The sequence below is a fragment of the Elephas maximus genome, chromosome 2 (assembly GCF_024166365.1).
Source record: "Elephas maximus indicus isolate mEleMax1 chromosome 2, mEleMax1 primary haplotype, whole genome shotgun sequence".
Taxonomy (NCBI): Eukaryota; Metazoa; Chordata; class Mammalia; order Proboscidea; family Elephantidae; genus Elephas; species Elephas maximus.
In genome coordinates this window covers 205,958,383-206,030,471 of record NC_064820.1, presented here as the reverse complement: position 1 = coordinate 206,030,471, position 72,089 = coordinate 205,958,383, and the positions used below count along the sequence as shown (strand labels likewise).

The window sequence follows — 72,089 nt, the reverse complement described above, 5'->3', positions numbered from 1 at the left end:
GGAAGGAGAGATAGCTAGGATGCTCTACAGTTACCTTAAAGGTTATTGTGAAAATCTTAAATGTTAGACAAGTTGTTTAAACTCTCCAAGCCTAACGTTCCTCATTCAAAAATGTTAATGGGTGATAAAAACATTACAATTTCATGTAAGGGTAAGACAAAATTGACATTTGAATAAAAATTATAAAATTAATAATTTATCTTTTTAATTTTCTATTTTCAGGTTAATTCCAATTATTTAACTGAATTGTACTATTTACAGGTCTCTTCAATAACTTTCCTGATAAAATGTCAGATTGACAACGGATGCTGAAAATAGTATGGCAAATCTCTCCACCTTGGTAATTGAGCTCATACTTTTTTTTTTTCGTTGTGTTTGATAAAGTTTGGAAACCCTGGTGGCATAGTGGTTAAGTGCTATGGCTGCTAACCAAAGGGTCAGTAGTTTGAATCTGCTAAGCGCTCCTTGGAAACTCTATGGGGCAGTAGTACTCTGTCCTATAGGGTCACTATGAGTCAGAATCTACTGGATGGCACTGGGTTTTTTTTTGTTTGTTTGTTTGATAAAGTTTACACAGCAAGTTAGGATTCTGTTTGACAATTTCCACAAAAAGTGATCAATGACATTAATTACATTTGTTACATTATGTCAATATTCTCATTAATTGTGTTCTTGTTACATTTCCAGTATGCTAGTTTCCCTGTCCCCTTATCTTCTCATCTTTGCTTTGGATTAAATGTTGACCTTTTTGACTCCTACAGATTTTTTTTTTTTAGTAGAGCATTGATCTAACAGGTAATTGCCTTTATTTTGAATGCCAATCTGCTTTTCTAATAGGGTTTTGAAGGGGCCCAGATCTATAAGAGAATCTTTTTATGGTCTTTCTAATTTTGTACACTATGAGGTTGACAGGGAACCTTGGCATACTCCAGTGTATATTCTCATAAATTGCTTGCTCTGATGTTTGTCCTCTTCTGAAAGTTTATTCTTATTTATTGCCCCCTGTGTGCTGAAGAACTTCCCATTGGGGGTCAAATGGTTTCGTTCATTAGCTGTGCCTCTCAGCTCTTCTTCCTCTCTCTCTCTTTGAAACTGTGGAACCTTTCATCTGCTTTGACTACTATGGCATATGATCATTTATGAACTTTTTATCTACTTAGATATCATTTCTGACCATGTTTATGGTTCTTTACACCTGATGAGGCATCACTATAATCCAAACTTCCATGACATTCACCTTGTTCTTTTTATGGTATAAATTGAATCCATGGCTTCCTTTGTGATATTCTTCCTCTGTTATCCTTTTCCTTCTCAAATGGAGCACTCAATCCACTGATGTTTTCAGGTACATGTGGCTTCATTGCTGTAGTCATATTTGTCATCATTTTTGTCTCCTATATCATTGTAATCATTATGGAAATTAGTTACACACAGAGATGGCAAAAAACCTTCTCCACCTGTGCATCCCAACTCCTTGTGGTGAATTTACTATTTGGAACTATGTTCTTTATGTATTCACATTTTAGGTGCCCTCTCCTCAACAGAACAGAACACTATAGTATCTGTTTTGTATACCCTGGGTTATTCTCATATTTAATCCCTTGGTTTATAGTCTGAGGATCAGAGAAGTTAAAGATGCTCTGAGTTAAAGAATTTAGAAGTACAGGTGATTTTCTACCTCTGTACTTAGACCACAGTATCACTACATACAAACAAATTCTGTAGAATATGGAAAAGTGTGAGTCTCCAGGTAAGGATTCCAGTGGAATATGTAAGAGCATCATTCAGTATAATGGTGATAACTGTTGCCATTGAGTCAAGTCCAACTTGTGACGACCCCATCCATTCATTACAGAACATAAATTCTCCGTAAAGTTTTCTTGACTTTAAGGTTTATAAAAGCAAGTCACCAGGCCTTTCATCTGAAGCATTGTGGGTGAGTTCAAATAGCCAACCAACCTTCAGGTTAGTAGCAGAGTACAAACTGCTAACGCCACCCAGGATCCTTATAAAACGGTAAAAATCAGCATGTAAAATGAAAAAAACAAAAACAAACAAACAAAAAAAAAACCAGCTTAATCAATATGAGAGGCATTAACTCTTGAGTTCTTTGCCTTTGAAAAGTGTTATATGCAGTTGGGTGTACCTTAGTAAACAACTGCTCACATTTTTACTATGGCTGACTAATGAGATATTCTCAGTTTATGATCAGGAAATGCTCAATGTTCTAATATACATGTCTGTACTTGGAATCAAGTATGTTGTTGTTGTTGTTCTTAGGTGCTGTCGAGTCAGTTCCGACTCATAGCAACCCTTTGCACAACAGAACAAAACACTGCCTGGTCCTGCGCCATCCTTAAGATCATTGTTATGCTTGAGCTAGTTGTTGCAGCCACTGTGTCAATCCACCTCGTTGAAGGTCTTCCTCTTTTCCGCCTACCCTGTACTCTGCCAAGCATGATGTCCTTCTCCAGGGACTCATCCCTCCTGACAACATGTCCAAAGAATGTAAGATGCAGTTTCGCCATCCTTGCCCCTAAGGAGCATTCTGGCTGCACTTCTTCCAAGACAGATTTGTTCGTTCTTTTTGCAGTCCATGGTATATTCAACTTTCTTCACCAACACCACAATTCCAAGCGTCAACTCTTCTTCGGTCTTCCTTTTCCGTTATCCAGCTTTCACATGCATATGATGTGATTGAAAATACCATGGCTTGGGTCAGGCACACCTTAGTCTTCAGGGTGACATCTTTGCTCTTCAACACTTTGAAGAGGTCCTTTGTGGCAGATTTACCCAATGCAATGCACCTTTTGACTTCTTGACTGCTGCTTCCATGGCTGTTGACTGTGGATCCAAGCACGATAAAATCCTTGACAACTTCAATCTTTTCTCTGTTTATCATGATGTTGCTCATTGGTCCAGTTGTGAGGATTTTTGTTTTCTTTGTGTTGAGGTGTAATCCATACTGAAGGCTATGGTCTTTGATCTTCATTAGTAAGTCCTTCAAGTACTCTTCATTTTCAGCAAGCAAGGTAGTGTCATCTGCATAACGCGAGTTGTTAATGAGTCTTCCTCCAATCCTGATGCCCCGTTCTTCTTCATATAGTCCAGCTTCTCGTATTATTTGCTCAGCATACAGATTAAATAGGTATGGGGAAAGAATACAACCCTGACACACACCTTTCCTGACTTTAAGCCAATCAGTATCCCCTTGTTCTGTCTGAACAACTGCCTCTTGATCTATGCAAAGGTTCCTCATGAGCACAATTAAGTGTTCTGGCATTCCCATTCTTCACAGTGTTATCCACAGTTTGTTATGATCCACACAGTCAAATGCCTTTGCATAGTCAATAAAACACAGGTAAACATCCTTCTGGTATTCTTTCCTTTCAGCCAGGATCCATCTGACATCAGCAATGATACCCTGGTTCCACGTCCTCTTCTGAAACAGGCCTGAATTTCTGGCAGCTTCCTGTCGATATACTGCTGTAGCCGTTTTGAATGATCTTCAGCAAAATTTTGCTTGCATGTGATATTAATGATACTGTTCTATAATTTCTGTATTCGGTTGGATCACCTTGGGAATATGCGTAAATATGGGTCTCTTCCAGTCAGTTGGCCAGGAAGCTGTCTTCCATATTTCTTGGCATAGACGAGTGAGCACCTCCAGCGCTGCATCTGTTTGTTGAAACATCTCAATTGATATTCCATCAGTTCCTGGAGCCTTGTTTGTTGCCAGTGCCTCTAGAACAGCTTGGACTTCCTTCAGTACCGTCGGTTCCCGATCATATGCCACCTCTTGATATGGTTGAATATCAATTAATATTTTTTGGTATAATGACTGTGTGTATTCTTTCCATCTTCTTTTGATGCTTCCTGTGTCGTTTAATATTTTTCCCGTGGAATCCTTCACTATTGCAACTTGAGGCTTGAATTTTTTCTTCCATTCTTTCAGCTTGAGAAACACCGAGCATGTTCTTCCCTTTTGGTTTTCCATCTCCAGCTCTTTGCACATGTCATTATAATCCTTTACTTTGTCTTCTCGAGAGGTCCTTTGAAATCTGTTCAGTTCTTTTACTTCATCAATTCTTCCTTTTGCTTTAGCTGCTCAAAGCTCAAGAGCAAGTTTCAGAGTCTCCTCTGACATCCATCTTGGTCTTTTCTTTCTTTCCTGTCTTTTCAGTGGCCTCTTGCTTTCTTCATGGATGATGTCCTTCCACAACTGTTCTGGTCTTCGGTCACTAGTGTTCAGTGCGTCAAATCTGTTCTTCAGATGGTCTCTAAATTCAGGTGGGATATAATCAAGGTCATATTTGGCTCTCGTGGACTTGCTCAGATTTTCTTCAGTTTCAGCTTGAACTTCCATATGAGCAACTGATGGTCTGTTCCACAGTCAGCTGTTCTGACTGATGATATTGAGCTTTCCATCGTCTCTTTCCACAGATGTAGTCAAGTGGGTTTCTGTGTGTTCCATCTGGTGAGGTCCATGGGTATAGTTGCCATTTATGTTGCTGAAAGAAGGTATTTGCAATGAAGAAGTCATTGGTCTTGCAAAATTCTATCATTCGATCTCCGGCATTGTTTCTATCACCAAGGCCATAGTTTCCAACTACTGATCTTTCTTCTTTGTTTCCAACTTTCGCATTCCAATCGCCAGCAATTATCAATGCATCTTGATCGCATGTTCTATCAATTTCAGACTATAGCAGCTGATAAAAATCTTCTATTTCTTCATCTTTGGCCCTAGTGGTTGGTGCGTAAATTTGAATAGTAGTCATATTAGCTGGTCTTCCTTGTAGACGTATGGATATTATCCTATCACTGACAGTGTTGTACTTCAGGGTAGATTTAGAAACCTTCTTTCTGACAATGAGTGCAACACCATTCCTCTTCAAGTTGTTATTCCCAGCATAGTAGGCTATATGATTGTCTGATTCAAAATGGCCAATACCAGTCCATTTCAGCTCACTAATGCCTAGGATATCGATGTTTATGTGTTCCATTTCATTTTTGATGATTTTCAATGTTCCTAGATTCATACTTCTTACATTCCAGGTTCTGATTGTTAATGGATGTTTGCAGCTGTTTCTTTTCATTTTGAGTCATGCCACTTCACCAATGAATGTCCTAAAAGCTTTACTCCATTCACATCACTAAGGTCGACCATACTTTGAGGAGGCAGCTCTTCCCCAGTCATCTTCTGAGTGCCTTCCAGCCTGGGGGGCTCATCTTCCAGCACTATATCAGACAATGTTCTGCTTCTATTCAAAAGGTTTTCACTGGCTAATGGTTTTCAGAATTAGACTGCCGGGTCCTTCTTCCTAGTCTGTCTTAGTCTGGAAGCTCAAGTATAAGGAGAGTATATTTATCTACATGGTATTTATCTGCTATGTCAGTTAATTGTGACAAATGTAAGGAAACCCCTATATCAAGCTAGCATCTGAAAGTTGATAATTTCATATTTACGAGAAGTTAGTCCATTCTCCTTCTCTTTGTAGCTAAGCAAAGTTCACTTGCTGTAACATCATATTCCATTCCTACCTGCTTCTTAGTAGCATGGTTATTACATCCCTTCAGATTTTGAGAAAATATAAAGAAAACTTTTGCTTATTCATTTTTTCCTTAAATGGTCTCTCTATTTCCATGACTGAAGGATTAATTTGTTTTAGAGTTTTTGCTAAGGAAAGAAAGAAAAAGTATGGGAGTTGCATCTATTTTATGAGTATTGCAAAGAACATTCTTGTCCTTAGAGGAGAAACCTCCATCATTTCATGATCACCATCTCTATTTGTTGCCTTCACATCCCATTTTACATAATATCTTTTCAAATTCTCAGCTGTTCAATGGTCCATCTCTTTACCCTCCACTTTTTAAAACCCTACTATGTAGTTAGGACACAGATTTAGATAAATTATTTCCTCAAGGTGCTAGAATATAGTAAATCATTTTTAGAAATATAGCATTTTTTTAGTAAATACTATCAATACATATGCACATATGCATAGGCAACTTGAATTCAAGTAAGACCAAGTATTGAGTCTATATCTGAGGTCAATGTGAGCTTCACAGAGTGGGATAGCATCTCTATCATATTCAGCATCTGTATTTATCATTTTAAGTCTGAGAAGTCTAGCAGCTCTCATTGTTCGTGCAGCATTTTAATGACTAGAAAATCCCACCTATCTGGAATATAAACATATATGTTTCTGCCATCTCAGACACATTCAAGAATATCTGTGCTTCTGAAATTTATTCAAAGAGAGAGAGGGAATGAATTTCCAGCTTCCTTTAATTAAGAGATATTCTGAAGAGACAGAACCCAAAGAAAGTCTCTAACCAAATGACTAAGTATCCTCAAACATAATTGGATAATAGGCACATTATACATTGGATAATATATAATACCTTTATACTGATTTTCCTTGAAGGAATAATTAAGTAATAAGATGAGGAGGGTACTACTCTTAACTCTTTGGACTTATTTGATTAGACCAATATCAAGATGGGAGTGTAACTGTCCCTTACAGAGTTTTAATTAACATTTCCTTGCTGACATTATTCAGTTTTCATATTATCTCTGGCCATTTGGGTATTTTCTTTTATCAAGTGACTATTAATTCATTTGCATATTTTAATTAGTTAGTTTTCTCCTTATTTTTTTAGAAACACTTTTCATAATTTTGGTGAAAATTCAATTGTTAGATGTATATATGGCAAATATCTTTTATCACTTTTTTGGTATGCTTCTCAAGACTCTTTCAAAGAACTTTGCATGAATTTCATGATGAATTTAATAAATTTCCACTTCTAGATCAGTTCATTTTGTCTATTTGACTATGACTGTACATATGAGTTACTATCATAATGTAGATAACTATGTTGTTGTTAGGTGCCATCGAGTCGATTCTGACTCACAGCAACCATATCTACAACAGAAAGAAACATTTCCTGGTCCTGTGCCATCCTCATGATTGTTGTTATCCTTGAACCCATTGTTGCCGCCCCTATGTCAGTCCATCTCATTGAGGCTGTTCCTCTCCTTGGCTGACCCTCCATTTTCCCATGCATGATGTCCTTCTCCATGGCCTGGTCCCTCCTGAAAATATGCCCAAAGTATGTGATATGTAGTCTCACCATTCTTGCTTCTAAGGCAGATTCCTTTGTTCTTTTGGCAGTCCATGGTATATTCAACATTCTTCGCCAAGACCATAACTCAAAGGCATCAATTCTTCTTAGGTCTCCCTTATCCATTGCCCAGCTTTTGCATGCATATAAGGTAACTGAAATACCATGGCTTGGGTCAGGCACACCTTACTCCTTAAAGCGATATCTTGGTTCTTAAGACTTTAAAGAGGTCTTTTGCCATTGTATTCGGTTGAGCTTGAATAAAATAATTGGGATGTAGATAATATTATTTTCTCTAAGAAGGAGGAATGTAGCAGCCAAGGCATAAATGTCCTTGTGAATAAATGAGCCAATAAGTGTTTTTGTCTCACCAAAGGCCATCTTCTCCAGGAAGAGTTAGTGCCAGAGAATCTCATGGGAGTAAAGAATACTCGCCCCCCCCAAAAAAAATGCACACACAGAATAAAATTATGAATGCCATATTTTTGTCATTTATTGATAACACATAAATTACATATTACTGAACTTCACAGTCTATCTAAGGGTTTGGGTGCTTTTTGAGATGCAGTATTTATGGTTGCACGTTACAGTAACAGATTGATACATAAAAGATCACAGACCCAATTCCAAAAATAATAGCTACCATTTATGGAACAATGATTGTAAGTTACACAGTCAACAACAACAAAAAAAACTCTAATTGGCTTTATTTTATTTAACACTCACAAAAGCCCCACATGCTAATATTGGAAAGTTTTATAGAGGGGCATTAAGAACTGCACCAAGGTCTCCCGCCAGAAAGGGACCAGCTTTTCTACTGACTGCAGGGTCTGTTCTGTTGAACCCCACATTGACAGTTGGTATGCCATGTGGTGTTTCATCCTATCTATTATTACCTTTCAGTCCAAAACGTTCTCTTTAATCACTGGAATTTCTCTTTAATCATCTTGAGAGATAGCATGGTGTAGCGAAAAATTGTGAGTGATGGGGCCTGGAGTTTATTTCTGACTAGGTAGATAATGAGTAAATGGGGGAAATGGTTGCAGAAATTTCTCTCACTTCTATTTTCTAATATGTAAGACAAAGTCCTTAAAATAGACAATTGCTAAAGTGCATTCACTGCTAATAGCTAATATTATCTATTTTTCCCCTTAACTATACAATTGTATCTTATATTAATTCTTTGTATCTGTAAAATAATGCAGAAAAAATAATAAAAGATCACTTTTACACATCACAATACTTACAGTTCTTCTTTGGATAAATGTTGTCATAAAATGCCAACTCTTCAGTTAAAGAATAGTTGAAAAACTGAGGCTGTGAAAACTCAGTGTGATATTATAGAGTGCACATTGGACTTTAAATCAAGAAATACATATCTAAGTCCTATTCTGCCAATAGCCCAATAAGAAAAGTTGAGCAGTGTATTCTGAAATGTTCCAAAATAAAATAGATTGAGTAGACTTCCTATGCCAGTCATGGTCCAATCACTTTGCACGTATTTCCTCATTTAATACTACTAAAAAGCATATGTGGTAAGTTCTATAATCACTGAAAGTATAATAACTGGATTAGACAACTGACCCAAGTTCACACTATTATTGAATAACCTGTTGCCATCGAGTTGATTTTCACTCTTAGAGGCCCTTTAGGACAGAGTAGGACTGCCCCATAGGGTTTCCAAGGAGCACCTGGTGGATCCGAACTGCTGACCCTTTCATTAGCAGGCAAGATCTTAACTACTGTACCACTAAAAAAAAAAAAAAAAAGGGCTCCATTAATAAATATGAGAGCCACAATTCCAATCCAGAAAAACTTGGCTCCAGAGCCCATGCCAGAATGTCATTAAAGGACATTTAAGAGTCAAGTTGAAGCATTTTGAATTTCTATTTTTATAGAGATACTCTCATTTAAAATTTGCATCAGTCATCCACAATTTAAAAGGTCTAAACATTGGTCTATGCATTATTAAATGGCCATTTAATGGATCTCTACTTGTTGGAGGAATTGGTTTTAGACTTGTATGTCAAAGGAACATAGCACTATGGGTGACATACCACACAGTAACAATGTAAAATATTAGTTAAAACCAGGGTTTCTGTTGCCAGAGCCCTTGGTGAAACACTTACTAGCTAAATTTCATTTGACAAGTGTCTTATTCTTTATGAAATTTAGTAGCCCTACCTGTCAGATATTATGCTAAGAATGCGTGTTTCATTCTTAGGACTAAAAGTGTTTCATACGTAAGGGCACTTTGATGAGTCCCTGGCATATAATAAGTATCATATGAGTATTCTCTTTATTAGTAGAAGTAGTTTAATTATTACCAATACTATTTTAATCGAGGTCTGCTATTTTCAGAGATCATTTGGAGCTCATCAGTAAACTGCTTTAGCTTTCCCACTGAATTTTACTAGATTTTAAAAGAACTGAATTGATCACAGAGACTTTTTGAAAACACTACATTTTTTCAATAAAATAAACCTCACCTAAATGTCCTGTGCCTTCTGTTCCTGGATGGCTCATAGGTGGTGCCTCATTAACTCTGTAATTAGGAATGTCCAAGTGAAACTTCCATAGCACAAATTTGCTAAAGACAGGAGTGGGAATTATAGCACTGCTTCCTTAGAGCTGGTCATCTGAGATTTATTCTCTAAGGTTTTGTTTTAACAAGAGTGTTTTGATTCATTCAAGAGTTATAACTCGACAAAGAAATAGAAAGAAGTCTCAGAGTAAAGATAATACATTTATATATATATATGTAAAATTAAATGAAAGATACATATTTTATATATATGGCAAACAAATTGTGCAGATATGTAGAATCTCAGAAGCAACGTCTTGTTGAACACATTTAAATGTGTTTAAGAATTTAAAAACTGAATTTTTTTATGTAAAATATAATATGATGACTATCCATAAAACAATAAGTACATCATACTTATGTTTTGAGGCTGCAAGTTTTAATAGAAAGAGATTCACCTCATATTTTATCTGCTTTTTCTCCAGGTTCAAGGTCATTTCTCCAGATCATGAATGCATGAAATCAAGAGTGACAGATGCTGGCTGGATTTCTAGCCTTCTGGTGTCCTAATCAAAGTCGAAGATACAAACACATTCTTTAGATATATTCTGTAATATCTTTCAGATTACATTTTTATTCAAATGAATTTTCATAGTAAAATGTAGTAGAAAAGGAAAGCTTTTTGCATCATATCTTTCTGAAAATAAGGACAACTAGTATATAAACCATTTATCATAATTTGTCAAAATATGCCATATATTAAATTTATATTATGTGCAAAAATATTTACCTGCTTAGTCTTTGAAATATTCCTACAAAACATATTATTTCCCAATTAATATATAAGGAAGTTATGAAATTTATATATTTAAAAAAATCATTAAAACATTTAAAGAGTAATTAGAGAAATTAGGATTTTAATAAAATGTCAACTAATTCCATGGACTTTTCCGTTTGCCCTAATACTCCCTGAAGTCCAACTGAAATAGTCTGAGGTCCACACAGGAACATAACATGGATTTAATTCTATCATGCAATTTGGGAGAGCTGACATAACTGAGTTACCTTTCTTGCCTAGAATGTGAGTACTATGATTCTAAACGTATAATTGACACAAAAATAGCATCCACGACAACTTGAATGAATAAAAACCCTACTTGTGAGTGTTTTCTAATTAATAATAAAATGAACACAAGGATTCACATAAACACAGCAAAAGATGGGATACGATAGGAATGAAGAGATAAGTCAAAAGGGTTGTTAACGGAGGAGAGATCACATAGTTTTGGAACTCTGACTTCAGAAGATTGATCTGTGATGAGAAGAAATATACGCTTACCTAACTACCAGGCATTCTCTTTAGAAAGGAAAATAAGCAAGCTGAGTTTCATTGCACTTAAAAAGTTTCTTTTTCTTAACCAGGTATAAGAAGTCTTAAAAGTATCTCTAAGACTCATGTGTAAATGTCTGGAGTAACATGATGTAAAACCAGCATTTGATATAAGCTGCCATAACTCAAAATATACTCTTGGAAAATAAAGCCTACTATTTCTATTTTTTAAGAGAATTTTATTTTATTGTTGTTGTTGAGAATATACACGGCAAAACATACATCACTTCAACAGTTTCTACATGTACCATTTAGTGACATTGATTAAATTCTTCCAGTTGCATAACCACTCTCACCCCCATTTTCTGAAATTTTCCTTCCCCATTAACTTCAATTCACTGCTCTCTATGGTTCCTATCTAATCTTTTGGGTTGCTGTTTTCAGTTTGATCCCGTATAGGTAAGTCTTAAAAGAGCATAATGCTCAAGGCAGACATGTTTTACTAGCTAAGCTAAGCTAAGCTATTGTTTGATTTTAAGAAGAGTGAGGGGATATTTTTTGGTTTAAGGTTTAAAGATTATCTCACAACAATAGTTTCAGGTGTTCATTTAACCTTCATGGCTCCAGAAAGTCTAGAGTCCATAAGCACTTGAAATTTTGTTCTGCACTTTCCCCCTTTTGATTAGGATTCTTCTCTGGAATCTTTGATCAGAATTTTCCATAATGTTAGCCAGGTACCAGCCAGTTCTGTTCTCATGGAAAAGGAGGCAATTGTTCATGAAGGCAACTATCCACATATTCCATATTTTTCCCCTATTTCCGATTCTCATTCTTCCTCTGTTGTTCCAGGCAAATGGCCACTTGCAAGACATCAAACACTACACATCAAACTGGGAGGTACAACAGAGATACTAAACATGGTATTAGGGCAATTAACTGGAATGTCACATGAAACCATGACCCTAAACCCCCAAACTTCCAATTTTCCCAGATCATATTTTGTACATTCCACTTTCTAATTATTCATGGATATTTGCAGCTGTTTCTTCTCATTTTGAGTCATGCCACATCAGCAAATGAAGGCCCTGAAAGCTTTACTCCATCCACATAATTAAGGTTGACTCTACTTTGAGGAGATAACTTTTCCCGTCATGTTTTGAGTGTCTTCCAACCTGAGGGGCTCATCTCCCTGCACTATATCAAACAATGTTCTTTCTGTTGCTATTCATAAGGTTTTCATTGGCTAATTTTTTAAGAAGTAGACCACCAGGCCCTTCTTCCTAGTCTGCCTTGGTCTGGAAGCTCAGCTGACACCCGTCCACCGTGGGTGACCCCAGTGGTATTTGAATACTGGTAGCATAGCTTCCAGCATCACAGCAATATGGAGACCACCACAGTTCCAACAAACTGACAGACATGTGGCAGGGGGGATAAATATATTTCAACAAATATGGTAAGATTTATTTTAAGAAGGAAAATGAATGGTGGACAAGCTTTGGGTGTGCCAGGAGCCAAGCTAGGAAAAAGAGCTTTGGGCTCCTGAAGAAGTGGCAACCTACACACTCCAGAGGCATATCTAAGGTACGGCAGGTATGGCACTTGGCTGTGTGCCACTTAAGCGGGGGAGCATCACCAAGCAGTTTCCATTCACCATCTCAGTTTCCATCACCAGCTGTGAGAGATCATCATTCAGCAAGTTAAAACTAATACATTTGTATCTGAGAGACTCCGTGTGTCAAGGCAGGCTGTGTGATCTTGCTCAGCTGAGTGTAGAAAGAGAAGAAACTGAAAAACATGACTTTGAGCACATCACACACCAATTTTCATTGGTGAAAACAAGGAAGTTGCAGTGATAATTTTCAAGTAGTGCCATAATTTGTTAAAAAAGATTAAGTCTGGGGCTCGATTTGTATTTTTGATCTGATATCATAGTTATTTTCAAGGTGGATGTCAGATATTCAGACAGGAGCACAATTTCATGGCTTGCCATAGGCGATATTGTCCATAAATATGCCTCAGAGATCTGCCCTTCCCACAGGGCCACCTACCATAACTGGTGGTGGCTGCAGGAGAGGAAAAGTGACAGGGGTTTCAGAGGGCTCTTCTTGGATTTACATACTCAAATTCCCCTGGGGTGACAGGTGTGCTCCTGGATGATGCTGGGTTTAGGTCCTCTCCATAGGCTGCTCCAGTATCCTGAGTCCTCCAGGAGGATACTTGCTGGAGCCAAAGGCTCTTGTCTATTTTCTCAGTGGCTTGCAGAGTTCCAGAAAGCTGCTGCAGAGGCCCACCTCTGGCCCAAGAAAGCATTTTAGCCTAAGGACAGTTGGCCCAGGAACTCTCAGGATGGTGCCTTTGAGGTAAGGAAAGACTTAGTGCTCATTCCTCAACGCCCATTCGCTCTAATAAATCTCAAGACCATGTACTCAGAACTGGCTGGCCCGGGACTAACTCACCCAGTGACGGCAAGGGAAAAGAGGCAGCAGCGGGGAACTGCAAGTAGTCCAGGCACCCAGAAACTTCAGTTCTTTTTGGATAGGCCAAAGGCCAATGTGCTGGGTTCAAGCAACTGGTGGGTTTTAGGGCTACACTCAGACCCCTCCAACACGTGTGGTACTGCCACTGTAAAGGAATTGTCTTTATGAGCAGAAACTATCAGCCTCACCAGGATTGTTTTTCCTCAGAAAATTGCAAGAAAAGAAGCTTAAAAGTACAAGACCCAATACTCCCTGGCAGTTCAAAAATAAGAGCAGCCCCTGGAGACCAGATGGCTGGCATTTAAGCCCCGTCTGACATATGGAGACTGTAGTTCTTTAGAGCCCAGCTCTGGGCTTCTACTCAGAGGCCCGTTTGAATAAGATACTCCTGAGGCCCTGCATGAACTACTTGACTAGTCCATGAGTTCTTGTGGATTCTATATCACCAAAAGCAATCCCATTACCAGCTGGAATATACCCACACTTTGCACATCTTGGCCCAGAGACTTCCAAACACTATTCAGACAACAGCAGCAGCACGCAACTTCAGAGATCAGAGAAGCCCCAGAGTAGACTCAGCCACAAACCCCACCAGCCATTCTGCAATAAGGTTCATGAGCTTCATTTCCACGCTAACCTCCAACAGTTCGTTTGGCTTTAGCACTGCCCCACCTATCCCGCCCCCAGTGGAAGCCTGCCTTATATTTAGAGCCCCAGATAGGCAACAACAGGGTATTACCCAACCAACCATGGTCCAAGTTTTAACAGCTCTTTGCCTTTGGAAACTCAACAGGCATGGCCACAACCCAAACGCCTATGCCAACTCTGTTCCTGACAAAATTCCCAAGCAGTATTCAGTGAGATCTTGGTGGTTTGGAAATCACATCACCCTCCTTTGTAGCCCCTATCAGTGCCCAGTCCAGCCGTCCTTTACATCAGTGTCTGGACCACCTCTGGATTTGGAGAAACCTTGAACATAGGAACATTTAAAACCCCTGGTCATGGGGTTTAGAGGTCCAGTGATTGCATCCTGCTCTGATGGACGAAGGTCTTTCACAATGTCCTTTCATTTTCCATTGGGTTGAGAGTCATACCAGGGACTCAGGTCCAAAGATAGCAACCATGGAAAAACTAGTCTGAGTTTACCATGCTCCCCACCACAACCTGGGCCTGAAATCTGCTGGGAAATGCCATTTCCTCGTATTTGTTGAGAAAACCCACACGTTTTCTGGTTTTAGCCACTAAGGAGGTGGTTGTATTTCTGTGTTCTTTCTTCTCATTCTTAGGAATCTGTACCTCCTAGTGAGGGAAACATGATGAACCTGTTAAAACCATTTTTATACGGAACAAGGATAAAATAGTTTTTTTTCAGGGATAGAAATTTTTTTAGAAAATTATGCGGAAAAAACTTAAAAATATAATTTTCCCAAAACGCCAAGAGCCAAACCATTGATGTTGAGTTGATTCCAACCCACAGCGACCTGATAGGACAGAGTAGAACTGCCCCACAGGATATGCAAGGAGCAGCTTATGGATTCAAACTGCCGACCTTTTGGTTAGCAGCTTAGCTCTTAACCATTCCACAACCAGGGCTCCAAAATAAAGGATGTCTAATTAAGCCACCGAATAATTACCTGGATAATAAAGAACGTTTCTATCTTTGTCAAAAATCAATTGACTCAACATTTGAAAAGTTGTCAATTCTTTTATCAGCTTTAATTGAACCTTGAGATATAAGTGACCATGTCCAATTCACACTGTGGATAAACTTTTCTTAAAGGATTCCCAAATGTATGAAGAAAGGTTAATTCTGTCATAGAGAAAATGTCTGACACTGTTTTGGAGTACAGAGAGGTTTATTAAGGGTTTAAAGAACAACTCAAATAGGGAACTACGAGTCCCACCAAAGTGAAACCATGGAGTCCTAGGCACAATAATTACACAAACATTTCATAGGGTTCAGACAAAGAACAGGGTTTAGAATATATTGATTGGGTTTCAGGCAATTAGGGAAGTCAGAGGCTCTGTGATTGGATTAAAGGATATACATGCGGACAGTTGGGTCAGCAGACCAATGACAAGATAATGTCAGGACAGGAATTGTTCCCATAATTAGACAGCAAACAGGTTTGCTAGGTATCGATAATCTTAAGACATAGCTTTCCTGAGATTGTATAGTGTAAGCATCACACAAAAGAGAGGGTTAAATGAAGTGTGGAATTTGCTAAAGTTGGATGCATGCATATGGGGGGATCCAGGGGTTAGTTACAAGAGTTAATTATAGGAGTTTGCACAGGCACAAAGATTTACAATCATAGTTACAAGATGCTTACAATACACATTTTACAGAATAGGTTGTTAAAACGCCATGTTTGATGTAAAATATTTCTTAGCAAGCCCTGATGTTGCCAAGGACCTTTCCTTAATACATTGTTGCTACAGCGTTATTATGAAAGAAATAATTCTTAAGGCCCTTTTGCACAGACAGATTTGTCAAGACTCTTTCCTTAGGGTGCATTCATTTCACCTTTCATCTTGACTCCAGAGAAAACCTCCCCATTAGTAACCAACACTTGTTAGGCAGGTAAGATTCCTGGAAGTTAGCCTTTTCTAACTTCAGCTTTTGATATTGCTTATTGTAGCTGAAATATGGATTTTTACTTTATACATTTTAATCTGGTCAAAAAGGCTTACTGGAAAATTTCTCTTTTACAATTCACAGACTAAAAATCAAACTCATGATGTAGATAATTTTTAATCTTTTAAGTCTGTCAAAGAGTAATCTCAAAGAAAACATGGAAAAGTAGATTTTATTATGATTGACAGGTTTTCAGCTATGTTAGATTAAAAATCCAGGTCCGTCATAATTTAAAAACAAGAAACTGGTGTTTCTCTTTTTTCTTCATTCCCCTGTATGATAATATGTTGCTGTCTAGTCGATTCGGACTCATAGTGACCATTTAGGATAGAGTAGAACTGGCCAGTATGGCTTCCAAGGAACAGCTGGTGGATTCAAACTGGTGACCTTTTGGTTAGCAGCTGTAGCTCTTAACCATTGTGCCACCAGGGCTCCCACTGTATGAAAAGTATGAGACGTACTAAAAATATTTGTGCTTAGGTTTTTTTTTTTTTTTTGAAGCCAACTCTATGAAAGTTGGAAAGTTGTCATGGATACTCTTGCTATGAATCATCACCAGTTTATAAAAAAAAAAAAAAAATTTTTTTTTATAGCCCCACCCAAAATGAAAGAAAAAAAAAACCCAGACCCATTGCCTTCTAGTTGATTCTGGCTCATAGCGACCATAAAGGACAGAGTACAACTGCCTCATAGGGTTTGCAAGGAGTGCCTGGTGGATTTGAACTGCCAACCTTTTGGTTAGCAACCAAACTCTTACTCACTGTGCCACCAGGGCTCCTTTGGCTATAAAATCTAGAAACAATTTTTTAAAGAATGCTTAGCTGATATTAATAAACTTAGAGATGATTTCCAATTCATACAATACCCCTTTGGTTTTGATATTAATATACTGAGTGACAGAAAGTTAGTGAATTTGTTTAATATGGACTGACGTAGTTTTGAAGCATATGCCTTTTTTCACAATGAAATCTCATTAATAATTTCATATTAATTGCATGATGAAATAGTGATGGTTTTGGTATACTAAGTAATATAATGTATTATTAAAATTAATGTCATCAACAGATGAATGGTTAAAAAAATGTAGTACATGCATACAATGGCATACCACACAGTGATAAAGAATGATGAGCTCACAAAACATCTTGCAATACAGATGAATCTGGAAGACATTACGCTGAGTGAAATAAGTAATCATGAAAGAAAAAATATTGTTTGATCTTGCTTTTATAAAAAGAGAAGAATAGGCATATATACAGAGACAAATGTTCATTGGTGGCTTCCAGAGGTAGGGAGGGGAAAGAGGAATCATTATTTAAACGGTACACTTTTTATTTTTACTGTTGGGGAAGGTAACATCGAAAGTAGGTGAAGCATGCACAGTTTGACCAAAGTAAATGATGCCACTAAGTTGTACACCCCCCAAAAAAAGGATGTTTTGGTAAATGCTATGGCATGTATAATCTTGAAACAACAGCAACTACCAAAAATTAAATCTGTGTATGTGTATATGTGCGTGTATGTGTATATTACGTATATTAGTGTATATATACATACAGTAGCTAAAGCAAACTGAGGAAATGATGAAGTAAAACAGCTGAATAGAAAATTTCAAGGGGTGGCTGTAGAAGCCAAAATAAAGCATTATAATTAAATGTGTTAAGACCTGGAGTTAGAAAACCAAAAGGGAAGAACACACTCTGTGTATCTCAAGAACTGAAGAAAAAATTCAAGCCAAGAGTTGCAATATTGAAGGTTTCTACATAATTTGGATATATTATCAGGAAGGACCAGTCCCTGGAGAAGGACATCATGCTTGGTAAAGTAGAGGGTCAGTGAAAAAGAGGAAAACCTTCAACAAGATTGACACAGTGGCTGCAACAATGGACTCAAACATTGCAAAGATTATGAGGATGGTACAGGACTGGGCAGTGTTTTGGTTTGTTGTACATGGGGTTGTTATGGTTCGGAAGTGACTCAGTGGCATCTAACAGCAACAACAACACAGAGTCACTCTAAAAAATAAAATACCTAGGAATAAACCTAACCATAGGTGTAAAGAACCTACAAAATAAAAACTATAAAACACTGCTGCAAGAGACGAAATCAGAACTAAATAAATAGACATTCCATACTCACTGACTGGAAGACTTAATACTGTAAAAATGTCAATAAGACCCAAAATAATATATAGATTCAATGCAATTCCTATAAAAATGTAAACAGAATTTTTTTACAAAAATGGAAAAAATAATCCTGAACTTTTTATGGAAAGGCAAGCGGCCAAAGTAGCTAATACAATTTTGAAGAAGAACAAAGTAAGGGGGCTTGGGCAGACATGGTTCTAACAGCACGCTGTCCATTTTCCCACTTTTGTGTGTTCTGTAATGTTCCTTGGACTCTGACAGACATGGCTCTAGCATCATGTTTGTCCATTTCCCACTTTGGCCTCTTTGAACGTATGCCGAACAAAACCTTTCTTTTTTGCTTTTCTAAACTGTGTGATGTTTTAACCCTAGAACAGATAATGGTGTAGTCATTGCAGGAAGTTCTGAAGCTATGAATTCAGTTGAAATGGAGGAGATCTGAACTGTGGAGCAGAAGCTGGCAAAGAAAGGTCTATCTTCTGGACTCACATGCTCTCACTCCACATTCCTTTGACATCGACAAGTTTAAGTGTTCTTGGAAAATGAGTCTTTGTTTACTCTTTTTGTCCTCTTTCTCATATTTTCTCAAGTTTTGTTCAGCATATTTGTTTGGAAAACTGGTTGATTGATCAAGGAAAATTGTTCTTAGATTATTGCTTGATCTTTTGGTTAGTAACTCTCTTGGTGAACTGCAGTTTCGTGTCCAGATTCAGGCGTTTGGAACATTAAAGATGTAATTCTATTTTCAAAGAGCTCTGGGTCACTATAAGCTGCAAAATTCGAGCACAGGTTACCAGTAAAAGCCATTAGGGTGGTCCCCTGCACTCATTACAAACACTAAAGACTATCATGACAGGATAAGATTGTCGTGAGACAGGTTGCCTGCCACCTGCAAGCAAACTCTTGTGCTACAAAGGTACACTTTGGTCCAAGCAAAACACTGTCCAATCCCTGCAGCATTCCTCATTAGGGTTCTTTTTTTGACTTGAAGAAAATCTGGAAAATAGTACTCTGTTTTGCCAAATTTGCAGAAGTAAGTGGCAGCTTCTGACGTATTTTATGAAATTTTCAGGGGGTGGTGGTAGCTCTGTACCTGTTTTAAGATAGTTTCTCAATAAGAATCATGATGTTAAAATTAAAACCAACAGCTATTTTAAAATACTTTCAAATTGGAGGAACTAGTTCTGTTGTACACAGGGTTGCTATGAGTTGAAATTGACTCAAGGGCACCTAACAACAACAGCAACAAGTACATTTAAGGTCTAAAATAAAAGACCAGGTCCAAAATGAATTAAGTTTGAAAAGGAGGGAAACTAAAAACTTGAATGAAGTTCATAAAGAATTAATTAAGTTCAAAATGAAAGGGAAAAAAACTTGGTCTTAATGAGTCTGAATTTCCCCCTTGCTACTGAGACTCATATTAAAAAACACTATAACTCATTGGCTTATATTAAAAAACAGTATAAACTGGATATACTAGAAGTAATTTCAAATCTCAATGACCACTTTGAGAAAATGAGCTTTCATTTGTGTTGTCTTTCTCTCTTTGGGGAACTTTTGCTTGATGTTCAGGTATTATCAAAAGGTCTAGCACTAATCCACCTGAGACTCTGGCAAGTTAATAAGTTTTATCTAGAACCTGTTTTTTTCTGTTGAATTGAGTGGATCTTATCAAAAAATTGCTAAATTCACTTTAAGAAACTAGTATCCCCATATCCATTTTTTGTGAGGTATTGTTTGGTGACTTTATGTGGTCTCAGTCTCATTTTGTCCTGGGAGCTTGTTTCCGGTCTAGAGCATAGTGTTTGAGTTTCTGTCTTGTATCAGATTGGAGGCTATGGCTGACAGCTTCTGGTATTGCAAGGCTGTCTTAGAACCTCAGTTCTTTCCCCATCCAAGAAAAACTGTGTCAGGAGGCAGGGCCAAAATGGCGGACTAGTCAGACACTTCTTGCGGTCCCTCTTACAAAAAAGACACACACACACAAAAGTGAATTGATTATATATGATAATCTAGGAGCCCTGAGCATGAAAAGCAAAGTTGAGGAATCAGACTGAGCACCAGGGGGAAGGAAGGAAGAGATGGTTTAGAGGCAGCAAGAAGTTGCCAGACCTGACCCAGCAGAAACCAGCATCCTGTAGGCTGTGATTGGCTGGCACCAGCAGTGAGGCAAGCAGTGTCACTTGGGCTGTGTTTTTCAAATTAGGAGAGACAGAGCAGCAGAGAGTCTACTCAACCTTCCAGAATCATTGAAAAATGGTGCGTTATCTATGGGGCAGTTCTACTCCCTCCTATAGGGTTGCTATGAGTCAGAATCAACTCGAGGGCACTGGGTTGGTTTTGGGATCAGCAACAGATAAGTACATGCAGCTAACCTACCACACAGATCAAAAAAAACACCCTTTGGGTAAAACATCTCTCACTTATCTGCCCCCTTCCTGCTCTGCACTGGGTCTGAGCTGCCTTCATAGATTGCCACATCCCCTGGGCTGAACATAGGATCCATCACATTCATTGAGCTGTTCTCCTGGCCTTGCAGAGGGAACAAATTAACCACGAGGGAAAAAATAATCTGTTAGCTCCCCTAAGCTGGGAACTTGGAGCAGAAACATCTCCTTTGCCTAAGCACAGGTATAAGGGGCCCACAGACTTTGAATACCTTTCACCCCTACATAGACCTGTGTGGGCCCATTTCAATAACATAGGCCCTCATTAGCACAGTATAACAGGGTATATACCTGAAGTCTAACTTCCATTGTTTCAGCTACATGGTGGAGAGGTAGGTTCATGACATTTGATGGCACTCAGCCTATTAAGCAGGGTCCTCACATACCCACATTTTTTTTTTTTTGAGGACTGATGCCTCCACACATGCCACCTTCAGACCCACAACAGTAGTCCAAAGATAAGTGGTGCATGCCAGTCCTTACAGTCAACAACATTGGGTGCCCACAATCAGGCTACAAAATCCACCCCCCTAGGCTTTCTGGGAAAGAAGGACATGCTTTCATTACAGACACTCAGAGGTGATTGTCAGCCCCCTGCCTTGCTGAGCATGTGACCCCCTACTATAGCAAGATATCTGTGCTTACACTAACCACCTCTGCCCATCCAGGACTGCAGGTGAAAGCCTGCACCACTCACATGGTGACAAACTATCTGGACACCTGAGCTGAATCAATACAAGAAAATGACGGGACTCCTGGGCTTACATGCCTAGTAAAAGTTCTAACCACCTGGTGACAGGATGCTAGAATTTCAAAGGTACCAATGATCAAACTAGCCCACACAAATAGCAAATAACAAAACAAGAAGCTGGGATACAGTAAGCAAACCTAAAATAAATAAATAAATTATGGATGGCTCAGATAAAACAGTCAATATCAAATCACATAAAGAGGAAGACCACAATGGCTTCAGCAAGCTACCAAAACAAAGAATCAAGAAATCTTGTGGATGAAGATAACTTCTTGGAACTATCAGAGGTAGAATACAAAAGATTAGTACAGAGAACTCTTCAAAGTTCAGAAAGGAGATCAGGCAAAAAGCAGAGCATGCCAAGGAGCACACAGGCAAACAACAGAGGAACTTAAGAAGATTAAAGAAGAGCATAATGACAAATTTAAAGGCTGCAAGAATCCAGGGAGAAAAAACAAACAGAAATCCAGAAGATTAACAATAAATTTCAGAATTTGACAACTCAGTAGAAAGTTATAGGAGCAGAATTGAGACAATGGAAGTCAGAATTAGTGGGTCTGAAGATAAAGCACTTGACACCAATATATTTGAGGAAAACTGAGATAAAAGAATTTTAAAAATGAAGAAACCATAAGAGTTATGTGGGACTCTATCAAGAGGAATACCAAAACAATGGAGGATAACAGAAAATACAGAGAGAATTGTTGAAGATTTGTTGGCAGAAAACTTCCCTGGTATTGTGAAAGATGCTCATCAAATCCCACACAGGGTAGATCTCGAAAGAAAGTCACCAAGATATGTTATAATCGTACTTGCCAAAACCAAATATAAAGAGAGAATTTTAAGAGGGGCTGGGTATAAACAAAAAGACACCTACAAAGAAAGGTCAATAAGACTAAGTTCGGACTACTCAGCAGAAACTATACAGGCAAGAAGGCAATGGGATGACATATATAAAGCCTTGAAGGAAAAAAAAAAATATATTAGCCTGTCTCTCAAAGATGATGGTGAAGTTGGGACATTTCCAGATAAACAGAAGTTTAGGGAATTTGCAAAAACCAAACCAAAACTACTAGAAATACTGAAGGAAGTTCCCTGGCTAGAAAATCAATAGCATCAGATATCAACTTAATACTAGAACATAGGACAGTGTGACCAGATATCAACCTAGATAGGGGAATCACAAAAATAAATCAAGATAAAATCATGCTCAAAACACAGAAACACTGATGTCATTATGTAAAAGATGACAAAATTAAATCAATAAAGAAGGACTAAAAAATGTAGATCCTTCACATGGAGAGAAAGTCAAGATAATATAAAGAATTAAAAGTTTGATTTAAAGTTAGAAAAAATAGGGGTAAATATTAAGGTAACCACAAAGGGGACTAACAATCCTACACATCAAAATAAAATACAAGAAAAACATCAAGACTCAGCTAGAACAAAATCAACAACAATGAATAAGAGGAAGAGACAATATATAAAGAAAAACCACTCAACAGAAAAAAATTAAGTGGAACAAAGAAACTGTCAACAACACACACACAAAAATATCAAAATGATAGCACTAAACACATAACTATCCCTAATTATGATGAATGTAAATGGACTAAATATGCCAATAAAGAGATAGAAAGTGGCAGAATGGATAAAAAAACACAATCCATCCGTATGTCGCCTATAAGAGACACAACTTAGAATCAAAAACACAAACAAACTACAACTCAAAGGATGGAAAAAAAAAATCAAGCAAACAACATTCAAAAAGGGCAGGAGTGGCAATATTAATTTCTGACAAAATAGACTTTAAAGTTAAATCCACTGCAAAGGATGAGGAAGGGCACTATATAATAAAAAAAAAGAGACAATATGCCAGGAGTATATAGCCATATTACATATCTACACACCCAACGACAGCGCTTCAAGACACATAAAACAAACTCTAACAGCATTGAAAAGAGAGATAGACAGCTCCAAGATAACAGTAGGAGACTTCAACACACCGTTTTCAGTGAAGGACAGAACATCTGGAAAGAAGCTCAGTAAAGACAGAGAAGAGCTAAATGCCACGATCAACCAATTTGACCTCATAGACATATAGAGAACACTCTGCCCAACAGCAGCCAAGCATACTTTCTTTTCCAACACGTGTGGAATATTCTCTAGAATAGACCACATATTAGGTCATAAAGCAAGCATTAACAGAATCCAAAACATCAAAATATTACAAAGCTTCTTCTCTGACCATAAAACCCCAAAAGTAGAAAGCAGTAACAGAAGAAGCAGGGAAAAGAAATCACACACTTGGAAACTGAACAACACCCTGCTCAAAAATGACTGGGATGACTGGGTTATAGAATAAATGAAGGATGGAATAAAGAAATTCATAGAATCAAATGAGAATGAAAACACTACCAGAACTTTTGGGACGTAGCTAAAACAGCCCTCGAAGGTAAATTTATAGCAATCAATGCACACATCCAAAAAGAAGAAATGGTCAAAATCCAAGAATTAGCCCTACAATTTGAACAAATAGAGAGCAACAAAAGAAACCCTCAGGCACCAGAAGAAAGCAAATAATAAAAATTAGAGCAGAATTAAATGAAATAGAGAAAAGAAAAACAATTGAGAGAGTTAACAAGACCAAATGCTGGGGGAGGTGGAGCCAATATGGCAGAGTAGCCTGACATTTCTGATGATTCCTCTTACAAAAAAGACATGAAAAAACAAGTGAAACTATTATGTATATGACAAGCTAGGAGACTTGGACATCAAAGGCAAAGTTAGGAAATCAGACTGAGCAGCAAAAGGAAGGAGAGACAGTTCAGAAGTGGTAGGCCTGACTTGGTGAGAACACTCAGGCATGATACCCTGGAGTGACTGCAGTGGGGCTGGAGGTAGTGTTCGGGACACGGTTTCCTCAGGGAGAGACAGTAAGTCACACAGTCTACTCACACCTCTGGAACCAGAGAAGAACAGGATTCTCAGCAAAAGCTAAGTACTTGTGTTTATTTTACCATGTCCCCAGCCCCCAAGCTGGCTTCAGTGGTCTTTGATTTCCCAGGGCCTGAGATAGGTCATGCTGCATGCCCTAAGCCATTCTCCTGGCCTTGGAGAAGGAACAACTTAACAATTAGGGGAAAAGATAATCTGCCAGCTCCACCAAGCTGTGGAGCTCAGGACAGAAGTGGCTCCTGTCCAGGCACAAACAGTTGGAGAACTTTGAATACCTTCCACCCCTGCATGAACCAGTGTTGACTTATTTCAGGAGAATAGGCCCATCTTGGCAGACTGCAATGATGTACATGCTTGAGATCTGAATGCTACTGTTTCAGCTGTGCGGTGGAGAGGTGGGTTTTTTATGGTTGAAGCTGCTTTGCCTATTAAACAGGGCCCTCACTTGCCCACATCAGGGGCCTCAAGACTGGTGGCTCCACCCGCATTACCTAACCACCTGTGATGGGGTCCAAGGATACTTTGTGCCTCCCAGTCCTTACAACCAAAAACATTGGGTGTCTGTGGTCCAGCTGCAGTACACATCCACCTGTGTGCTCTAGGGAACAGGGAAGTGCTTTCCTCATAGACACTCAGTGGATGGTTGTCAACTCCCTGTCTTGTTCAGAGTGTGACCCCTTGCTGCAACAAGACACCTGTGCCTACCCCAATCACCCCTGCCCCTCTAAGACTGTAGGACAAGCCTGTACCACACACTCGATGACCGACTACCTGGACACCTGAGCTGAATCCGTACAAAAAAAAGCTAATGGGCTCCTAGGCTCATATACCTGGTAATAGCTCTGGCCATCTGGTGACAGGATGTTACAGCTTCAAAAGCACAAATAATCAAGCTAGCTCACTCAAGCAGCCTATTTGGGCATATCAAAACAAAATAAAGCAAGCAGCTGAATACAGTAAGCAAATATAAAATAAATTAATACAATAACACAGATGGCTCAGAGACAACAGTCAATATCAAATTACATGAAGGTGCAGACCATGATTGCTTCAAAAAGTTCTCAGAATGAAGAATCAAGGGATCTTTCGGATGAAGGCGTCTTCCTGGAATTACCAGATGCAGAATACAAAAGATTAAGACACAGGAACTCTTCAAGAGATCAGGAAGAAGATCAGGCAAAATGCAGAACAAGCCAAGGAACACACATATAAAGCAGTTGAAGAAATTAAAGAGGTTATTCAAGAACATAATGAGAAAATTAATAGACTGCAAGAATCCAGAGAGAGAGAGCAATCACAAATTCAGAAGATTAACAACAAAATTACAGAATCAGTCAGCTCAATAGAAAGTCAGAGAAGAATTGAGGAAATGGAAGGCAGAATTAGTGAGATTGAAGATAAAACTATTGGCACCAATTCACGCTCCCTGGACCTTCTGTTAGCCCAAGACTGGAGCCATTCCCAAAGCCAACTCTTCAGACAGGGATTGCATTGGACTATAAGACAGAAAATGATACTGGTGAGGAGTGAGCTTGTTGGCTCAAGTAGGCACACGAGACTGTGAGCAACTCCTGTCTGGAGGTAAGATGAGAATGCAGCGGGGGACAGGAACTGGTTGATTGGACACAGGGAATACAGGGTGGAGAGTAGGAGTGTGCTGTTTTGTTACATGGAGAGCAGCTAGGAGTACATAGCAAGGTGTATATAAATTTTTGTATGAGAGAATGACTTGATTTGTAAACTTTGACTTAAAAAAACTTTCACTTAACGCACAATAAAAAAAACGAATGAACAAAAAAACTGAAAAAATTCCAGGTATTGTTCGTTGTTAGGAGGATGCATTAAAAAAATAAAATAAAATAAACAGTGGTATATCCATATCCATAGGCAGTAATACAGTTCAACTATAAAAAGGAAGAGCTCCCTTATTAGCAATTTTCTAATAACTTAATTGAGAACACTTCTTACACAGGCTTAATTATTTTAGGAAGGCACCAAACATCACCTTGCTGGGGTTCTGCATCATGAAGTTGGCTCATCAAAGGCTAAATTAACCATGTAAGCGATTCGTGTTTAGTTGCAATGTTTACAAACAAGGTAAAAATCCAATACTTGTTAGCAAATCAGTTTCATTAATGAAGAAGAAGAAAAAAAACACCTTGGGGAGGACCCTTGGGATGTTCCAAGGTCACCTCAAAAAGTGGGGAGCAAAATGTTGTCTTCCCATGAAATGACCCTGAGATCCATTCACAATATAAATCTCTGATTGTGAATAGGTAAAGGAATAGTTCCTGCTTCCCTTCCAGTAGGTAGAGATGAATGACATGTGCATTTACTAAAATTATCAGGAGCATCTTCACATCTTTTCTATTGGACTTCATCTCTAAAAATGTTGCATCATTTATTTTATCAAATCAAGACTTAACGTAACTTCTGAAATCTTTAGTTTCAAAAAGACATCCAAAGTGAGAGGTAGGAATAATCATCATTCATATGGAGTAACATCTAGATCAGAAAATGTCCTATGGAACTGATCATTTGTCTGCAATTCTGAGGCTTGATCATGTCCTCACAAGGCAACGTCACACTCTGGATTACTGAGTCATCAGAGTTTAACATTTCCTTTCCTTTGTGGTCTGACCACCTGTAAGATTCTATGGTCCTTTGAGGCCTTTCCAAAATGCCTCAATTAAAGCAATAGGGGCCTGAGTATCCTTTTCTAAAAGTCCAATATAAAACACTACTTTAATAAATTTCCATTTGCTCTACTCTATGCAATTTATTTTCTTATCATGTTTTTCTTAGCAGACAGGGTTGTTAACTAATTGTCACAAGGTCCATGGTTCCCCATGGGAAATAACTCAGTCTTGATAAGAGCAATTGGTCTTCCCAGGAAAATTGGAAGATTGGTCTTATCATAAAACTTGAAATAGGCCGAAATGAAATGGAATGCATAAACATAGATATCCTAGGCATTAGTGAGCTGAAATGGACTGTTACTGGCCATTTTGAATCAGACAATCATATGGTGTGCTGTGCTGGAAATGAAAACTTGAAGAGGAATGGTGTTGCATTCATCATCAAAAAGAACATTTCAAAATCTTTCCTGAAGTACTATGCTGTCAGCAACAGGATAAGATCCATAGGCCTACAAGGAAGGCCAGTTAATACAAATATTATTCAGATTTATGCACCAGCCACTAAGGCCAAAGATGAAGAAATTGAAGATTCTTTTTCACCAACTTCTGCAGTCTGAAACTGATCAAACGTGCAATCAGGATACATTGAGAATCACTGGTGATTGGAATGGAGAAGTTGGAAGCAAAGCAGAAGGATTCGTAGTTGGAATATATGGTGTTGGTGATAGAAATGATGCCCGAGATTGCATGATAGGATTTTGCAAGACCAATGACTTTTTCTTCACAAACACCTTTATTCCACAACATAAACAGCGACTATACACATGGACCTTGCTGAATAGAATACACATGGACCTTGCTGAATAGAACACACAGGAATAAAATCAACTACATCTGTGGAAAAAGTCAATGGAAAAGCTCAATATCACCAGTCAGAATAAGGCCAGGATCCAACTGTGAAAAAGATTATCAATTGCTCAGATACAAGTTCATATTGAAGCTGAAGAAAGTTAAAGTAAGTCCACAGGAGCCAAAATACAACCTTGAATATATTCCACCTGAAATTAGAGACCATCTTAAGAATAGATTTGATGCATGGAACACTAATGACCGAAGACCAGACAAGTTGTGGAAAGACATCAAGGACATCATACATGAATAAAGCAAGAGGTCATTAAAAAGATAGGAAAGAAAGAAAAGACCAAAATAGATGTCAGAAGAGACTCTGAAACTTGCTCTTGGAACGTCGAGTGGCTAAAGAAAACAGAAGAAATGATGAAATAAAAGAGCCGAACAGATTTCAAAGGGTAGCTAAAGAAGACAAAGTATTGTGATGACGTATGCAAAGACCTAGAGTTAGAAAACCAAAAGGGAAGAATACACTTGCCTTTTCTCAAGCTGAAAAAACTGAAGAAAAAATTCAAGCCACAAGTTTCAATATTGAAGGACTTTACAGGGAAAATATTAAATGATTCAGGAAGCATCAAAAGAAGATGGAAGGAATATACAGAGTCATTATGTGAAAAAGAATTGGTAAATATTCAACCATTTCAGGAGGCAGCATATGATCAGGAACTGATGGCACTGAAGGAAGAGGTCCAAGCTAGCGAAAATTCATACAGTTCTTACTAGTTCCAAGGAATATTTCAAGTAATTTCTACATATTTCCTCATTTAATCCTCATAAAACCCTATGAAAGAGTGTATCTGTCAGAGTTGTCTAGGGTTCCACTCCACAGTCCCTGTGACTTCAAGCAACAGAGGTTTATTTTCACTCTAGACATACGTTCATAATGAGCCAGAGGGGTGCTGGAGGGGAAGATTCCTCATCTTAGTCACTCAGGGACCCAGGGAATGATGGCAGCCATCTGTAACGTTGCTGTTCAACATGACAGAGGGAGGAGGTGCATGTGGAAGTCAAAATGCCATGGCAATTTACCTAAATAAATGATTGGCTCATAAAATAAAGAATATTACTTTTGAGTACTGAGCTTAAAAAAAAAAAAAAATCTGTTAAGAAACCAAATGGTCAACAATGACTCTAAAGGTGAGAAGCTAAGGGGACAGGAAAACTAGATTACTGGAAACAAAACAAAACAGAAATAACGAGAATGTTGACACATTGGGAAAAATGTAACCCATGTCACTGAACAATTTCTGTAGAAATAGTTAAATTGGAACATAATTTTCTGTGTAAACTTTCACAGAAAACAGAATAAAATATTACTTAGAAGTGCTGCATTTGCCACCACCAACATGGAGAGTTTGTACTGAGTGCTGTTCTTAGTGCTGGAATGCCCCAGTCTGAAACTGAAGAAGCTGACCTGGGTGCACATACAGTTGTCCATGATGGTGTACGCTCTGGTAGTGGTGTCTTACTTCCTTATCACTGGAGAAATAATTTATAACGTTATTGTGGAACCTCCAAATGTTGACGTTATGACTGATGAACATGGGCATCAAAGACCAGTAGCTTTCTTGACTACAGAGTAAATGGACAATACATTATGGAAGGACTTGCTTCCTGTTTACAATAGGGGAGGGGGTTAGGTTTCATAATTCTGGACCTATCCAGTGCACCAAATATCCCAAAACTCAATAGATTTCTTCTATTTATTGAATTTGTCTGTGCCCTATTGAACTTTTTTAGGGCTAGGATATTCATGAGAATGAAACTGCTGACCTATCTGATGGGTTAGATTATGTACATAGATACTACGGTCCTCGATATACAGGTGGGTACTATTTTTCTTTTTATGGAGAACTAACAGTGATCATTATGGGGGTGGAACCGATAGGTTTTTCATCTTTTGGTTTTGGTTTTCCAATCACTCACACTCCCGAACAATATTATACTTTAAAAGAAAAAAAAAATTCTAGAATCTTTATGGGCTTTCACATTTTTTTCTTGTATTCAAATATTTTACCATTTGTGTGCCTTCTCTTCAAAATAAGGAAGAAACAAATCCACAAACAAGAGAAAAATCATTAGGAGATGAATTCAGAACTCTGTATGCCCCCAGGGTGCGAAGCTCAAGGGAGGAAAACATGTCCTTGCTAAAGGCCTATATTTTTATATTATTTAAAAAAAAAAAAGTAAATGCTCCCACTGTGATGTACTATCATTCTCTGAGGGAAGGAAAACACTTATCTATATCTCATTGTTCCCCTGTTTTTCACTTTCAACTTGACACTTAAATCAATGCACAAGCTGACTATGTTCTTATGAGTTAATATTCAGGGGGAAAGGGAACTGTAGGTTTCAAAAAAATCTCAAATAAGGAGGTATGTAGTCATATATATATATTAATTTTGGCTAAGAAATGACTAATGTGTAATTCTTTGAATTGTAGCACTAAATCCATTTTTAATAATGAAATGGTTAAATTTTTTTTTAATTAACTTTTATTAAGCTTCAAGTGAACATTTACAAATCCAATCAGTCTGTCACATGTAAGTTTACATACATCTTACTCCCTTCTCCCACTTGCTCTCCCCCTATTGAGTCAGCCCTTTCAGTCTCTCATTTCGTGCCAATTTTGCCGTCTTCCCTCTCTCTCTATCTTCCCATCCCCCCTCCAGTCAAGAGTTGCCAACACACTCTCCAGTGTCCACCTGATTTAATTAGCTCACTCTTCATCAGCATCTCTTTCCCCCCCACCCCGCTGACCAGTCCCTTTCATGTCTGATGAGTTGTCTTCGGGGATGGTCCCTGTCCTGTGCCAACAGAAGGTCTGGGGAGCACTGCCGCTGGAATTCCTCTAGTCGCAGTCAGACCATTAAGTATGGTCTCTTTATGAGAATTTGGGGTCTGCATCCCACTGATCTCCTGCTCCCTCAGGAGTTCTCTGTTGTGCTCCCTGACAGGGCAGTCATCGATTGTGGCCTGGCACCAACTAGTTCTTCTGGTCTCAGGATGATGTAGGTCTCTGGTTCATGTGGCCCTTTCTGTCTCTTGGGCTCTTAGTTGTCGTGTGACCTTGGTGTTCTTCATTTTCCTTTGCTCCAGGTGGGCTGAGACCAATTGATGCATCTTAGATGGCCGCTTGTTAGCATTTAGGACCCCAGACGCCACATTTCAAAGTGGGATGCAGAATGTTTTCATAATAGAATTATTTTGCCAATTGACTTAGAAGTCCCCTCAAACCATGTTCTCCAGACCCCCGCCCCTGCTCCGCTGACCTTTGAAGCATTCATTTATCCCGGAAACCTCTTTGCTTTTAGTCCAATCCAATTGGGCTGACCTTCCTTGTATTGAGTGTTGTCTTTCCCTTCACCCAAAGCAGTTCTTCTCTACTAATTGATCAGTAAAAAACCCTCTCCCTCCCTCCCTCCCTCCCCTCTTCATAACCACAAAAGTATGTGCTCTTCTCAGTTTTTTCTATTTCTCAAGATCTTATCATAGTGGTCTTATACAATATTTGTCCTTTTGCCTCTGACTCATTTTGCTCAGCATAATGCCTTCCAGATTCCTCCATGTTATGAAATGTTTCAGGGATTCGTCACTGTTCTTTATTGACGCGTAGTATTTCATTGTGTGAATATACCACAATTTATTTACCCATTCATCCATTGACGGACACCTTGGTTGCTTCCAGCTTTTTGCTGTTGTAAACAGAGCTGCAATAAACATGGGTGTGCATATATCTGTTTGTGTGAAGGCTCTTGTATCTCTAGGGTATATTCCGAGGAGTGGGATTTCTGGGTTGTATGGTAGTTCTATTTCTAACTGTTTAAGATAACGCCAGATGGATTTCCAAAGTGGTTGTACCGTTTGACATTCCTACCAGCAGTGTATGAGAGTTCCAATCTCTCCGCAGCCTCTCCAACATTTATTATTTTGTGTTTTTTGGATTAATGCCAGCCTAGTTGGTTTGAGATGGAATCTCATCGTAGTTTTCATTTGCATTTCTCTAATGGCTAATGATCGGGAGCATTTTCTCATGTGTCTGTTGGCTGCCTGAATATCTTCTTTAGTGAAATGTGTGTTCATATCCTTTGCCCACTTCTTGACTGGGTTGTTTGTCTTTTTGTGGTTGAGTTTTGACAGAATCATGTAGATTTTAGAGATTAGGCACTGGTCTGAGATGTCATAGCTGAAAATTCTTTCCCAGTCTGTAGGTGGTCTTTTTACTCTTTTTGTGAAGTCTTTAGATGAGCATAGGTGTTTGATTTTTAGGAGGTCCCAGTTATCTGATCTCTCTTCATCATTTTTGGTAATGTTTTGTATTCTGTTTATGCCCTGTATTAGGGCTCCTAGGGTTGTCCCTATTTTTTCTTCCATGATCTTTATCGTTTTAGTCTTTATGTTTAGGTCTTTGATCCACTTGGAGTTAGTTTTTGTGCATGGTGTGAGGTATGGGTCCTGTTTCATTTTTTTGCAAATGGATATCCAGTTATGCCAGCACCATGAAATTGTTAAATATTTTAAGAGGGGACAGAAAAACAAAATAATCCTGGTGAATAAATAAAATTCTGGAAATAACATAATGTGCTATAAATAGGAACATATAGAAAACCTCTTTAAAAAAATCATGCATTTAATGCAAAAAATGAAGGATCAACACAAATAATTTTGCCAGAATTCTTCATTCATTTATTGTTTCCATAAAAACTATTTGGACCAACGGTGTGCAATTTATATGTCATATACAAAGGATTCAAAATAATAAATCCAAATTTTGCTCTCAAGATATCACTGGCAACAATGAAGCAGACAAGAAAAGAAAAGAAGCTACATTTTACTCCTGATGTTGCTGAGTAATTAGGGGAACAAGAAGAACAGTATAACTGATTTTGTCTGCAGCGGAGGGAAGCCATCTTTAGAAGGATGCTTTTTATCTTTAGGGACATATATATAGCATATATAATGTTTCTCCTCAGTACAGGCTTCATCCTGACATACCTGAGGTTGGGCAAAAGGGGTGCAAAGAAGTTACATAAATTATATAAGGAACAGAAGAAGATGAATTCCATAGGGTTAATTAGGTTCAAGATGAGGCTGGAATTCAAAACTTAGTAAAACCAAATGCACTGTGTTTTGATTACCAGTATAGCTCAGGTATCTTAGCACAGAGAAAATAAACTGAACATGAGATAGACACAGAGTAAGACTTTGGAGGACAAAGAAGGGATGACAAATTACAAGGAGGAATGGAAATTGACAGAATTGGAAATAAAATGAAGCAGTCGACCTGACAGATTTTGACTAATGTGAGTAGAGTTTATGAAAATATTGAAGATAAGTAAAGGGAAATGAGAGAGTAAGAGTTAGGTATATAAGAAGCTCGAGTAACAGAGATGTTAACATTAAAGTTTTGGGAGATGAGGAAATTATAAATGATTAAAGAAATACACTCAAGACTTTGGAATATGTTTCTGAAATGAAACCTATGTACAGGTCATTGGAATTGAGAAGGTCAAGGAATGCTCTGAGAGGCATTGATTTTGTGTGAAGTTTGTGTGTGTATAAATTGGTGGTAGACATGGGGATAAAGAAGAAATCTTTGAGCCAAATGGCAACGTCTTCACAAAAATGGGTAAAATTCCCCTGACTGTAAATGACAGAGTTGATAGAAAGAATCAGGAGGGAACACAATATCATGAATGGCAAAAGAATTCATTCCCAGAATGTGAGATCATCATAGTCAGGAAGCTGCTATGGCTGAGTATTTTTTCATCCTCACACTTTCATCCACAACCCAGTGACAAAAAATTAGGGTTTTAATCTGATTATTTTACAACTTTAAGAATGGCAAGAGATTAACACAAAGTGCAAACTTTTCTTTTGAGAAAATTATATCTACTTATATAACAACAGGATAACTACATTATTTAGTAATAATAAAAAAAGGGAGATGGCATACATCAGAAATAGTAAAATTTCATAGTGTCTATGAGAATTTGAAAATCTGATTACTATATTAAAAGTGTGTTTAGTAGTTCAAAATATTGTTGTTAGTTGCCATGGAGTTGATTTCAACGTATGGCAACTCCATGTATGCAGAGTAGAACTGCTCCATAGGGTTTTGAAGAGTGCGACCTTTCAGAAGCAGATGCAAGGTGTCTGGGTGAGTTTGAACTGCCAACCTTTCAGTTAGTAGTTAGGTATTTAACCATTTGCACCACAAGTTATGTACATTTATGCCAAATAATGAGAGAAGAATCAACAGGAAACAAAAGACATGGAATTTCGTTCATTGTCCCACAGCCACCTTCCTAGATAACTTTGCTTGACAGTCCAGTGAAGGATTTCCGAAAAGCAAGACACCCAATGGAGGTTTTGATAGGTAAAGGAGAATACTGCTACCTCCTCTAGAGAAAACATGTATGAGCTGCTATGAAAAAGGGGCATGGAACCCAATTCATAAGTACTTAGCTCTGAAGAACTTCCTAGCTTAGCTAAAAACTGTATCAAGTGGTCAGCAAGAGATCAGAGGATAAATATTTAACTCCAGGAAGAGAATACTTGTGAATATCAGTGCAAAAAAAATGTACTCTTGCAAGAAAAAGGAAAAGAAAATAATGAGATCTGTCATCGGAGCTATAAATTTCAGATTGTGAAGAAAGTTATCCAATGAAAGTGAATCTTTCTAGTGGTTCAGAGTAAAAATTATGATTTCTAACATAACTTGAATTCACAAAATCAAATATCAATGGTATGATTCCTCTGGACAAAAGAATGTAATTGGCAAAATAAAAAATTGTCCTTATTCAAAGAATGTGCATTTTGATTTGGAGAAAGAAATCATTTTTTCTTGAAAGTACTTGAGATTGGTCTGACTATCCCATCTGTGTGAATATCCAAAAAGTATATCAAAAAATAGAGCCCTGCATAATAAAATCTGTTAAGAAAACATTCTGCATCCCACTTTGAAGAGTGGCATCTGGGGTCTTAAACGCTAGCAAGCAGCCATCTAAGATGCATCAATTGGTCTCAACCCACCTGGATCAAAGGAGAATGAAGAACACAAAGGACACAAGGTGATTATGAGCCCAAGAAACAGAAAGGGACACATGAAACAGAAAGTACATCATCCTGAGACCAGAAGAACTTGATGGTGCCCAGCTACAACTGATGACTGCCCTGACAGGGAACACAACAGAGAACCCCTGAGGGAGCAGGAGAGCAGTGGGATGCAGACCCCAAATTCTTGTAAAAAGACCACACTTAATGGTCTGACTGAGACTAGAAGGACCCCGGTAGTTATGGCCCCCAGACCTTCTGTTGGCCCAGGGCAGGAACCATTCCCGAAGCCAACTCTTCAGACAAGGATTGGACTGGACAATGGGTTGGAGAGAGATGCTGGTGAGGAGTAAGCTTCTTGGATCAGGTGGACACTTGAGAGTATGTTGGCATCTCTTGCCTGGATAGGAGATGAGAGGGTGGAGGCGGTTAAAAGCTGGTGAAATAGACACAAAAAGAGAGAGTGGAGGGAGAGAGCCAGCTGTCTCATAAGAGGGAGAGTAATTGGGAGTGTGTAGCAAGGTGTATATAAATTTTTGTGTGAGAGACTGACTTAATTTGTAAACTTTCACTTAAAGCACTATAAAAATTATAATATATATATATATATAAAGCCCTGACGGCACAATGGCTAAATGCTGGACTGCTAACATAAAACTGATGTTCTGAACTCACCCAGCAGCTGTGCAGGAGAAAAGATCTGGCAATCTACTCCTGTAAAGATTACAGTCTAGGAAACCTTATGGCACACTTCTACTCTGTCATAAGGGTTCCTATGAGACAGAATTAACAGCACACAATAAACAACAACCTATCATAAATACAGGATGTAATTGGAAAGCTTTCAAGCAAGCAGAGTCTGAAATGTGCTTCGTTATACACACACACACATCCTTGAGAATGAGATAGCTTGTACGATGTAATATTTTGCTTTTCTAGATTCATTGGGAAGATGGAAAGGGGAAATCTAACACTTATCGGTCCATTTGTCCTGGGACTCTCCAGCTCCGCAGAGCAGCAACACGTCCTGTCTGTACTGTTCCTCTGTATGTACTTAGTCACTGTGTCAAGGAACATACTCATTATCCTGGCCATTGCCTCTGACTCTCACCTCCACTTTCCTCTGTATTTCTTTCTTAGCAACTTGGCCTTTGTTGACATCTGTTTTTCTTCCAGTACAGTCCCCCAAATGATAGTGAATGGCTTGACTGGTGCAAAGACTATCTCTTTTTAAGGCTGCCTCACCAAGCTTTTTCTCTTCATTTCTTTTGTGAATATGGATAGCCTCCTTCTCTGTGTGATGGCATATGATAGGTATGTGACAATATGCTACCCTTTACGTTATACCACCCTAATGAATCCTCACCTCTGTGTCCAGCTGGTGGCTGGACTCTCAGTATTTACCTATCTTTATGCTCTTCTACACACTGCCCTAATAGCATGTCTGTCCTTCTGTGCCTCCAACATCATCCCTTATTTCTTCTGTGATCTCAACTCACTCCTGCAGCTCTCTTGCTCTGATATCTCCTTCAGTGTGGTGGTCATTTTTACAGTGGGAAGTCTATTGGCTCTCATACCCCTTATCTGCATCCTCATATCTTATGGATTTATCTTCTCTACCATCCTGAGGATAACTTCTACTCAAGGGAAGCAGAGAGCTTTTTCCACCTGTGGCTACCACCTGTCGGTGGTCGTGCTGTCCTATGGCACAGCCAGTACTTTTTCCTTCAGCCTCAGCCCCTTCTCTTTTCATATCCCTGAGAGGGACACTCTGTCAGCCATCATATATACCATGGTGACTACGCTGCTGAATCCTTTCATCTACAGTCTAAGGAATAAGGATATGAAGAGAGCACTTCAGAAAATATTTTGTAAGGGCAGAGTCTTCTTTCAAAAATCATGAACTCCCAGGCTGAATTAAGCCAATGAGTTTGGTGATAAAATAAAATGTATTCCTAGGGAACATAAGAGTTATTAAATGCATCCTTAATGTTGGAATGCATGTTATTCATTTTATCTGGACATAACACTTAATTGTTTGATTAAAAATATGAGATTTTAAGACCTGTTTCTCAGATAGGGAAGTGACTCAAGGAAGCCACATGGTGTGAATACAGTCCACAGATTGTAAGTGTCTTAGTCGTTTAGTGCTTATGTAACCTAAATACCACAAGTAGATGACTTTAAGAAACAGAATTTTATTTTCTCACAGTCTCATAGTCTAGAAGTCTGAATTCAGGGCATCGGCTCCAGGAGATGGCTTTCTCTGTCAGCTCTGAAGGAAGGTCATTGTCGTCAATCTTCTCCTAGTCAAGGAGATTTTTGGGTACATGGACCCTGGTTCCAAATGATGTACTCAGCCCCAAGTGCTTCTTTTAGAGGTCCCCAACTCCCTGATTGCTTTCCTTTCCTTGTATCTCTTGTAAGATAAAAGGCGGTACAGGCCACATCCCAGGGAAACTCCCTTTACATTGGATCAGGGACATGACCTTAGCAAGGGTGTTACAATCCCAACCTAATCCTCTTTAACATAATCTAATCTTGCCTCATTAACCACAGGCAGACATTAGGATTTACAACACAGGAAAATTACAATCACAAAATGGAGAACAAACACACAATACTAGGAATCATGGCTTAATCAATTTGACATATATTTGGGGGAACATAATTCAATCCATGACAAAAGTAAAGGAAGAGTCTCTGACTCTAATACATATATGCCCCAGTGATGAGATGGAAGTCTCTATGATAACTTTTTCAGATATTAAGATAACTTGTAATGAAATTAATGAGTTCAGATTTTTAGTTAAATAGACATGGACTCTAATACTAGCTCTTCAATTTAGTGGTGTAGTTAGGCCATCTCATTTTTAATACTACATTCTCTTAAAAAACTCTCAAAGAATTTATTTGTTTTAAAGAATATATGCTTTCCTCCAATGCCCTCTCCCTAGAAACATAGCCCGTGATATTATTCTTTTGATTCGTGTCTTTGTAATACTTGATTGGTCTCAGAATCTCTTTCCCAGCTGATGCCACAGGGCAGATATCAGCTGATCTCCTTCCACTAGGAGTGTTGAGTGCATTCCATGTTTCGAGAAATTTTGTTTTTGCTTTTTTTTTTTTTTTTTTTAAAGATAGAAGGGTATTTTTCTTTTCTTTTGGACAAGTATGTGCCCTCTATCTATAGAAAACCTCAACTTCTTTCAAGAGGAAGCAACATCTCCAGTACAATGAACTTTATTTTCTCCTATGTCCAAAAACAATCATATACAGTATATCAACATTATTATACTGGGGGGAGGTTATTCAATCTAATAAATCCATGTTGGATATTGGCAGCCAAATTCAACATCACTGTATATTCAACCTACCCTGGTTCCTTTTTACATTCTCACATCCAAGGATGAGTTAAGGTCATGGTATACTTGTAAATAATGGCTTGAGTGAATACATATGCACATATTCATACACACATACACACCTTCTCAAAGAAAAGCAAATACAGGCTTACCAAAGCTTCAATCAACTCAGGAAAAAAGAAAAAAATATTAATGTATCTTCCAAAAATGCAACAAATCTTGTCAAAATATCTTATATCTTCTAACATATTTACCAGAAGTCCCTGGGTTATACAAACAGTTAAGCACTCACCTACTAGCTGAAAGGTTGACGGTTCAAATGCACCCAAAGATACCTTGGAAAACAGACCTGGCCATGTGCTTCCAGAAGGTCAAAGCCTTGAAATCCCTATGAAGCATTTTGACACATGGGGTTGCCGTAAGTCGGGATGGACCCCACAGCAACTAACAACAATAAGATATGTATTTAATTTACAGTGTCTAATAAAGAACACAGATTCACAGAATTAAGAAATAAAAGATAACTAGAGAAAGAGAGGATTGGTGAGGTTATTTGTAACTTAACAGCTTTAACCAGTAACAATGGCTATTTGCTTTATGCTTGTGTAGCTAAATGACTGCCTGTCCCAAAGGCAAATTCAATCCCTCACTATGGATTTGCATGCAAGAAACTGTTTGAGGATGTGTGAATGATGGAATTCAAGCTCCTACAAGCACATTTTTGCTTCACTTTTTGCTAAACCTAATCATTAGTCAGGAGGATGTTTGTGAAACATTTGTGAGAGGATAATATAGAATTTTCCATTTCTCATAGTTGCGTCATAGCAGCTGATTAGAGAAAAAAGAGGTCAAATAATTAGAGTTACACCACTATTTTGGCTTGAGGAGATTATTAAATGATCAGAAATTAATGTACAAAATTTGGACTAACCTAGGGAAGAAAGAAATTATGCATAGAATGAAAAGAATAATTTTATAATTTCATTCCTTACTTGATAAAAGAGACATTGCTTATATAATATTGACAGCACGAGGTGATTAGCACTATGCACATGGTCACCAAGGACTTTTTCCAGGTAGATGGAAAACTTCATTTAACCTTTGAAGGTTGAGTAGGAGGTAGTTAGGATGATTTTTGTTGCCTTATAGGAAGAAAAAAAAAAAAAAATCTGAGGAGCTCAATGCATAGTGACAGATCACAAGGTCCAGAAGTAATTCTGTGTGAGTGGAGCTGGTGTTATCTAGGAAAGAGTGGATGGTAATAAAAAAAATGGCAGATAGAGCCAGGAAGTCCCAAATAACACAAGAGTTTAGTTAGAGTAACAGGAAACTAGGAAAATCAAAGTAAAACAATGATAAGGCAAATGATACATATATATTTTTAAAAAAATTCCTAGAAGAAACGCAGATTTAAAAAAAATTTTGTAATTTCATTTTTAAGATTTGAAAATAATCACTGACAGCAGGGTCAGATAGATTCTAAAATAATTATGCCATTTTTTGTTTATGGGTTGCTATGAGTCAGAATCAACTCGATGGCAACGGGCTTGATTTGGGTTTTTATGATTTCCTCATATCAAATAAAGGGCTAAACATGCATTAGAAGGTAGTAAACCATGTGCATTTCTTATACTAATCTCGTCAGGGGGCTGCCCCCTGCAACACACATACACACACAAGAAAAGTATTCAAAAGCTAGACATGTGTTCTGTGTTCACTGAGAAGACAAAGGTTAGAGACCGGTAGAAGCTGACATTAATGACAAGGAGTACAGCCTCTTGTCTGAGTGAGCTGCATTTCCATCAGAGAGCCTGTCTTATGCTGGGCTCTCTAGAGAAGCAAAATTGGTGAAGTATATAAGTATATATAGAGAAAGAGATTTATATCAAAGAAATGCGGTTGTAGAGGCTGAAACGTCCTAAGTCCATGGGTTAGTATAGAGGCTTCTCCTGATTGATGTAGCCTCAGGGGCTGGGGAACCCGAGATTGGCAGGGCAGAGAGCAAGGCTCTTACTCCCATTCCACGAAGATCGATGAATCCCAAGACCGGCAGATAAGACTGTGCAGGTAAGCTGCTAGCTCGAGTCCCGAGAACTGGAGGTCAGGCAAACAGGAGCCACCTGCAGGATCCAGTGTGAACAAATTGCCCCTGAGCCCTGCCAGAATGTCCTCTTATATTCCATACAGGCCACATAGTCAAGGAAATTCTATTTCAACTGATTGGCTACTCACAGCAGATCTTATTATAGCAGTGATCACACATCAAATCTCAAAAGGGAAGTGATCATGACATTACATGACCCCTGAAACACTGAGAATCATGGCCCAGCCAAGTGAACATATAATCTTAACCATCACAGAGTCATAGGGCAAGTATGTAGAAAGCATATGTGTGTGATGATAGCTTTTAGTACATTTAAATATGTTTTAAATTTTTACACTTAAAATAATAACAAGAGTTTTTTCTTCCTGTGTTTTAATCTCGCTATTGTAATTAAATGAGCATTTTTTGTGTGTTAGAAATTAATAACCAGAATGGTGGAAGAGAATTTAGAAGCCTAATGCAGATCCATTTATAAATGGAAATTTAATGTATGTCTGCATTTATTTTTTAATGAAATCTAAACATTATAGTTAATTTAGTAAACATAGCTGACTTTCCAGGTAGAAGAAAAATAATATTACCCCTCAGATACATAGACAAATAAACAATGATTAAAGATATAAATGTTAAAATAATATTAAGAAAAATATTAGACAAGAACTTTTAGGTGTTTAGAGGCTTTATTAAGCAATTCAGAATTCACACAAAAAATAAGAGTTCAATAAATCACAAATTCTCTAAAAATGCCTATGATAAATAGGACTACTAATGTATTTTGCAAAGATAACACGCACCTTCAACATTTGTTTGCCGACCACTTCCTCCTCCTTGCAAGGTATTTTCGTAAACACACTATGCTAATTTTTTTACAGCAACATATTAGAAAAACTGCTTAGTGGCACTTCTGAAAATACCTTGTGGGTTGAGTTAGAGGTGGGCAAACAAACAAATGTAGTAGTTGCATTATTTGCATAAAAATATGGTACTCGTAAAACATATGTACTAGAAAGGAAGCAAGGAAATAGAACCTATTGCACATACATCCTGTTGAGGGATCCAGCGCAATTCATCTAATTTTCAAAATACAACGTTCCAGCGGTACCAAATTCCTAAGAATTATCTAAGAAAACTTTATTGCTGAGAAGTGCACAGCTTGTATTCTATCTCTCTCTCTCAATTTCTCTAGCCACTCAAGAATGTTTATTTAAATTCTGATTATAAAAAAAACAAGAATGGAAGCAATCTTTTTAAAATTTTTTTAATTGTTTTTGAAAATATACCCATCAAAACATGCACCAATTCAACAATTTCTACCTGTAGAATGCAATGAAACTGACTACATCCTTCAAATTGTGCAGCAGTTGTCACCCTCCTTTTCTGATTTATTCATCCTCTAATGATGTAAACTAGTTTTCCCCTGTACCTCCTATTGAAGCTTTCGAGTTGCTGTTAACAATTTGATTCCAAATAGTAAGTTCTGCTTTGTCTGGTTTGCTTGTTTGCTTGTTTTTAAAGAGCACAAATCTCATGGCAGGCATTCCTTATTAATTAAGCTAGAATGTTGTTTTGTTTAAAGAAGGCCTCAGGGCATATTTTTTCTTTATGGTTTCAGGGTTAAAGATTATCTCAGGGCAATAGTTTTGGGGGTTATTCCAGCCTCAGTGGCTCCAGAAACTCTGCATTTCATTAGTATGGAAGTTCTCTTCCACATTTTTTCTCTTTTGATCATGATTCTTCAATAGCATATTTGACCAAAACATTCAGTAATGGTAGCTGAGCACCATTTGTTTCTTCTGGCCTCATGACAAAAGAGGCAGTTGATCATGGAGGCAATCATTTACGCTTTCCATAGCCTATCCAGCTCTTCCTCTGTTGCTCCCAGCAAATAGACACCAATTCTTGTACATTGGATGGATGCTTGCAAGCTTTTAAGACCCCAGGCATTACACAATGAACCATGAGGTAGAACAGAAGTACTAAACAAAATATTAGACCAATTAACTGAAATGTCCTATGAGATCATGACCCAAAGCACACAAACCTGTAAACCAAATCCAATGAGGCGTCTTGTACATAAGTAGCCTCAACAGCTAATCTTTTTGTAGTTGTTCTAAATATATGTACGCATTTAGGTTGCATTTGCAGATTCAGCTTATCACAGTATAAAATTCAGCTTATCACAGTATAAAATTTAGTGACATCATTTACACCTTCCAGCTATCCATCCATTACCCTTAATCAATGAGATTTTTCCATTGGCATAAACAAAAACTGATGGGAGGATGGGCTGCCTCTGCCATTCCCCTCTGGGCCACCTCAGCTGAGGCCGTGGGCTCAGAGCCTTCTCTGATAAGTAGACTGGAATTTGGTCTCACCCTCTCTCCCAGTTTCTTCTTGTCAGATAAGGTTTCCTGACACATTTTCTCCCCATGACTACCTATAACTACTTAATTGTACAAAATTAATCTTGTAACCAGAGGGGGAAAATGTTTCATTCTTTGGTTACATGTGCATACTGTTTGCACTTGAACAAAGGCACAATCTTGGTCTCCTGATGGCCATACTGGTTTTGCCTAAACAAAGGCACCCTCCTCTTACCCCCCTTCTTCTTGCTTCCATGCTGCTGCCACATACACCCCTCCAGTTCATCTGTAAAAACTATAGGCCTGACTTCCTATTTATTCTCTCACCCACGGTGCTTGAGGGGCACACATGCAAGTGACAAAACATGCACCCTTGGACAATAGACTTTTGGGAGAACCTGGATCTTGATAAACCCCTACTCCATTTATCACTGGCCTCATTACTCTAAATAATAAAAGCCTGTGACAACACCAGAGAGTATGGTAATTATTTTTTCTGCTACAAAGAGCCGTGTACTGATCCATCTGATATATTTCACTCAGTATATTGGAGAAACTCAGTACTCCATAAGCAGTAACTCCCCTTTTCCTCTCTCTCCTGCCCCTGGTGACCACTAATAAATTTTGGTATCTATATATTATCCTATTCTTATCTTTTTACATAAAAGAAATAATATAATATTTGTTCTTTTAAGCTTGATTTATATCACTTATCATAATGTCCTCAAACTCTATGCAGGTATCCAGACTTCATTTCTCTCTCTGGATGAGTAGGATTTAATTGTATGTGTATACCACATTTCATTTATCCGTTTATCCATCGATGGGCATTTAGGTTGTTTCCAAAATTGGCTGTTGTGAATAGTGCTGTAATGAATATTGGTGTACTTATATCAGTTCACATCACTGCTTTCAAGTCCCTTGGGTATATTTGCAGTAGTCGGATTGCTGGATCATGTGGAGGAATTGACACATTGTTTTCAACAATGGCTGTGCCATATTGCATTCCCAACAGCAATGGATAAGAGTTCCAATTTCTCTGCATCCTCAGCAACATTTGTTATTTTCCATTTTATGAATGCCAGCCATCCTAATTTACATGTCCTGATGGTGCAGTGATTAAGTGCTTGGCTGCTAACAAAAGGTAAGTGGTTCAAACTCACCAGTCACTGCATGGGAGAAAGAAGTGGTAGTCAGCTTCAATAAATATTTACACTCTTGGAAACCCTAAGAAGTTCTACCCTGTCCTATAGGGTTTCCTATAAGTCAAAATCAACTCGATAGCAATGGGCTTTGTTTATTTGGTTAATAGGGTCGATATGAGTCAGAATCAACTCCATGCCAATGAGTTTTGGTTTGGTGCTTATCCTAATTGGAGTGAAATAGTATCTCATTGTAGCTTTGAATTGCATCTCTGTGATGGCTAAAGACTCTGGGCATCTTTTCATTTGTTTGCTGGCCTTTTGAATATCCTCTTTGCTTAAATGTCTATTCAAGCCTTTTGTTGTTGTTGTTTTTAGATGCCATCAGGTTGATTCTGTCTCATAGTGACCTTATACACAACAGAACAAAATGCTGCCAGTTTCTGTTCTATCTTCACAATCATTGCCATGTTTGAGCCCATTGTTGCTGAGTCATTATGTTTTTCTTGTTTTTTATTTCGAGTTATGGAATTTTTAGACCTCTTTGGGGTTACCTTAATATTTGCCCCTATTTTTCTAAGTAAAAACCTAACTTGTATCACCCTATATCGCCCTGTTTTCCTCTCCATATGGCAGTTCTATGCCTCCTGTATTTAGTCCCTCTTTTTGATTATTGTGATCTTCTATATAATGACTTCAATGATTCCCTGTTTTGAGCATTTTTTTCTTTTTAAAATTAATCTTTATTTGTTTTTGTGTTTTCCTTATTTGAGTTGATATCAGGATGTTCTGTTCTGTGACCTTGTATTGTGTTGCTATCTGATGTTATTGATTTTTTGACCAATTTCCTTTAGTATTTCTTGTAGCTTTGGTTTGGTTTTGGCAAATTCTCTAAGTTTGTGTTTATCTGTAAATGTTTTAATTTCACCTTCATCTTTGAGAGAGAGTTTTGCTGGATAAATGATCCTTGGCTGGCAGTTTTTCTCCTTCAGTGCTCTATATATGTCATCCCATTGCCTTCTTGCCTGCATGGTTTCTGCTGAGTAGTCTGAACTTATTGATTCTCCATTGTAGGAGACTTTTCTTTTATCCCTGGCTCCTTTTAAAATTTTCTCTTTATCTTTCGTTTTGGCAAGTTTGATGATAATATGTCTTGGTGATTTTCTTTTTGGATCAATCTTTTATGGGGTTCGATGAGCATCTTGGATAGCTATCCTTTTGTCTTTCATGATGTCAGGGAAGTTTTCTGCCAACAGATCTTCAACTATTCTCTCTGTATTTTCGGATATCCCCCTTGTTCTGGAACACCAATCACACACAAGTTATTCTTCTTAATAGAGTCCCACATGATTCTTAGGGTTTCTTCTTTTTTTTTTTTTCTTTTATCTGATTTTTCTTCAGCTATATTGGTGTCAATTGCTTTATCCTCCAGCTCCCCCACTCTGCATTCCAATTCCTCGATTCTGCTCCTCTGACTTCCTATTGAGTTGTCTAATTCTGTAATTTTACTGTTAATCTTTTGGATTTCTGAATCCTGTCTCTCTGTGGATTTTTGTAGCTACATTAATTTTTCCACTAAGTTCTTGAATAATGTTTTTGATTTCTTCAACTGCTTCATCACTGTGTTCCTTGGCTTTTTCTGTAGATAGCCTTATTTCATTTCTGAGGTCATCCCTGACGTCTTGAAGCATTCTGTCCATTAGTTTTTTATATTCTGCATCTGGCAATTCCAGAATTGTGTCTTCATTGGGGAAAGATTTTGATTCTTTAATTTGGGGATTTGTAGAAGCAATCATGGTGTGCTTCTTTATGTGGTTTGATATTGACTGTTGTCTCCGATCCATCTACAAGATATTGTAATGGTTTATTTTATATTTGCTCAATGAGACTTATCTTGTTTTTTTTTCTTTCAATGTACATAAATGGGCTACTAGATTGTGCTGTCTTGATTGTTGCAGGCTTTGAATCACTTATGTCCTCTTACCAGCTGGTTTGGGCTGTTACCAGAAATATAAGCCTAAGAGTCCATTCACTATTCTTGAGTAGAATCTGATTTTGTGTCACCAAGTGTGTGGGGTATTCGCTTAGAGGAGTAGTGGTGATAGTTGTGTGCACCAGATTCTAGTAGCAGCAGGGGGTCACATTCCAGGGGGGCAGGATGCTGACAGGCTTCCCCCAACTGCCAGTGAGGTAGGTGTGTCTCTTTTCCTAAAGCACTTTGGTGGGTGGGCTCTGCAGCTGTACCTTAGGCACCCAGTGCATGTACCCCTACAGATTGGTAGATGTGACTATCCTCAGACCCCTATGGCAGGAGGTTAGGTGGTTTGGGTGGAGATTCAGCCCTCAGTTCCCCTGGTCAGTGAGGGCTCTGTTTAATAGGTAGAGATATCAGACCTGGGAAACTTGTCTTTCCGGTAATCAACTAAAACAATTACAGCCAGATCCCTATCAGAATTGCCTTTGCATTATAATAGCCCCCTTGCTCCCTGTAGGGATGAAATCCCAAGACTGTGGATCTCAAATGCTTGGCTGGAGGTGGCTCTGCATTTTTAGTCCAATTTTGGGAAGTCAGGGAAGGATTCTTGGTCCCCTGGTTTTTTGTCGCTTCTTCTCTCAAGCCAGGAGAATGGATTAGGAAAAGACAAAACAAACAAACAAAGAAAAAATAACCTGCAGAGCAGTTCTCCCTCTGGCCCAGGAAATTCCAATGTTAATGAAGCTGCCTGGGAAGGGGAGAGGAGGGATCAGATAAATAGGAGAGAGTAGCACCCTGGAATATAGAGAAAGTTACTTATCTTGCTTGCGATGAGTGTTTTATCTGAGATTCCTGAGAGGCGTGTTGACTGTGTGCGCTGGCTGGGTAGAGATTGCCCCCGAGGGTCAGGCCCATGTCCCGTGCTTGCACTGTCTCAGAAACCGTGGTTAGTTCCTCCGCTCCCAGTCCAAAGCCCAGCGCCAAGGTTCCCCAGCTGGGACGCCACACTCCAGGCTCCAAAAACAGTCACTGCCTCCTGGTGACTTCTCCTCCTGTCAGCCGCGTTGCTGTGCTGCCTGTGTGCACTGGCTAGGCTTCCCCCGAGGTCACTTCTGGGGACTAGGGCTGCATCCCATGTTTGTGCTGTCTCAGGATGCTGTGCTCAGCTCCCCTGCGCCCAGTCCAAAGCCCGGCGCCAAGGTTTTCTGACTGGGACGCTGGCTCCAGGTTCCGAAAACAGTTGCTGTTTCCCCTTGGTTGTTCGTTCTCTCGTTAGCCCCTTCAGTGTGCAGTCTGCTTGAGCTGGCTGAGTCTCTTCAGAGGTTACCCCAGGGGGCTGGGGGTTCGGGCTGTGTCCTGTGCCTGCCCCCCTTCAGCAATCCACAATCAGCCCTGCCACTCATCACCAGGGAACCGCCAGGGCTCAAGGCTGTGGGGTGGGTCACGAGTTCCAGAAGCGGTCACTGGTTCAGGACGCAGCTTTTCACTCACCTGTCACTCAGGTAGACTCTTTAGATCTGTGTTTGATGGTCTAGGTTCGTAGATTGTCATGTATGTGATTGATTCACTTGTTTTTCCAAGTCTTTGTTACCAGAGGGATCCGAGGTATCGTCTGCCTAGTCAGCCATCTTGGCCCCCTCCATGGCTCAAATTTTTACAGCTCTTTTCCTCTGAAAACTCACCAGATCTGGTCACAACCCCAATGCCTACACCACGACTAGTCCTGACAAAGTTCCCCAGTTATATTCAGTGAGATCTTAGTGGTTTGGAAATCACTTCACCCTCTTTTGTAGCCCCTGTTAGTGCCCAGCCCAGCTGTCCTTTGCATCAGTGTCTGGACCACCTCTGGATTTGGAGAAGGAATCTTTGAAGGTTTAACCTTGGCCATGGGGTTTACAGACCCCTTTCTTGCACCTTGCTCTAATGGAAGAGGTTCTTTCATAATTTTGTCCTTTCATTTTCCATTGGGTTGAGAATCACACCAGGGGCTCATGTCCAAAGGCAGCAACCACGCACAAACTAGTCTGTGTCTACCATGCTCCCTACCACAACCTGCTTCTGAACTCTACTGGGAAATGCCATTCCCTCATATTTGTTAAGCAAATCCACCCATTTTTTGGCTTCAGCCACTAAGGAAGTGGTGGTATCTCTGCGTTTTCTGTTCTCCTTCCTTAGGAATCTGAATATCCTAGTGCAGGAAACAGAATGAATCATGCAGAAGCACCCTTTGGACTTGGAGCTGTCCTTCCCTGTCCTCCCACTCCTCTGTTTCCAGGGTCAGCTCAGTCCTGCCTTTTCCCTGTGAGCAAACTTCCTTGGGATTTGGGAATGCAGCCCTCTCTCACTTGCTCCTTGTCATTAAGAATGACTGTTCTCCTAAAACTTTGCCTTTCTCTAATGATCAATTCTCTTATCATGAGCCCTTGGGAGTTTGTCCATTACTTGCAATTTGTGCCCACATTTTCCTTGGAGTAGCCTTTGCTTAGTTGTTCTTGGATGACCTTTGTCTCAAAAAAACCAGGCTGCCCTTGATCATATTCGCATTTTATGTTTTGGAAACCCAGAGGCCACTGGGTCCCAGGCTCCACTCTTCCCTTTGATAGTTCTTACCTTCTGAACTCACTGAGATCTATGCTGTCCATCATGATAGCCACCAGCCTCTTGTGGCCATTAAGCACATGAGATGGGGATAGTGTGATTGAGTAACTGGACTTGGAATTGTGTTTAATTTCAATTAATTAGAACTTAAATTTAAAAAGAAACAAATCTAAAACAGTAAAAAATATTTTTGCATTAAGCACAACTTTCTTTTGGAAGGGCTACGTTTCTGTTTAATTGTTGCATGTTTTAAGATATATATATGTACATAGACTTATATATTCCTTTTTTTTCTAGTGTGGTGGTGGGCATGTGCATCATTTCTATGACTACACATTAAATGTGTCACCTATGAAGTCAGTGTCAATAGACTGATAAGTTTGAGTTATTTTTTCTATATTCTTATGTAACATTTGAGTATGTTTACTTGAATATTGGAAGCAAAAGGTACAGAGGTTCCTGTATAAATGATAATTTTTATCAAATTAAAATACTCTTATTATTATTTTCAAAGCCCCTGGTTAAACCTTTGGTGACTAACCAAAAGGTTGGTGGTTTGAATCCACTTAGAGGCAACTCGGAATAAATGCTTAGTGATCTACTTCTGAAAACATCATAGCTATTGAAAACTATACTCTTAGGCACATGGGGTTGATGTCAGTAGAAACTGACTTGACAGCAACTGTTTTCTTTTATTATTGTTATTTTAATTTTGATACAATTAAATCATTTTTCTAATGTAAAGAAGTGTGGACTCAAGTTTAAATGAAGGCAAGCTAAGGACATAGAATTGAGTGCAGATGCAGGCCTATCACTTCTCATAGAACAGTGAAGAAAAAAGATTGGAAGGAGCTACATCACACATGTCAAGATAAATGACAATTGTGATTTGTTGCTCCAGAGCAAAAGGAAAAATTTGCATATTATGGGAAAAAAGAAAAAAAAACCTTTTGTATAATAGTGTGAACAACATTAAGATATTCTCAACAAATTAATAGTGAAATTGGTAAGAATTTTTCTTTCTTTCAATAGTCAAAAAGTATCAATAAAATTAGTCACCTAAAATCCTAATTAAATACCCAATAAAATATTAAAGTATTGCACTTATATATATATATATATATATATTTTTATAAATTGACTTGGGTAAAAACATGAAAATAAAACCATTTTTATATGAAGTAATGCTAAAAGAAAATTTTATTTCAGTTATAGAAATTTTGTCAGAAAAGTATAAGTAAAATACTTAAAAATATAATTTTCCCAAAACCAAAACCCAAAACTGCTGCTGTCAAGTTGATTCTGACTCATAGAGACACTATAGGACAGAACAGAACTGCCCCACAGGGTTTCCAAAGACTGCCTGGTGGATTCAAACTGCCAGCCTTTTGGTTAACAGCCATAGCTCTTAACCACTACATCACTAGAGTTTCACTAGTCCTATAGGGTCACATAGCTATTTTATAGGGTTCAGACAAAGAACAGGGATTATGGTATTTTGTTTTGTTTTCAGGTAATCATGGAAGTTAGAGGCAGACTTTCTCACAGCAGGGCTCAATGATTGAATTAAAGGATATATGTGCTGACAGTTTGCTCAACAGACAAATGACAGGACAATGTCAGGTCAGGTCTTATTCCCATTATCAAAGAGCAAACAGGTTTGCTACATATTGATTAACTACACATGTACGTATTTATTTTTGTGTGTATATATAGAAAGAGAGGAAGAGGAGGAGGAACAGAGAGAGACCAGTAGAGACAGAGATCACCTTTAGTTACTATGTAATGAAAATTCTCATTTCAGAAGGTGCTCTCCTTTTATTTTCATTCATAATGACCCACCATTGATTATTCCAGTCATCCTCCCATTAACCAGAAGCTTGAGTATGTGTATAAACTTGAGTAGAATCCATCTGGATATGCACAATGTGCCATTTTTTACATAAATACCACCGTCCTCGATAAACCAGGTAGGTGATATTTTTCTCTTTACGGAGGAGAACACTAACAGTGACCATCATGGAGATGGAACAGATAGATTTTACATCATTTGGTTTCAGTTTTCCATCTTTTCCAATCATTCCTACTGCTGAACAATATTACACTTTAAATGAAAAAAAAAATTATCTTAGAATCTTTATGAACTTTCACATTTTTTCCTTGTATTCAACATTTTACCCTTTGTTTACCTTCTCTTCAAAATAAGGAAGAAATAAATTCACAAGCAAAAGAAAAATCATTAGGAGATGTATTCAGAGGTCTCTACACCCTCCAGGGCGCTGAGCTCAAGGGAGGAAAATGTTAAAAAAAAAAAAAAAGTAAAAAGTAAATACTCCCACTGTGATACACTACCATCCTCTGAGTGGGGGAGGAACACATTTATTTATATCTCATCATTCCCCTCTTTTTCACTCTTGATTTGACACTTAAATGAATGCAGGAGCTGAATATGTTCTTATGATTGAATGTTAAAAGCAGAAGAGAACCATAGGTTTCAAAAAGTCTCAAATAAGAAGGTGGGTATTCATACTTTTTTTTTTTTAATTTTAGCTAATAGATGGCTAATGTGTAATTCTTTTAATTGTAATAAAGCATTTTTGTTAATGAAACTGTTAAATATTTTAAGAGCAAATAGAAAAGCAAAATAATCCTGGCGAATAAATAAGATCCTGGAAATACCATAATATGCTATAAATAAGAGTGTATTATAGAAAACCTCTTAAAAAAATCACACATTTGACACAGAAAATGAGATGTTAACACAATTAAATAATTTCTCCAGAATTTTTCATTCATTTATTGATTCCATAAAGATTATTTGGGCCAAGTGTATGCAATTTATATGTCATATCAAAGGATTCAAAATAATAAATTGAAATTCTGACCTCAACATATCACTGACAACAATGACACAGACAAAAAAAAAAGAAAACAAGCTATATTTTACTGCTGGCTATGAAAGGGATATTGCTGAGTATTTATGGGAACAGGAAGAATAGTATGACTGATTCTATCTGCATCTTTGAAGGGATGTTTCTTACCTTTAAGGACATATATATGGCATATGTAAAGTTTCTTCTCAGTATAGGATTTATCCTGACATATCTGAGGTTGGCAAAAGGGATGCAAAGAAGCTAAATCAATTATATAGGGAACAGAAGAAGATGAATTCCATAGGGTTAATTAGGTTCAAGATGAAGCTGGAATTCAAAATGCACTACATTTTGATCACCAGCATGGCTCAGGTGTCCTAGTATAGACAACTAATTGAATATGGAGTTGATGCAGAGTAAGACTTGGAAGGAAGTAAAAGGGATGGGAGATTAGAGGGAGGAATGGAAATTGGCTGATTAGGAAAAGAAATGAAGCAGCCAACCTGATAAATTTTGAGTAATGTCAGTGGAGTTCATGAAAAGGTTTAAGGTAAGTAAAGGGAAATGACAGAGTCAGAGCAAGATATAAAATGATATAAAAATTAACATAATAAATAAATTCATGACCCTGGAATATGTTCCTGAAATGAAATCTATGCACAGGTTATTGGAATTGAGAAGGTAAAGGAATGTTCTGAGAGAAAGTGATTTTGTTGGATTTTGTGTGTATATAAATTGTTGATAGGAGTGGGGATAGAGAAGAAATCTCTGAACCAAGTGGCTATGTCTTTAATAGATGGATAAGATTCCCCTGGTTGTTGGTAAATGACAGTGTTAATGGAAAGATTCAAAAAGGAATACAATATCATGAATACTAAATGAAGAATTCTTCCCCAGAAAGTGAAGTCATCGTAGTCAGGAAGCTGCTATGGGAGAGCGTTTTCTCATCCTCATTGTTCATCAGCAGCCCAGTGACAAAAACTTAGGGTTTTGGTTGGTTATTTTATAATTTAAAGGTGACAATAGATTAACACAAAGTAAAGTGTAAAGTGAAGTTTGCCAACCTTTCTTTTGAGAAAATTGCATCTACTTACATAACAACGGGACAACTACATGATTTAGTAATAATTAAAAAAGGAGATGACATACATCAGAAACGGTAAAATTTTATAGCGTCTATGGAGATATGAAAATCTGATTACTATATTAAAGGAGTGGTTAATAGATAAACATATTGTTAGTTGCTGTGGAGTTAATTTCAACATATGGCAACCCCATGTGTACAGGGTAGAACAGCTCCATAGGTTTTTCAAGGGTGTGACCTTTCAGAAGCAGATGCCAGGTGGGTTTGAACTGCCAACCCTTCAGTTAGTAGTCCAGCATTTAACCATTTGCACCACCCGCTTAAGTATAGCTATGTCAAATAACGAAGGAAGAATCAACATGAAGCAAAAGACATGAAATTTCGTTCATTGTCCCACAACCACTTTCCTAGACACTTTTCTTGGGAGTTCAGTGTAGGATTTCAGATAAGCAAGACACTCAATGAAGGTTTTGAAAGGTGAGGAAGATTACTGCTACCTTCTCTAGAGAAAACAGCTTGTGTGAGCTGCTATGAGGAAGAGACCTGGAAACCCAATCCTCAGCACTGCGCTCTAAAGGACCTCCTAGACTAGCCAGGGGCTGTATCACGTGGTCAGCAATAGACCAAAGGATAGATATTTAACCTCAGGAAGAGGATACATGTGAATATCAGCATAAAATTGTATTCTTACAAGAGGAAAGGAAGAGGAAATAAGGAGACCTGTCATTGGGGTATAAATTTCAGATTGGGAAGAAAATTATTCATTAAAAGTGAATATTTCTAGTGGTCCAGAGGAAATACTATGATTCCTAACAGATAAATTAAATTCATAAAATCAAATATTAACTGTATGATTACTGTGGACAAAACAATATAACTGGCAAAATAAAAAAGTCCTTATTCAAAAAATGTGCATTTAGATTTGGAAAAAGAAAGCATTCTTTTTTTAGAGTAATTGAGATTGATTTGACCAGCACATGTGTGTGAATATGCAAACGGTACATAAAAAAATAGGAACTCTGGTAGTGCAATGGTTAAGTTCTCGGCTGTTAACATAAAGGTCAGTGTTTTGAACCCACACAGCAGCTCCGTAGCATGAAAGACCTGGCAATCTGCTACAGTCTAGGGAAACTTACAGGCTAGTTCTACTCTGTCATAAGGGTTGTTATGAGTCAGAATTGACTCAACAGCACACAACAACAATAACCTATCATAAATAAAAGACACATCTAGAAAGCTTTCAAGCAAGCAGGTTCTGAATGGTGCTTTATTATATACACGCACAGACAAACACACACACATACACATCCTTGAGAATGAGATGGTCTCTAAAAAAAAAAAAAATTGGTCTCTACCATGTAATATTTTGCTCTTCTAGATTCACTGGGAAGATGGAAAGGGGAAATGTAACATTTATCAGTGAATTTGTCCTTCTGGGACTCTCCAGCTCTGCAGAGCAGCAACGCCTCCTGTCTGTACTGTTCCTCTGTATGTACTTAGTCACTGTGTCAGGGAACATACTCATCATCTTGGCCATTGCCTCTGACTCTCACCTCCATTCCCCTATGTATTTCTTCCTTAGCAACTTGGCCTTTGTTGACATCTGCTTTACTTCCAATATAGTCCCCCAAATGGTAGTGAATGGCTTGACTGGTACAAAGACTATCTCTTTTTCAGGCTGCCTCACCCAGCTTTTTTTCTTCATTTCTTTTGTGAATATGGATAGCCTCCTTCTCTGTGTGATGGCATATGATAGGTATGTGGCAATATGCCACCCTTTACGTTATACCACCCTAATGAATCCTCACCTCTGTGTCCAGCTGGTGGCTGGACTCTCAGTAGTTACCTATCTTCATGCCTTTCTACACACTGCCCTAATAGCACGTCTGTCTTTCTGTGCCTCCAACGTCATCCATCATTTCTTCTGTGATCTCAACGTGATCCTGCAGCTCTCTTGCTCTGATATCTCCTTCAATGTGATGGTCATTTTTACAGAGGGAATTCTATTGGCTATCACACCCTTTATCTGCATCCTCATATCTTATGGATTTATCTTTTCCACCATCCTGAAGATAACTTCTACTGAAGGGAAGCAGAGAGCTTTTTCCACCTGTGGCTACCACCTGTCAGTGGTCGTGTTGTTCTATGGCACAGCCAGTGCTATTTACTTCAGCCCCTCCTCCTCTCATACCCCTGAGAGGGACACTCTGTCAGCCATCATGTATACTGTGGTGACTCCGATGCTGAATCCTTTCATCTACAGTCTAAGGAATAAGGATATGAAGAGAGCGCTTCAGAAAACATTTTGTAAGGGCAGAGTCTTTTATCAAAAATCATGAACTCCCTGGCTGTATTACACATATTTGTTTGGTGATAAAATAAAACATATTCCTAGGGAAAATAAGAACAGTCAACTGTTACTAAATGTCTCTTTTTTGTTGAAATCTGTGTTCACCACTTTATCTGTATATAACATTTAATCCTTTCATTAAATATACAAGATTTTAAGAACCATTTCACAGATGAGGAAAGTGAATCATGGAAGTTCCATGCTGTGCATTCAGGCCACAGATTGTAAGAAAAGAAAGAGTCTGTGACTTTAATACATATATGCTCTAGTGATGAGGTGTAAGTCTATATGATGACTTTCCTAGATATTAAGATTAATTTTGATGAAATTAGTATTTATGAGTTAAGATTTTTAAATAGTCATGAACACCAATGCTGGCTCTCTAATTTAGTGGAGTAGTGAGGTCATCAAATTTTGAATACTACATTCTCTTAAAAAATTCACAAATAATTTATTTGTTTTAAAAAACGCATACTTTTCTCCAACCCCCTCTCCCTACCAACATAGCCAAAGGTTTTATTCTCTTGACTCAAGTCCTTGTCATACTTGATTGGTCTCAAAGTCTCTTTCCCAGCTACTGCCATAAGGCAGGTACCGGCTGATCCCCTTCCACTAGGAATGTTCAGAGTACGTTCCATGTTTGGAGAAGCTTTGCTTTTAGTTTTTTAAAGATGGGAGGGTATTTTCCTTTTTTTTCTGACCATGTATGCACCTTCAATCTACAGAAAACTTCAACTTCCTTCAAGAGGAAGCCACGCCTCCAAACTCATGGGTTTTATTTTATCCTATGCCGCACAAAAAACAATCATGCAGAGTATGACAATGTTATTATATTGAAGGGGATTATGAAATCTAATAAACTTCACGTTGGGTATAGGCAGTTCAATCTAACATCGTTGTGTATTCAGCCCACCCCTGTTCCCTTTTACATTCTCACATCCAAGGATTAGTTAAGGTCATACCTGCCTGACCTTTTTCAGCCTTAAAAATCTCAGCTTTTGGATCCTTGTAAAAAAAAAATGGCTTGACAGAACATATATGCCCATATGCCCTTTAAACACACAGACACACACACCTTCTCAAAGAAAAGCAACTATGTGCAGGCCTAACAAACTTAAATCAATTCAGAAAATGATAATAATAATGTGTCTTCCAAAAATGCAACATAGCTTGTAAAAATGTTTTCTCTCTTCTAGCATGTTTAGCATGTTCACCAGGAGTCCCTGGGTGGTGCTAACAGCTAAACGATCAACTACTAGCCAAAAAGTTGGCAGTTTGAACACACCCACGGGTATCTTGGAAGACAGACCTGGCCATCTGCTTCCAAAAGATCATAGCCTTGAAAATCCTGTGGGCAGTTCCACTATGTACGCATGGGGTTGCCATAAGTTGGGATTGACTCCATAGCAACTAACAACAATAATCTACTTATCTAATTTGCATTGTCTAATAAAGAACACAGATTCACGGAATTAAAGAAACAAAAGATTATATAGATAGATGATAGACAGATGATAGATGATAGGTAGGTAGGTAGATAGGTAGGTAGGTGGATAGATGGATAGGTGGATGGATGGATAGGTGGATGGATGGATAGGTGGGTGGATGGATAGGTGGATGGATGGATAGGTGGATGGATGATAGGTGGATGGATGGATGGATGGATGGATGGATGGATGGATGGATGGATGGATGGATGGATGGATGGATGGATGGATGAATGGATGGATAGATAGCATTGGAGAGATTATTTGTAACTTAACAGCTTTAACGAGTAACAATGACTATGTCTGTTATACTTGTATAGCTAAATGACTGAATGTCCCAAAGGCAAATTCATTCCCTCTCTATGTATTTAGAAAACCCAAGAAACTGCTAGGGTTGTGTGAATGATGGAATCCAAGCTCCTACAGGCACCTGTTTGCTTCACTTTTTGCTGAACCTCTTCACCAGGGAAGTGGATGTTTGTGAAACATGTGTGAGGGGATGATACATAATTTTTCATTTCTTATAGTTGTGTCATTTTGGCTGACTGTTTAGAGAAAAAAGAGGTCAAATAAGTAGAGTTATATTGCTATTTTGATTTGAGGGGATTATTAAATGATCAGAAATTAATATATAAAATTTGGACTAACCCTGTGAAGAAAGAAATCATGTGTAAAATGAAGAGAATAATTTTATTCCTTACTTGATAAAAGAAATATTGCTCATATAACGTTAACAGCGTGAGGTGATTGGCTGTCCAACCTAGGACAGATCTACACAGTATTTGAAAGCCTAATACAGACATCTACAAACCCTGAGCGTGTTCCTTTGCGTAAGTATTTTTGTGTTATTCAGAATCAGATGGGTTGTGATTTAAAGAAACCAGTGTAAGTTGATATTCCTTGCATACTCAAATCTCCAAAAAAAGAACCACACTTCCTACAGCCAGGCAAATGCTATTTGCGTTAATAAAATCCTCATGTATTTATACACATAAACTTATTTTTAGTATGAATTTCTTGCCTCCAACATTCACCAATGTAAAAACGCGGTAGTTTTCAATCCCACGTGAGATAATGACTGATTTTAACACCTCCTTTTCTTTCTAAGTATTGTAGGAACAACATTACAGTACCATCAATTATTTGAGTATATTTCCAGGGGCCACTGGGCCACAGGCATGCTGCTAAACATGCTGCAAGCTGAAATGTACCTCTATAAATATGTATAATGAGCTCACTAAAAGTTTTATCTGCTTTTTTGATACAAAAAAAAAAAAATAAGCAAAAACAAAAACACCTTATTTAAGTAACAGGTGCCTAAAATATTTATAGGGAAACCTGCTGGCACAATGGTTAAGAGCAGGGTTGCTATCAAAAGGTCAGCAGCTGGAACCCACCAGTGGGTCTGAGGGAGAAATGACCTGGCAATCTGCTCCCGTTAAGATTACAGCCTAGAAAACACTATGGGGCAGTTCCATTCTGTCATATAGGGTCTCAAGGAGTTGGAACTGACTCGACAGAACACAACAACAATAAAATATTTACATTTTGTTCTGACTAAGAGCAAACCCAAACAAATAGTATTTGGGAAGAGGAAATTTGCAAGGTACAAAGATTTTGACAAACTGTCTTAAGTTATAGGATGTGAGCAGGTGAAGACAGGAAAAAATATACCAAGTATTTATGTGAGAAATGCTATGGTTATTGTATGTGGAGAATGTAATCAACATAGGTAAACATGGTGGCCAAGGATGTTTTCTGGGTATATTGAAAACTTTAACTTTTGGAGGTTGAGTAGAAGGCAGTTAGGATGATTTTTGCTGGCTCAGTATGAGTCAGAATTGACTCAGTGGCAAATGGTTAGGTTTTTTTTGGTTTATAAGAAGAAAAAAGCATATGATAATCAGAGAAGCCTATGCACAGTAAGAGATCACAAGGTCTGAAAGTAATTCTATGTCAATGGAACTGGTGTTATTTATGAAAGAGTGGATGGTAATAATGAAAAAAAGAAGAGGATAGAGCCAGGAAGTCCAAATAACACAAGAGCTTAGTTATAGTAAGATAAAACTAGGAAAATCAAAGTAAAACAAAGACAAGGCAAATTGTATATGTGTATATATATATATGTATATATATATACATATACACACACATATACAAACAAATATTCCCATAAGAAACAGAGACACTCTATTTTATTTTGATTCTTAAGTTTGGAAAATAATCACTGAATGTAGGGTTGTATACATGGTAAAGTAATTATATCATCTGTGATTTCCCCCATCTCAAATAAAGGGCTAAAAATGCTTCAGAAGTTTAAGTCAATCATGTCCATTTCTTATACTAATCTTGCCAGGGGGCTGCTCCCTGCAACACGCAAACATACAAACACACATGCACCAGAAAAATACTCTGAAGCTAGACAGGTGTTTTGTGGTCACTGAAAATACAAAGGTTAGCAACAGGTGGAAGCTAACCTTAGTGACCAGTAGTACACCCTATTGTCGGAGTAAGCTGCATTTCTTCCTGAGAGTCCTAGGGCATGAACGTAGGAAACATAAGTGTGTAACAATAGCTCCTGGTGTATTTAAATATATTTTAAATTAATACACTTAAAATAGTAATAACAAGATTTTGCCTTCCTACTGTTTTAATTTTGCTATTGTAATTCAATGAGCATTGTTTTGCAAAAGAAATTAATAACTACAATAAAAAAAATGGTGGGAGATAATTTAGAAGCCTAAAGCACACCCATTTATAAATGGCAACTGAATGTATGTCTACATTTATATTTTAATGAAATCTAAACATTATAGTTTATTTAATAAATAAAACTTACTTTCCAGGTGGAAGAAAAAAAATTATATCACAGATGCACATACAGATAAATAATGATTAAAAATGTAAACATAAAAAAAACAAATAATACTAAGAAAAATGCTAGTCTGTAGAATTTTCTGTGGCTTTATTAATCAATTCAGAATCCACAAAAAATAAGAGTTGAATGAATCATAAATTCTCTAAAATATAAAGTAAAAATCCCTATAATAAATTAGGATTACTACAATATTTTCACACAAATAACACACGCCTTCTACGTTTGTTTGACCACCTCTCCCTTCCTCCCAGGAGGTATTTTCGTAAGCACACTATTCTAATTTTTTTACAGCAACATGTAAAAAAAACTGGCATAGTGGTGCTTCTGAATTTTATTGCAGAGAAGAGCATAGTTCACATTCTATCTCTCTCAATATCTCTATCCACTGAAGAATGCTCATTTAAGTTTTATTTATAAAAAGAATGGAAGTAACCTTTTCTTTTTTGTTGTTGTTGAATATATATATATACATCAAAATGTGCACCAATTCAACAATTTCTACATGTACAATACAATGACACTGATTACATTCTACAAATTGTGCAGCAGTCGTCACCTTCCTTTTCTGATTTATTGTTCCCCTAATGACATAAACTAATATTCCCCTAAGCTTCCTATTTAACCTCTTGAGTTGCTGCTAACAATTTGATCCTAAATAGTAAGTTTTTTTTTTTTTTTTTTTTTTTTTTAAGAGCACAGAGCTCACGGCAGGCATTCATTGTTAATTTAGACAGTAGTTTTGTTTAGAGAAGGCTAATTTTTTTGCTTTTGATATTAGGGTTAAAGATTATCTCAGGGAAGTAGTTTGGGGATTAATTCAGCCTCAATGGCTCCAGAAATTCTGAATTCTATTAGAATTTAAATTCTCTTCTTCATTTTCCTCCTTTTGGTCAGGATTCTTCTATAGCATCTTTGATCAAAATGTTCAGTAATGATAGCTGGGCACCATTCATTTATTATGGCCTCATGGCAAAGGAGGCAGTTGTTCAAGGAGGCAATCAACCACACCTTCCATTTCCTACTCTTATTCCTGACTCTTCCTTTGTTGCTCCAGGTGAATAAAGAACAATTGTTGTATATTGAAAGGATGCTTGCAAGTTTTTAAGACCCCAGGCACTATACAATGAACTATGAGGTAGAACAGAAGTGCCAAACATAATATTAGATCAATTAACTGGAATACCCCACGTGACCATGACCCTAAACCCCCAAATCTATAAACCAAATCCCATGAGGTGGCTTGTTATACACAAGCAGGCTCAACAGCTACTCTTTTTGTAGTTGTTCTAAATATATATATTTAATTAGATTGCATTTGCCAATTCAACTTATCACAGGTGTGTAATTTATTGACTTCATTTACACTTACTGGCTGTGTATCATTTACCCATAATCAATGAGATTTTCCCATTGGTGTGAACATGAACTGCTGGGAAGATGGTCTGCCTCTATGATTCCCATCTGGATCACCTAAGCTGAGGACTTGGGCTCAAAGCCTTCTCTGATAAGGCAACTGGAATTTGGTTCCACTCTCTCTCCCAGTTTCCTCTCCTTGTCAGTAAAGATTTCCTTCCTGTTGTGTGCACACAGTAACTTTCTCTCTCTCTCCATGACTACTTATAACTACTTAATTGTACAAAATCTTGTAACTAGAGGGGAAAAAATGTTGCATACTTTGGTTACAGGGTGGTCATGCTGTTTGGACTTGAAAAAAGGCACCCTCTTGGTCACCAGATAGCCTTACTGATTTTTCCTAAACAAAGGCACCGTCCTCTTACTCCCTTTCCTCTTGCTTCCGTGCTGTCCACCACGTACGCCCCTGTAGTTCATATATATATGCCACGGGCCCGAGTTCCTCTTTGTTCTCTCACCCATGGTACATGAGGGGCACACATGGAAGTTACAAAACACACTCTTGGATGGGAGACTTTTGAGAGAAACTGGATCTTGATAAACCCCTACACCATTTATCGCTGACCTGATTACTGTAAGTAATAAAAGCCTGTGACACCACCAGTGAGTATTGCAATTATTTGTTCTGATACAAAGAGCCCTGCACCGTACCTTCTGATTTATTTCACTCAGTACATCATAGAAGCTTAGTGCTCCCTAAGCAATAACTTCCTTTTTCCCCTTCCTTTTGCCGCTGGTAACCTCTAATAAACTTTGGTCTCTATACATTTGCCTGTTCTTATCTTTTTCTATAAAAGGAATAATACAATGTTTATCATTTTGTGCTTGATTTATTTCACTGAGCATCATGTTCTCAAGCTCCATCCATGTTGTAGTATGTATCCGGACTTCTTTTCTCTTTCTGAATGAGTAGTATTTCGATGTATGTTCATACCACATTTTATTTATCCATTTATCCATTGATGGGCACTTAGGTTGTTTCCAAATTTTGGCTATTACAAATAGTGCTGTAATGAACATTGGTATACATATGTCAGTTCATGTCACTGCTTTCAAGTCTCTCGGGTATATTCCTAGTAGTGATTGCTGGGTCATATGGTAGTTCTATTTGTAGTTTTTGGAGGATCTGCCACACTCTTTTCCGCAATGGCTGTACCATATTGCATTCCCATCAGCAATGGGTAAGGATTCCAATTTCCCTGCATCCTGAGAAACATTTGCTATTTTCCTTTTAATTTATTTTAGCCTTCTTAACTGAGGTGCCCTGGTGGCGCAGTGGTTAAGTGCGTGGCTGCTAATAAAATGTTGATGGTTTAAACCCACAAGTTGCACCATGGAAGAAAGATGTGGCAGTCAGCTTCCATAAAATTTACACTTTTGGAAACCTTATAGGGCAGTTTTACCCTGTCCTGTAGGGTTGATATGAGTCAGAATCGCCTTGACAGCAATGCGTTTGGTTTTGGATTTATCATAATTAAAGCGGAATTGTCTCTCATGGTTTTGAATTACAACTCTCTGATTGTTGAATATGCTGAGTATCTATTCATGAGTTTGTTGTCCTTTGGAAAAACGTCTATTCAAGTCCTTTGTTGTTGTTATTAGGTGCCTTCGAGTTGGTTCTGACTCATAGCCGCCCTATGTACAATAGAATGAAACACTGCCAGTTCTTGCACTATTGTCACAATCATTCCTGTGTTTGAGCCCATTGTTGCCAGCCACAGTGTTAATCCATCTTGTTGAGGGTCTTCCTCTTTCAACTGACCCTCTACTCTACCATGCATGACGTCCTTCTAAAGGGACTGGTTCTTTTTGATAGCATGTCAAAAGTATGTGAGACAAAGTCTTGCCATTCTTGCTATTAAAGAGCATTCTGGCTATCTTTCTTCCAAGACAGATTTGTTTATTATTCTGGCAGCCCGTGGGTATATTCAATGTACTTTTTCAACCGCATAATTCAAATGTATCAAATCAATGCCACAATTGAAAATACCATGTCCTGGGTCAGGTACTCCTTAGTCCTCAAAGTGACATCTTTGCTTTATAACACTTTAAAGAGGTCTTTTGCAGCAGGTTTGCCCAATGCAATATGTCATTTTTTTTCTTGACTGCTGCTTCCATGGGTGTAGATCCAAGTAAAATGAAATTCTTGACAACTTCAATATTTTCTCACGATGTGCTTATTGATCCAGTTGTGAGGATTTATTATTTTCTTTATGTTGAGGTGTAATCCGTACTGAAGGCTGTAGCCTGGTCTTCATCAGTGAGTGTTTCAAGACCTCTTAGCTTTCAGCAAGCAAGGTTGTGTCATCTGTATATCACTGGTTGTTAATGAGTCTTCCTCCAATCCTGATGTTGAGTTGTTCTTCATATTTTTCAGCTTCTTGGGTTATTTCATCAGCATACAGATTGAGAAGTATGGTGAAGGGATACAACCCTTACACAGACTTTTTCTGAATTTAAACTACGCAGTATCCCCTTGTTCTGTTTGAACAACTGCCTCTTGGTCTATATACAGGCTCTACATGTGCACAGTTAAGTGTTCTGGAATTCTCATTCTTCTCAACATTATTCATAAGTTTGTTATGATTCACACAGTCAAATGCCTTTGCATAGTTAATAAAGCATAGGCAAACATCTTTCTGGTATTCTCTGCCTTCAGCCAAGATACATCTGATATCAGCAATAATATCTTCATTTCTGATCCTCTTCTGAATCTGGTTTGAGTTTCTGGAAGTTCCTTGCCAATGTATTGCTCCAATCATTTTTGAATTATCTTCAGCATAATTTTACTTGTATGTGATATTAATGATGTTGTTCAATAATTCCTGCATTCTGTTGGACCACCTGTCTTTGGAGTGGACATATATATGGATCTTTTCCATCTGGTTGGCCAGGTACATGTCTTCCAAATTTCTTGGCATAGACAAGTGAGCAATTCCACCATTGCATCTGTTGGTTGAAACATCTCAATTGCTATTCCCTCAGTTCCTGGAATCTTATTTTTCACCAATGCCTTCAGTTAATCTTGGACTTCTTCCTTCAATACCATCAGTTCTTGACCATATGCTACCTCCTGAAATGACTGAATATCTTCTTTTTGGTATAGTGACTGTGTGTATTCCTTCCATTTGCTTTTCATGCTTTCTGCATCATTTAATATTTTGCCCATAGAATCCTTCAATGTTTCAACTCGAGGCTCGAATTTTTTCTACAGCTTTCACATTGAGAAATGCCGAGCTTGTTCTTCCCTTTTGGTTTTCTAACTCCAGGTCTTTTCACATTTCATTGTAATACTTCACTTTTGCTTCTGGAGCTGTCCTTTGATATCTTCTGTTCAGTTCTTTCATGTGATCATTTCTTCCATTCACCTTAGCTACTCTACTTTTAAGAGCAAGTTTGAGTCTCTTCTGACATTCATTATGATCTTTTCTTTCTTTCCTGTCTTTTTAATGACCTTTCTCGTTCTTCATGTATGAGTTGACACCTTGATGTTGCAAGTCTATTCTGCCCTATACGGCTGCTATGAGTCGGAGTCGACTTGACAGCAACTTTTTTTTTTCTTCTTTTTTCTCTATTGAAGAGTTTAAACAGGATTGGTGTCAACTCTTCTCTAAATATTTGGTAGAATTACCCAGTGAATCTATCTGGTCCAGGGCCTTTTTCTTCTTTTGTAGGAACAGTTTTGATTACTGATCCAATCTCTTCACTTATAATGGGTCTGTTGAAATTTTCTATGTCCTCATCAGTTTAGGTAGTTTTTGTGTTTCTAGTAATTTGTCACTTTCTTCTACATTATCCAATTTTGGGGCATACAGTTGTTCAAAGTATTTTGTCATAATTCTTTTTATTTCTATTATATCAGTTCTAATATCTCCATTTTCATTTCTTATTTTGGTTGTTTGCATCTTTTTTTTCTTTGTCAATATAGGTAAAGGTTTGTTAATTTTATTGGTAATTTTAGAGAACCAACTTCTGGTTAGATTGAATCTATTGTTTTCCTGTTTTCAATTCCATTTCTTTTTGCTCTGATCTTTTTTAATTCCTTTCTTCTAGTAGTTTTAAGTTTAACTTGCTCTTCCTTCTCTAGTTCATCCAGTTATAAAGTTAAATTATTTATTTCTGGTCTTTCCTCTTTATTAACGTATACATTTATTGCTATTAGTTTCTCTCTGAGGATTGCTTTCATTAAAAAAGAAAAAAATTTACATCCCATAAATTTGGGGTTGTTGTGTTTTCGTTTTCAACTAACTCCAGGTATTTTATTGTTATTTATTTGTTGATATCTTCCCTGATCCATTGGCTGTTTAGTAAAGCATTGTTTAATTTCCAAGTATTTGCATGTTTGAGAGTTTTCCTTCTATTATTAATTTATGATATTATTCCTTAGTGCACAGAAAAGATACATTTTATAATTTCAATTTCTGAAAAGCTTGTTGAGATTTTGTGGCCTCCTGTATGATTAATTTTGGAGAATTACCCATGTGCTTAAGGGAAAAATATGTTTTGTTCTGGTGCTGGGTGTAGAGTTCTATATATGTCCATTAGGTCTAATTGGTTTATGGTATTGTTGAAGTCCTCTATATCCTTACTATATTATTTTTAAATGTATCAAAAGTGGTATGTTGAAGTCTCCAACTATTATGGTGGAGTCATCTACTCTTCCTTTCAGGTCTTTCAGTACTAGGTCCATACATTTTGTGGCTCTGATGTTGAGAACATAAATATTTATAATTGTTATGTCTTATGAATAATTGACTCTTTTATTATTAGGAAATGTGTTTCCTAATCTCTTAGAACAGATATTGATATAAAATCTATTTTGCCTGATATCAATATGGCCATTCCTACTTTCTTATAGTTATTAGTTACATGGTGTATTCTTTTCCATTCTTTCACTTTCAGTTTGTTTGTGTCTTTGGGCCTAAGATGTGTCTCCTGTAGACAGCGTAAGGATGGATCATGTGTTTTATCCATTCTACCACTCTCTGCCTTTTGAAGGAGAGTTTAAACCACTTACATTTAAGCTAAATACTAAAAATAAAGGACCTACTTCATTCCTTTTGCTAATCGTTTTTGTGTGTCTTGTATCTTCTTTGTCCCGCAGTTCCCATACTTCTGTTATTTTTTTTTTTCTTTTGTCTCCCTTTTGTGTTCAGTTTTTTTTTAATTTCTTTCTTCTTCCATTGTGTTTTCTAAACATTTTCTTAGTGGTTACAACAAATACTAGATTTAACAACTTACGATTGCACCAACTTATTTTAACTTAATGTCAATATTTAACAGAGGAACAACGAGTAAGTTACAATGTTAGTATACTAAAACTCTATGCTATTTTGCTCCTCCCAGCCCCCTTTTGTAGTTGTAACTCCAATTACATCATTATGCATCCTATGTTCCTTAGCTCGAGTTTGTACTTATTTTGTACTCATTTGATGTTGTATTACTTGTGGGACTTAACTAATACTAAGTTTACCCCCTGGAAATACCAGACAACTCATCCTTATATTTTCCCATGTCATTACCTTTACTAGAGATCTCTCTCTTTTCTTTCCCACGTACTGATTCAATTATCTGTCCAGTGTCCCTTCTTTTTCATCTGAAATAACTCCCTTAAGTAATCCTTGCAGACCAGTTCTGGTGGTTATAAATTCCTATAACATTTGTTTATTTGGGATTCTTGATTTTACCTGTATTTGTGAATGACAGCTTTTCTGGGTAAAGAGTTCTTATTTGAAAATTATTTTTCTTCAGTACTTTATACAAGATCTAAGCCCTAATTCCCTAATTTTTGTTACCATCCATTCCTTCATAGAAAACACCAGCTTCATTCACACTGAATTACTTTCAATCTTTGCAATCCGGTATTATGCATTTGGCTTCTCTTGTTATCACATGATATTTCCCTCCTATAATGACTCTTATTCGCCCTCCAAATCTTAAATAAAATTCTTTCATCTACCAGAAAAACCTCTTTGGCTGCCATTTTTCCCTATATTGGTTGCATCCTCCACATATAACTATCATGAAGCATTTCTTACCCAAGTCCTCGATATTTTTTTCTCTCTTCATCTGATCATGTCCTAGAACTTAAGATAGTTTGTCAAAATCTTTGTACATTACAAATTTCTTCTTCCCAAATATTTCTTGGCTTTGTTCTTAGTTGGCAAGAAAATGAAAATAATTTAGCCACCTGTTACTTAAATAATGAGTCTGTGAGATTTTTTTTTTTCCTTGCAACTAAGTAGATATAAGTTGCAAGGCCATATCCCACACTGGTAAAGATACATTTCAGCTAATCATGGGTTTAGCAAGACATCCATTGCCCAGTGACCCCCTAGCAATATACTCAACTAATCCTTGGTATTATAATATTGCTCCTACAATTCTTAGAATGAAAAGAGAGTTGATATAATCAGTTATTATTACACATGGAATTGGAAATCATATTTTTACATTGATAGTGTTGGAGTCAATAAATCAATATTACAAAAAAAGTTTATATCTAAAATTACATGAGCACCTTATTAATGCAAATAACATATACTTGGGGGTAGTAAGTGTGAGTATTATTCTGGAAGTTTTAATATTCAAAGACTATCTTAGTGTACTGATTTATTTAAATAAAATATATTTGAATAACACAGCAAAGTTAATATATAGCAGGAAATCAATTTGCCATCAATATTTGGGTTGCCCATTGTACCCTATTATTCAACTCAACCTGAGTACCACTAAAATATTTGTTGTTTGAGAATAGTTGTTCTCTATTTTTTTTTATAGTCTCCTAATTATGGTAGGCTTTTCTAAGGCTATGAGTTGGAATCGACTCGATGGCAGTAGGTTTTTTTTTCCTAAGGCTAAGGATACCTGGTAGTGCAGTGGTTAAGTGCTTGGCTGCTAACCAAAAGGTCAGTGGTTTGAACCCACCAGCTGCTCAGCAGGAGAAACATGTGGCAGTATGCTTCCGTAAAGATTTACAGCCTTTTAAACCCTATTGCCCTATAGAGTTGCTACGAGTCGAAATCGACTAGATTTGGCAATGGTTTTGTTTTGATTTTTGTTCTTTTAAGGCTAGGAGTGTTTCTTTATTCACACATATGAGAAAACACCCTCCTCTCCTCTTTTAGGTTTGCCCCTAAGAAGTGGGATTTAATTCCCTCTCCACTAATGTAGAATCTCTCTTCCTTTGATTAAAATATTGATCGATATATTAGAAACAGAAGCTTGCACATGTTATATGAATACAGCTAGATGCATTTTTACAAACTGCCTATGTCCACGTTACCAGCACCCAGATCAAGAAGTAGAACAATATAACACCCCAAAATCACCTTCCATGCTTCTTTTTAGGTGCAAGCCCCATGGTGAATCCTATCCTATACTTCAGGCAGCATACAGTCTGTTTTTAGTCTTTATATAAAACAAATGGCACCCTACAAATTATAGTCTTCTGTATCCAGTTTATTTTGGTCAGTTTTATATTCGTGAGATTTATCCCCATTTTTGAATAGCTGTAGATATTTCATTTCCACTGCTGAGTAGCGTTGACTTTTTTGAAGATGCCAAAATTTGTCCATTATACTGTTAATGAGCACTTTGAGAGTTTCAGATATAATATAGCAATATTTCTCTCTTCTTTTCTGATCTCTCCAAAATACACAGCAGCTCAAATGTGATAGGTTAATAATGAAACATTGAATTTGGAGTAGAGTGCTAGTTTTCTATTGCTGCAGTAACAAATTACTACAGATTTAGTGGTTTTATATAACAAATTTATAATCCTACAGTTCTGTAGATGAGAAACTTGACTTGTGTCTCACTAGTTTAAAATCAACATGTTGATGGGTTGAGTTCATTTCTGGAAAAATTGCATCCTTCAATTTTCCAGATTTAAGAGGCTGTATGTATTTCTTGAATCATGGCTACCTTCTGCAATCTTCAGACAGTAATGTCTGGTCATGTCCCTCTCACACTGCCATCTAGCTGGTTTTCCAATTTCTTTTGCAAAAGTTCCTCTGTTTTCAAGGGTTTATGTAATTAGATTGGTCCCACCTGGATAATCCAGGATAATTTTCCATGTCAAGGTCCTTAACCTTAATAACATCAGCAAAGTCGCTTTTGTCCTTGTAAGAAAACGTGCACAGGTTCTGCAAATTAGAACATGCACATCTTTGGCACCATTCCACCTGACATATGCAAGATCGCATATGTTCATGTTTCTAGGAAAAGTACTCTGCTGATGCAAATCTCCAACAATTTCAACAGATACATAGTTAAATTTTATTATGTTTTCGATGAAAGAAACAGTCGAGTCTAAACTGAGAAAAGTCTAACATAGGGGAATATAAGTAGAACAAATGGGCCTTCTTGCAGTAGATCGGGTCAGTTCATTTGCTACACAACATGCACGTATATATATAATACATTCCAACTGCCTGAATATGTGCCAGTGTATTTTACAGTCATGTAAATATTTTTCCTATAAAATGCACACATATCCCATTCAATCATACAAATGCTTTTTCTCTCTATATTGCACAAACCCATTAGTTCTTTGTCCATGTGGAAAACACAGCTTCTGATCATGTAAACTACATATGTGCATAGGTCCATAACTACTGCAAAAGAATGATCATAATCCATTGTCTTTGGAATAAATTAGAAGTCAATTCATTACAAATATAAAACCAAAACCAAAACAAACCCGTTGCCGTCGAGTTGAATCTGGCTCATAGTGACCCTATATGACAGAGTAGAACTGCCCCATACGGTTTCCAAGGAGTGCCTGGTGGATTTGAACTGCTGACCTTTTGGTTAGCAGCCCTAGCTCTTAACCACTATGCTACCAGGGTTTCCATTACAAATATAGAGATCATATATTAGACTAAGCACAGATTAATGATAAGAAAAAAAACAAAAGTTTTGTGGGACCAGGAAACGATGTGGGTATTGTCCAGTAATTCATATATTAAATAAATACCCACTGTGTTTCTACTCTAGGCCACACACTAAGTGAAGCGTGGGGAATACAGCACCTGTCCACAAGGATCCCCTAGTGTAATGAAGAAAAACATAACAAGTATTTACAGAAATAAATCTTAAATTACAACTAAGAATAATGCTATGATGGAGAGGTAAAGGGTACTAAGAAAACATTTAACTGGAGTAACTGGACTAGTCTGGAGAAACCTAGGTAAAGGTAACTTCATGGACCAATGATGGAGAGGTAAAGGGTACTAAGAAAACATTTAACTGGAGTAACTGGACTAGTCTGGAGAAACCTAGGTAAAGGTAACTTCATGGACCAATGTACTAGAGTGCAAATACAACACTAGGTCAAGAATGGAGAAATAATCTCACAATCATAAGTGAGTTGTATATCCAGAAGTCTTGAAGCATTTGTCACATACGAAAATGTCCCTATAAGGAATCCCTAGGTAGGACAGATGATTAAGTACTCAACTACTAATTGAAAGACTAATGATTTAAACCCACCAAGAGGCCTCCAAAGAAAGGCCAGAGTTCTGCCTCTGAAAGGCCATAGACTTAAAACCCTGTGGAGCATGCTTCTACTTTTCATACATGTGGTTGCCGTAAGTCAGAATTAACTGGAAAACAACTGCATTTTTGTTTGTTTTTCAGTTAAGATTATAAATATAAGATCAGCATATATCTGCTCGATTACAAATGGAACTACCAGTTTTTCCACTCACTTGATCTAGTGATACTGCAGTAGCAATTTAATGAGTACAGCCAGAGTTTTCACAGGTATTCATACTGTAAATATCCAATATTATTTTCAGACTATGCAAACAGATTGTTCACTTATGTCAGTGATTGAAAGATGATGATATATGTGACATTAACTCTCCTCATTTGAAGGGCAATGCCTACTCTTTAACTCTTTCTTTAATGCCATCTTCATATCCTTATTTCTCAGACTATAGATGAGGGGATTCATGGTGGGTGGCACCATAGTATAGAATACTGACACCAGTAAACCCAAGGGTGATGGAAATTTGGGTAAGGGTCATAAACAGGAAAAAGAAAAACTGGAAAAGAGAAAGAAGTCACAACAGTGAGGTGAGGCAAGCATGTGGAGAAAGCTCTAGACCTGCCTTCTCCGGATGAGATTCTCAGAAGGCGAAGAGGATGTGATGTAAGAAATATCAATAAACGCAAAACAGCCAAAATCTAACACCATGCTGAGCCCAATGACTATAAATTCCACAGTATTATAAGGACAGGTGAGGGAGAGCAGTTGTGGAACATCACAGAAGAACTGATGAAATTTAGGAGACCCATACGCAGGCATGGAAAAGTTAGAAGCTGTGTGCAGAGTTGCAATGAGAACTCCGCTGACTCAGGAGGAAGTTGCCATCTGCACACAGGCTCCATGTCTCATGATAATTTCATACCTCAGTGGGTAGCAGATGGCAATGTAGCCATCATAAGACATCATTGTGAGTAGAGATACTTCTGAAGTGGCTAAGAGGAAGAAGAAAAACACCTGCGAAACAGCCAAGAAATGAGATGGTGTTGTGATTAGCCAGAGAGTTTGCGATGGATTTGGGAATGGTGATGGAAACAAGGCAGAGATCCAGAAAAGACAAGTTCTTCAGGAAGAAATATATAGGGGTGTGGAGTTGATGATCCTTGCTTGTGAGGGTGATGATGTGAAAGTTCCGTAGTACAGCTGCCAGGTAAATTAGCAAAAACAACATAGCATGTAATATCTGGATCTTTCGAACATCAGAAAACCCCATTAGGAAGAACATGGTCACAGGAGTGAAGCTGTTCATTTCCCTGGATGTTTAATCCAATGACTCTAAAAAACTTAAGTGAACAACTTGTGATTTAGTCAAGGAAGTTTACTCTTCTATTTTCTCAGCCTCGCTTTCTCCCACACACGTGCATGTATTTGATACCATACAAGAGTAAAACCACCAAGACTTCAGTGAGGTAATTTAACACAAATAATCAAATTAAATGTATGACTGAAAATGGTTATGAGTCAGTCCAAATCATCCACCTTGTCGTTCTATGTGGACTAAGGCCCATATTCCACATCTGACTCAAATAGAATTTCATATGCCTTATATTGAAATATGTAGTAAGAAAAGGCACAAATTTTGGACCAGTCAGTCCTGAGTACAAATTTCAGATCAGCTGTTTACAAGTTTTATAATCTTAGATATATTTTTTGAATATCATTTTATTCAAACTACAATGTGAGCATTATCACTGGATCACTCTTTTGATTCAATTAAATAACGTATATACAAATTATCAGCATAATTATTGGATAAGAAGACACTTAGCCAATACCATCTCCTCTACTCACTCTATCTTCTTTCCTTATGCCAGTGTCAGAAAAAATTGTGAGAACCTTTGCAACAGGAAAAAAAAAAACCTGAGTCTTCCCTCTAGTGCACTGGGTTATGTTTGTTATTTAT

General features: G+C 37.7%; 1 protein-coding gene and 2 pseudogenes across 1 annotated transcript; all 3 read left to right on the top strand.

The window, feature by feature from the left end:
• The first annotated feature begins 29,291 nt into the window (after window positions 1-29,291).
• LOC126062067 (oligosaccharyltransferase complex subunit OSTC-like) lies at window positions 29,292-29,734 on the top strand (annotated as a pseudogene).
• Window positions 29,735-35,953: 6,219 nt separating this feature from the next.
• On the top strand, window positions 35,954-36,904 carry LOC126067756 (olfactory receptor 1C1-like; annotated as a pseudogene).
• Window positions 36,905-53,896: 16,992 nt separating this feature from the next.
• On the top strand, window positions 53,897-54,844 carry LOC126067752 (olfactory receptor 1C1-like). Its single transcript, XM_049869966.1, has one exon. The coding sequence runs from the start codon at window positions 53,897-53,899 to the stop codon at window positions 54,842-54,844; it is 948 nt and encodes a 315-aa protein (XP_049725923.1).
• Window positions 54,845-72,089: the final 17,245 nt, after the last annotated feature.

Bases quoted from the DNA above. Each gene is read 5' to 3' on its own strand.
- LOC126067752 (XM_049869966.1), top strand. From the start codon at position 53,897: ATGGAAAGGGGAAATGTAACATTTATCAGTGAATTTGTCCTTCTGGGA.